This window comes from Molothrus aeneus, chromosome 1 (genome assembly GCF_037042795.1).
Source record: "Molothrus aeneus isolate 106 chromosome 1, BPBGC_Maene_1.0, whole genome shotgun sequence".
Classification (NCBI taxonomy): Eukaryota; Metazoa; Chordata; class Aves; order Passeriformes; family Icteridae; genus Molothrus; species Molothrus aeneus.
The window spans coordinates 112,580,787-112,652,875 of NC_089646.1; the positions used below are offsets into that span (position 1 = coordinate 112,580,787).

Here is a 72,089-nt window from a genome sequence, read left to right on the forward strand (position 1 = left end):
ATCATTATCACTACCTTATCCACAAAACCAGAAAAATATTTTAAGAAACAGGATATAATTTTGTGATCAAAGGGAAAATAGCCTGCTTTATTTTTAAACCAAATTTCTTGAAACGAGATAAGGTCCTGGAGTTGCATGTCATAATTAAAAAGATTTAGTCAGAATTAAAACAAACCTAAAATCCTGTTTTTTCAATGTGGAGAAGTCACTTAGTGCAGGTACTTAAAATGATGATCCTGTAACACCTTTCTACAGCACATTAACACAATCTGTATTTTGGGGAGTAGAAAAGAAAAGCTGTGGAATGAAGCACTAGAGGTTTTCATAAGGAGATCACTCATTACCCATTTTCCACATCTCACATGTTTACTGGCATTTTGTGTTATTTGAGCTAACAAGCCTGACATTTGTGCCCATGCAAATTGCCACTCTGGCCTTTGAACAACTAGTATTCAGTGTGTCCTTCTTCTGCTATTACAATTGTTTAGAAATGGGCTGGCTTTATTATTTTTTTCAAGAAAGTGTTGAAAGTGCATCTGAGGAAAATTGTTGCCAATGCTCATCTCAGTACTGGCAACATTGGCAAAGCTGAGGTCAAGCTGTGGAAACATTATGATAGATATAGTTTATGCCTTAAATATGACACTTGCTTTTTTGGCCACCATTTCATATTTCACCCAATTTTCTGAAAGTAAATCAACAACTGCCAGAGACTATAAAGTCTCAGGACTTAAAAGATGTCATTTTGCTAGATAGTGAGGCTGGTTGTTGCTGCAAAAGCTGAAGGTAGGGATGGGATCTGTTTTGTGGCACAGCTTGAGTATCTGGAATGGACACAAAAAAGCCTTGCTGGGGCCCTGGGCAGTACAGTAGCAAGCACAGCTCTGAGGCACTTTCCTTCAGGTTACACCTCTTTCTCTGGGAATGTTCTGCAGGGGCCAGGCTACAGTGCCACAGGCTTCAGACACAGAATGTGGATTTGTTTCACAACTCAGGCCTCCCAGGCTATGCCTCTGCTCCAGGCAGGAAAGGAGCAGCAGCACTGTGCAGCAGGAACAGCAGCTACTGCATTACACATCTGTAAGTCATGCACAGGCACGGGGTGTGTCAGCCACGGCAGCCTTTTGCACAGCTGTGCTTTCCTCATGTGCCCAGATGCCCAGTTCTCAACATAAAGTCTCAAGTAAGGATTAGGATGAAGTCCAAAGTAACTTTGGCAGCTGAAGACATCAAATAGCCAATTACACAGCTAGTCAAACCCCTACTGACCCTTTTACAGTGTGGCACCTTGAACTGTTATGAATGAAAAGCTTTATCCACACCATCAATTCTGGAAAGGTCTCAGATTGCATTAAAGCACAACTCAGAAGAAAACCTCTTATACTATACACCTACACAGGAATTTCAGAAAATTATTTAGAAAAACCATAAAGACTCTTCTGAGACTGACTCTACATTTTACAAAGGTAAGAAATATTTGCCTATAACAAAATCAATGTAGATTTTTTGTCTTCCCTAACAGTCGCCAGCACCTAGCCTTTGTTCCCGAAAGACAATGCTGCCCTCTTCTGGTATCCTTGATTACACACAACGTTCTAGATAAAGTTCTTCAGCAAGGTAAAAAAGCATTTTTTAAGGATGTACTACTTTTGACTGTGTGGAAAATAGACACGTCAGCTTTTGAGAAAAGCAAACTAAAACAAGCAAAGTTCCACACATAACAAACTTTGTTTTTCAGGCTGTTGATCTAAAAAGGGCTCTACTGTTATGAGATTACTGAAAGTCAATCATAGAGAATTTGTTAGATGTGGAGCAAAGAGTACAAAAGTAGTGCTTTACAGTGTTGTGTGTATTGAATACAGCACAAAATTGTATTGTGCCATTTAGTAAAGGGAAAAACTGAAGGCTGAAACAATAAGGTTAGAAAGATTTAAACCAAGTATTTATAGTGGTTCAAACACAGAGCAGAATCTCCTTACAAGCTAACATATACAAAGCCGATGGATTGTACCGAAAAAAATAATGGTAAATGGCAGAAATGAAAGATTTTTAAAGAGGAATCAAAATTTGCAGCTAATTTTATTGTATAAACTGCTCTGTTTTTATTACTGTTACTGTTTATTTACCAGTAACTTCCCCATACAAATTATTCCTGCTCCTGTTCCAACCCTGAAAAAAATGTTTTTTGATCACTGAGTTGAGATATGAAAGCTTGTTTTCATGCCTGTGTAGCTCTGTCTCATACATATAATACTGACATCACTCATGGCAGGACAAATACATCAGTCTTTCTGGTTGACCTGTTGTCTATCGGCAAGCATGCACTCATTCATGCTTGTGTGGCCAAAGCCTAGTTTTATATAAGTATATAAGTATAGTAAAACACTTTGTAAAAAAAAAAAAAAAAAAAAAAAAAAAAGCTATTTATCATTCTCACATGGGTCTAAGAGCAAAAAAATGGAGAAAATGGAGACACAGGACACAGCAAGGGGATCAAGATGTGGGCCACCCTTGGTACTGGAGATTCTAGACCTATGCACAGCTCTAGAATAGTCAGTTTTAAAAATATGCAGACCCAAAACTCAAAACAAAATGCAGTATCTAACATAGGCAGATTATCACAGACAACTTGAATGTAAGTTGGAGATGCAGAACAACGAATGAAGATGCAAAAAACACATTTATCCAACATACAAATGACTCCCAAGGTGATCCCAGGAGGGTAAGAAGGAACCATCAATGTGAACAAAATATTCTGCCCACAAAAGATGGCAGAGGTGCAAAATGCTGTGTTACCTCTCTAGCTGTGGATCTAAAACTCAAGGGAAACAAAGGGAGATTGAGCATAATTCCAAGAGGAAGAATAAAAATGAAGAGCATGTGCTACAGGTTTAATTGCATTACTGTAATATCAAGAACTGCAATTTAACTTTCCTTATCTCTTTGCCTGCAAGGAACATTTTTGTTTGTTTTATTTTCTGAGACCCCCAACGAAGGGGAGGATTGATGAATCTGACTCCATGTTATTAGAAAGCTAATTTAGTATTTTAGGATCTATATTATATAAAAGAATACTACACTAAACTATACTAAAGAATAGAGAAAGGATACAGACAGAAGGCTAAAAGATACTAATGAAAACTCATGACTCTTCAGAGTCCAACACAGCTTGGCCCCAGTTGGCCATTAAGTCAAAACAATTCACAGCAGAAACCAGTGAAACAATCACCTATTGGTAAACAATGTCCAAGTACATGCCAAAGCAGCAAAACACAGGAGAAGCAAATCAGATAATGATTGTTTTCATTTTTCTCTGAGACTCCTCAACTTCCCAGGAGAAGCATCTTGACCTAAGAGATTTTTCAGAAAATATGACGGTGATATTTGTTTGTAGAGATCATCCATGGAACACATCCATGGAACCAGCAGAACAGCAGGAAACCCTAATGAGTTATTTTTCAGCCAGGATAAAAAGGCTACCAAAATGGAAAGGAAATGCTTATAAAACAAAAAGCAGCATTTAGTGTGTACTGATACCTATAGTTCTGCTATCTTCTCTTTATTCTAAAATCATAGTTAGTCATGAATGCATGAAGTAGTGACAGAAAAAAATTCAGTGCCTTTGCTCCTTTCTAGCATGCAAGTATTCTGCAAAATATCCTAGCAAGGTATTACATAGATTCCTTGCTTGCAGCAGAAGACAGAGCTTTAAAAAGTTTCCTCTGCTTCCCTGACAATGCTCTTTAAAGCATCACAGAATGCAAAGGATAACAGAAAACTCTAGAGAGAAAATGCTGATAAGCACTGATAAATCAGAGTTAGATTCTTGCTTCCATACTGGCCAAAAATGTGGTACAAGCCTTGAAGTTAGCTTTACTTGAACAGAGTAATTCAACAAGTTGACAAGTACACTGTGAAGCCACAGAAGAAAAACAGGCACTGATCAAGCCAGTCATCTAAATTTTACTGAAGTTGTTTTACTAAAACATCACAAAAACCATACACCTTTAAAGCCTCACTGTTCCAGTTACACTCCAATGACCTTCTCAGAACAAGTTTATGGAAAACACCTCATACATGATTCAAGTGTTGTCAAAATAAGTAGCAGCTCATTAAAGTGAAGTTTAGTATATACACCTTTAGGAAGAACATAGAACACCACTCCTTTATCTTTTATAATTGATTAGTAAATCACAAAGCCTTCAGTTTTACTCAATTACATGAATGATGGAAGGCAACACTCTTGAGGACATATGGATAAATATTTAATGAGCTAAAAGAGCTTTAATCAGAACACAGCACATTTGATTACATTCCCTATTTGTTTTCAAACTGGCAGGCAAAGATGCATTTTAAAAAGTACTTCAGAGAAAAAGAGTACAGGATTAAAAAAAAAAAAAAAAAAACAAAAAACAAAAAACCTCCAGACTTAAGTTGCCTGCACTTGAACAAGCAACAGTACTCAGCCAAGCACCGCTGTTTAGGCTCACTGCAATGAAAACCACTCATTTAAAGTTTTTGGGAGGGAGGCAGCTGCTCAGTTTTTCCTGAATGATATGGGATTAAAAATTCACATCTTTTGAAAAGACTGCACTGGTCTTGGGTCCTTGTCCAGACCAAGGAAGATAAACCCCCCTGAAGTTCCAATTCATCACATCCTTTCTTACAGTCATCACAATTATAGGCTGCTCATCAGCCTACCTGACTTACCTTGAATCTTTCCTCTAACTGGCAATAAAATAAAGCTGCATCAAGAAGTGTGCAGTATGAAGTGTGACTCACTGGTTGCTCACCACCCTTGCAGCTCTTATCTTCAAGTTTTCCTTATTTGTTTTGACCCAGATAGCTGCTCAGTTGAGGATTAAAAAAAAATTCAGTATTTAGGAAAAAAACACAAAACATGGAAATGTTCTTCAGTATATAGCTCAAGTTTAGCTTCTGGGCTCTCCTGAGGAAACTCTCCACGAGTACTTCAAAAGTAGTTCTGGGACCAAAACAGCTTTCCCCATTTCATTAATAACATCTTATCTTTCAACCTTTGCAAAAATTCAAAATTTAGCGAGAATATATACTTCTGAAATTCAAGAATAGCCTTTATTAAGAGATTACTGACCTAATTATGAAACAATTTGTACCTGAATTTCCAAATAACTGAATGTACTTCCACAGAAACACAGAAATTCAAGCAAGCAGAAACCACAAAAAACCATTTTATTGCAACAATGTCCCCATCATCAAGTGAGATGGCAGAAATTAAATTTTAATTAATTTTGCGTTTCTACCTTTTTATTTATGTAAATATAAATTCAAGAGTGTAAAATAAATCCACATATAAAACACAGAGGAAACATTCTCTTTCAGTGACTCCAAAAAAAACTTACATACTGAAGATTCATGACAAGTCATCCACTGTCCATTTTTCCAAGTATACAGGCATGAAAGAATGCAGAAATTTATTCTCAAAAAGCATCCTGTATGAAGTCCTTGAAGTACTTAAGTAATATTTAGTAATTTCATTCTTGAGCTGATGGATGTAGATTCCAAGAAAGGAGACAAACATCTCAAACTTCAGATTATTTAACCTCCATCTAAAATAACCCATTTAAAACAAGATTATGTTCAATTCTTATAGCTGAAGCACACAATTACTTTATTAGTATCATTATTTTGGAAAACTATTTCTTATATGGTTTTCCTGCTTTTAAAATAAAGTCAGAATATTTATTTCAAATACTTTTGCTTACTTATGCAGTAAATATATTGCGGAAAGTAACTCCACATGCTGGTACAACAGGCCTTCATGAAATTCCATTTAAACATTACTATGATGTACCTTAAAAACAGGGACTACAGCATGAAATGCACCAAAAAGAGTCAGTGTCATGGGACTGTGTCTGACCTTCCTTCTCAGATGCAACAAAATGCTAATGTATTTTGAAGTAAATATTGGACTGCTAGACCATACGGATACTAGTTGGTTATAAATATTTGGAATAGGAACATTTACTGCTTTAGAAATATGTGATTATTTTGTTCATTGTTTTACACAAAAATAAGTGTCACCAGTATTACAAAATGTATCCTGGGGGATATTTCAATGGGAATGTTTTTCATTGGGTCTAACAAGCATACATTTCCTATGACTGTGGTTTTTAATATGTATCACATGCCAAGTTCTTAATAAACTTTTTACCCTCATGGTTATGTTACAACAGAATGAAGAAATTAAGATGGTAAAACCAAAGTTAAAAATGAGAACTGCAAATAACTTCACAACTAGAAGAGGAAAAAATCACTGAAGGATTTAAATCAGCACTATTGTGGGTCCCCACAGTTGCACTGCTACTCTTAGGTTTCCAAAAGATGCATATGATTTTATAAATATTTTTGTGCTAAGAGCCATGCTCAGAAACAAAATATAGGCTGGCACAAGTCTACCTTCTTGGAGATGCATGTTAAGTATAAAATTCACTTACTAAAGTGCATTTGCTGAACAAATTCTAAGTTCTACTATTATAGCTATCCCAATAAGCAATACAAACTAAACTTTGTTGAAATTCTACCTCTACTTAAAAGCAGTAAATATAGATGACTGAAATCTAAATTACAATCTTGAATTACCAAACTTTTTGACTCAATGCTGTGAGCTCTAGAAATAAATGTAGTGTCCTATACTTCCCACAAATGAGGAATTGCCTCTAGTTAGAAATACTGACAGTGTAGAATGGAGTTAAGTATAAGCAGAGCTGAAGTAAGCATTGCTTCGCTTCTTATTCAACACGGCGTTTCTTTAAGGCTCTGAGAGAAGCTGTTAGTTGTCACAAGATCTTTTGGCAAAAGATAAATGCAGAAGTAGCAGGGTCATCTGCCATTTCAGAACTTGTATTTTCATATTTCACTAAAGCCAGCTCATTCAGTGTCTGTATACATTTATTGCACTTGTGTTGTTGGAATACTCTATACCAACATAGTAATAATGATTGCAACAAAGCCATAGTAAAATAAACTTTTAAAGGGTCTGATTTGGACATTAGAAGGTAAGTGTCTGCATGTTTAAAATGTTTCCCTAATAGTAATAAATACAGACAAATTGCTCATCAAGTCAGATGCACATGTTTAACCAATTATTTAGCAATATAAAATTTCACTCATCCTTTTATCAATACAAATCTGTTAGGGATCAAAAAAAGACTTACCATGCAAAATATTGATTAGTGCTGCATAATGGAATATATATTTCTATCAGAGTTAAAACAGCATTTTCAAAATTTAAAGAAAAATAGACTTTTAAAAAGGGATTCTACTGTCGAATGCAAGTCTTCCTTGTAGCAAAGACAAGATAGAGACAAGTTACCATTTATCGCTGTACTTCAGTCTTGATGAAAGACTAATAATAACTGTCCACCTACTTCTTAATAAATGCTACATTTTCAAGAATAAAGGAACTATCAGTAGGCATTATTTCTACTTAAAACAAGTTATTTTTCTCTGTAATAGGTCAAGTATGCTTTTAAAGATTCGGGTAATGGTAGACTCATAATTTTCTCCCTCAACAGATTTCGAGGAGGCTCTTCTGGCTTCAAGGCCTCACTGTGATCTTTTTCCTCCTCCTCTTTGTTATCATCTTCCATTCTTTCATCTTCTTCACTATCTGGAGGCTGAGGAATGAGCTGATTACCAACAAACACATAGGTGTTAATCCTGCGTCTACGACATCTCCTCCGTTTGCGTTTCGGAGGAGCCTTCTGAGCAATACCCTTGGCTTTCATCTCCTCGTTTATGAAGTTTCTAAGAGTGCGTCTGATATATATCCGAGCTAGGTCCTGGAGGTTCCTAACAGCACATGGAGCTAAAATGAAAGAAAAGTAAGTTGCACTAAGTGAAATTTCCCTTTAGCAAAGATACCCCAAACTAGCTGCAAGGCAGTGAGACTAATGTTGAAAAACAATTCAATTGAAATTTTCTTAAATGATACAGTGTGCAAATGATACAAGGTTAGATAGCATCACCTTGACCCTGTGGCACAGTCCAGGAAACAAAGAGATCTTTTAACAGATGTGCAAGAGAAGTAGTAAGCATGAACAGATCACCAAAATAAATTTAAAAAATTATAAAACAAGTATCATCACTTTTTAGCAACTGGCATGTCTTGGCACCTACTGCTACCACAGTCAAGATCCTGTTGTGGGAAAACAATTTCTACCCCTCTGCCATATTTGTTTAAAGCAGTGCCTTTCTTCTGCCTCCTCCTTCTGATCCCTTCCTAGTGAATCTAACTGATGAGGGAGGGACATGTGTAATTCACAGGTGACAAACCAGATAAGCCACCTGTATCTTTGCAGCAGAAGAAGAATTAAAATTACTAAAGTCCTAAAGGCAGAAAAACCCAAACCGACAAGTAAAAAAAAAGCCAAAACTATGTTTTCCAATGACAGCCAGGTGATGACAAAATACTGCTTGGCTGCTGGACACCTGCCGTAGATGAGCTATGGATGGCTAATTCCAAGGAAAACTAAACCAAAAAAGCACACCAGCCAAAGCTGAAACTTGTTCAACTTGTCACTTCCTTCCTGTACAGAATACCATAAAATTAACAGGGACTTCAGCAAAGAAGAAGTCACTGAAGAAGTAATTTCAAAAATTACACTTCCAGAAAATGCATTCAGCTATAAAAGCTACTGATATAGCTTTATTGTTACATGCAATGACTTCAGTTGCAGACTAATTAATTTATCTGTCACAGAAAGGATATTAACACTGACAATACTGATTTCAGGTCATGCCAAAGAGATGGGGGAGGAGAAAAAAAGCCCCATTTCTTCGGTATAACATCAGCTCAAAATTCAAGAACAGTACCCTATCTAACCATCCAGAACACATTTGTAAGTTCAGGTGAAACAAACTATGATTGCAGATTGTATGCCAATTATAACAAATGCTAGCATTTTTAATGAGAAGAACAGGATGCAAAATTTTAGATATTTACTGTCCATGTATTTCCATTTGTCTGCTACCACTGAACTGCATCCTAACCTGTAACTACATTGATAAAATGAACCTTTTAACACTGCCTCTGTAGTTTTATACAAAAAAAGACTACTTTGAGAATGGCTGACAGATATTTTACATATAAGAGTTATTTTAGTCTATTAATGTAACAATACACATGTGTCAGAGAGCATCCAAGGGTTGTCCAAAGTATGGCACAGACTGTACATTTACTTAGTAATGACATCTACAAACTCTGGCTAAAATTACAGAAGAAGCATGTTGACTATTTTGAACTTTTAAGATAAATTATAGGCCTATGGACTTGAAACAAATAGACAACGTTACTAAAAAAGAGAAATTGGCTAAATTTTTTTTGTTGAGGTTCAGCACACTCCTTTTCATACCTCCTGCCCCTTCCATGTACACCCAACACACCCACAAGAACACTTTTGCTTTATTTTAAACTTTTTTAATAAAACCAGATCCACCTGAGCAGTGGAAAGAAGCCTATCTCACTAATCTCATTTTATAGTGCAACTTCAAGCCTCTAACTCTTTTTTCTTTTAAATGTGAACAATACCACATTTGGTTATTTTTTCCTCTTCTCACTAAAACTTCATTTTGAAATTATAACACAGGAAACACCTTTCTTGTACTACCATTCAGCTCTGACTGTCCATGGTCTGCACTCCTCATTACGAAAATTTAGGAATATTGATAGAAAATCCTCTTTTGTTCCAGGGAATTAGACTGTATAAAATCATTGCAAAGTTTGACTAGCCACCTCTGTATTTCATCATTAGATATAACACAACCTATGCATTATGGATGGAACAGAGGAAAAAATAATCTTGAAGTAGTAAATTAGTTTCAGGAAATGACTTCTGAGGGCTCAAACCAAGAATTAAAACAAGAAAAATTATTTGTTTATGCATAGGAATAGATTATATAAGGACATTATCTTCATATTTTGCATAAAAATATTAAAAGTACCTAATGTATGTAAGCAAGCTCACACTCAAAATTAATAGCCAGATCAGCAGTTACAGGCAATTCAAGCTGACAGGACATCCTGGACTCCTGAAGGGCTTATATCAGTTTCACAGTTAAAACATGTTAACTTTTGGGCTCTTTGTTTGGTTTATTTAATTTCCCACATGCTACCATAGCTCTGTGTCCTACTCCTAGCCCTGACAACTCTGACAGAAAACTTCAACTCTACACTTTTCTTTGTCAGCTTTTTCTCCTTTCCTGTTATCATCCTATCTTAGCATTTGGGAAGAGGTGTACTTCCAAAGACTCTCTAAATACCTTTACTACCTCTGCTCAAAACATTGCAGCTAGAAAGCCAATCCCAGTGACTAATAACAAACAGCTAGGTATGTCTATATCCACTGCACACAGACATAAAGCAAACTTGGGCTTATTAATATCCTATCATACCACAGCCCCAGTTTAGACCTCTTCCTTCCATTTCAGGGGGAAGAGGAAAAAAAAAGAATTTCTCTCATAGACCACAAGTAAGTTAGCACTGTGAAGGATGTTAATATTAGCATCCTTCTAGTTTATCTATACTACTGTAATAGAGAAACTGAACTTAAAAGGAAAAGGTGGCCGGAAAAGAAGCTGGAAGCATTCTATGACTTAAATTATTAACTTCAATTCAGAATATTAATTGTGAAACAACACAGACCACACACCAGGAGCACAAAAACGTTATCAGTGAGCTATTGCTTGCTAAATGGAATGTTTCTACAGCACAGCCTCTCAGTTTCCAACATGAGACACTGTAACATCCCTGCAAGCCAAAGTGAGGGATCACAAACTTACGCAGTCCTACAGTGTCATGTTTGCCGTTGTCATTTCTGTTTGGTTGCACTAGTGGAGCAAATGAAACAGCAAGGATATTCTTACTTTCCCATGTGTTCTGTCCTGTTCTCAAGATCTGTGTTAGCTGCAAAACAAAACCAAAATAGATCACTGGTTACAATTTTGTCATAGTCAATACTATTCAGATTGGTTTCAAACACACTGCTTTTTTCCTTTTTTTTTTAAATTAAAGAATTAAGGCTGTTTTACGAACAAAAAGCACTTTGATAATCCTTGAAATATCACTTGGTCACCAGAGTACTAAATAAGGGTCTTTTGTAATGGGAAGAGATGCAGCTGGAAAACTAAGGCCCTAAGGTGAAAACTAAGGTAAGTTTTGTTTTTTCTCATTTTTCCAGAAGATCAAAGAATACTTTAGATTGGAAGCAACCTCTGGAGTCCTACCCTCCTCCTTGAACAGGGTCAATTTCAAAGTCAAATTAGAATCTTTTCTGATTAAGTGAAAAAAGATCTAGGACGGAGATTCCCCACCTGTCTAGGTAACCCGCTGTAGTGTTCAACCATTCTTACTATGAAAAACTGTCTTCCTTATTTGCAGGCAGAGAGCTCCCTTGCTGCCAGTCTGTAATGTTCTTTCAGTATCCTGTGCACCTGTGAGGAGAACTGGACTCCTGTCTACCAGATAAACTCCCCACCCTTTCAGGAACGCAACAGGAATTAAACATTTCCTTAGCGTCTTTCTGCAAGCTAGATTATCTCAGATCTTGTAGCTGCTTCTCATACTTTATATGCTCTAAGCCCCTATCCATTTGTATATAAGGTAAAAATAGTCACGCTTTAAATTTCTCTCTGAATTTGTGACTACTTTTAACTTGAATTCTATCAATTTCAACTGACAGTATCCTAGCTGAATAAATGATGGAATTATTTATAGAACAGAATCATGCAAGCTACGCTTAAATTCCTTTGGTATTTTAAGAAAGCAGATCAATAAAGTGAGAATTCTGTTTTGAAAGTAAAGTAACTAACATGCTTATCAACAAGAATTTTAGTAATTATCTGTATTTAGGAGGACATCAACTTAAGTCACATGATGTGCCTTTTTCAATCTCCTTATTAGTAAAACAGGGAGAGTAATACTTACCATTGAGAAGCCTTTTGAGGTCTAAGAATGAAAAGTGATAAAACTGTGAAGTATTATTAAAATAATATGCCCCTGTCTGAAAAGCATTACATCTAATATGGAAAAGCAACACTGAAAACTGCTGTGAATACAGACATATTTTTCCTTTGTTTTTTTCCTCCCTTTGCAATGTCCCACTAGTCATAGTTATTTTCTATTCTTTGAAATCCATTCTCCTGGTTTAGAGGTGGTTTCTTTGTTTTGATGTACTGACTGAAAATGTCTGTGTGGTAGAGAGATTTCAAAGCAGTTCTGGTATAACACACAGGAAATAGCATGAAACAGACTGTTAAAAGCAGGATATTGATGCTTTCCTACTAATTTAAGAGAAAAATATTCAATACTTCATTAAAAAGATTAGTATCTGCTAAACTGCAACAATACATCAAATCAAGGTATCAATAGTTGAATGTTAACTTAGTCAAATATATATTCAAAAGCATTCTTTAAATTACATATTTCTCATACTAGAAGATAAAAAGGGGAAATTGTCACTAAAGTCACCTGATCTTCTATAGGCATTACTAAAATGCCTCCAACTTTCAATAAAATTTTCATGTAGTTTTCATGGTCTTTCTGGACTCCAGCTCCACAGTAAATCCGGTCATACTGATGACTGTCTGAGGCTATTTCCAAACAATTACCAACCACAAAGGCAGGTTCACAGAACTCAAATCTAAGGAGAAGAAGAAAAAAAGAAAGAGGGGACACATTTCAAATTAGGATTTTTAAGAAAAGCCAGTCCAGATAAAGACAGAAAAATATATTTCATATCTTCTCTTATATCATGAAGAATGATTAGCATACATAATTTAAAAGTCTGTATTAAGACATTACTTGGAAAATAATCTGGTTTTTTTCTGCCACATCAAGGACCACTGAAGAAAAACTCTTGCAGTTACAATTATGTATTATGCAAAACAGAGAGACCTTCAAAACACCACCTTCCTAACTACAAGCAAGTAGATTAATCTAAAGAAATCTTAAGCTATATGGTACAACTGCTACTAAAACAGTATGCTTATCAACAATAAGCTGTTGAATAAACATTGAAAAATTTAATTTCCTAGCAGCTCCCCTCAATTTTCTTTCAGTTAGGGTCTATTTAAAAGCTCTTTTTTCTCTACCTCCCAATTTTCCACCTTGAGCCCAATCCACTTTTCCCCAAAAAGTAATTCAGTGCAAAAGTCTGACATTTTTTTGACCACATGCAAAGCAAAAAATAGAAGATTCTTTATCTCGGAAACATCTCATTTTCTTCAGTAAATGGAAGTAATACAACTGCATTTTAGTGGACCAAAGTATACAACACAAGTTGAAAGGACTGTAGGTGTTCTCTGTCACTGCATAGAACACCAAAGGAAAAATGTACAGGGCAGTACTTTATTGCTAAAGCTGCATGAATTCGCCACAACACTGTTATTTGCTGACATTTTTAAAGCTCTGAAGCATGTTACTGCTTTAGCTGTTAACACCATAATAAAATCTACCATTTTGTAAAAAAATTCATTGAGCGAGTAACTGTACCTCTTCCCCAAGCACTTTATATATAAAAGGAGAGGTTACAAAGTAGCTCATTGAAAGGATTTATTATTTTCTTTGAAAAAAAATATTACATAAAACCTAACACCCTTGCTGTTGCATGAAAAAGTTCATAAACTTCATCTGGCAGTATTAAAGTCCAATGCATCTCAAACAGCATCCAGAAGGAATGAATTTTTCTAGCAACTACAAATACATGTAGCCATTTTATGAACTTTATGGCTGACCATCAATGGAAAATAATTTTGCTTGGCTAGCATTAGTAAACCCCATTACAATACCTGACAACATTCAAATCAATATTTTTTCGGTTACAGTAAAGTTGGCAACTTTCACTGCTTAGGGATGAAGCCTGTAAGGCTTGGCTGACTTTCTCATCTAGAGTGCTGCCATTAAGAAATCAGGAAATCGAAATTTTTGCTGGAAGTGTATTTTTCTCTCCAAGTTGGGATGCTTGATCTTGAAAATACTCCAATGCTTCTTTCTTTGACTAGTCCAGACCAAACCCAGAATCTTTTTATAACAATTGCATGGTTCTCTCTCATGCACTTCTTGAAGTCAACAGTCCACGTTTTCTCTTCCAAATCCAGAGGGAGAGGGGAAAAAAAAGAAAGCTACAAACAACACTGGCCAATTGAAGATAAAAAAGGGAGATGGAAGTGGAGTAGGGATAAATTGCCTTGTTGCACAAACTGAGAAGGTAAAGCTAGATGAGCCAGAACCGAAGCTGAAATAATTCCAGATTAACACAGAAAGATCTAGAAATACATTAGACAAGGCAGAAAATGAAATCCAAGACACTGATCAATCTGCTGAAGAAGCAAATCTCATTCCAAATGCACTCGGGCTATCATATTCCTTCCTACATTTTCTACATTCCACACACAGGTCAAACAGGCACTTTTTGCTATAGTTTTCATTTCAGATTACCTGCACTTTAAATCAAGCATTAACATATCAATTTAATTTGAAAGACTGAGCAAAGTACTTTTGTGGGCTTAAAAAGTAAAGGAGGAAGGGGGAGGGGGCAGGGAGAGAATGAAGATGGTATTTTTCCAAAAGGCATTTTTAAATCTCCACACAGTCCTTGGTTAGTTTTAAAAAAATGAAGATGGCCTCCCTGCCAGCCCACCCCCACAACCTTCAACTTCTTACCTTCTCAGAATGCTCCTATAAAACCTACCAAATTTATTACCAGATAATCCTGTTTCGTCTACTAGAAACCACCCTAAAAGCTCATGATTCACTGGTCAAACCCTGTTAAAACAAATAGGACCACCAAACTATCCAAGGAATACAAGACACAACAAAACCCTATGAAACATTCCCCAGACACAAAATATACATGAGCTGAGGACAAAAATCCACAGTAGTCTTTACTAATATAGTAAAAGCTGAAAATAAAATATGTCATTTAGCTCTGCAGCTTGCAATCAGAAGGGCACAAATTCCAAATAAAGACACAGAAGCAAACTTAATACACTTGTAAGAGTAAGATGGGTTAAGCACTAGAGACTAACTCTGTCTATAGGCACTTTGGATTGTCTGGACTGTGCTCCCTCCACACTATTAGCAGAGTTTTGAGAAGACACAAATCTCATGACCACAACAGGTGCTCATTTGTTATTCAATTTATTTCAAAAAATACCTTCTTCCTCCACATAGTTTTTCAGTTAGTTTCAAGCCAGTCTGTCAACAGGTGGTCTTCCTGACAGACTCATTTCTTGCAGCAAAACTAAACACTTTATGGACTAGGTTACATGTAATTTCTGAAGACACCTCTTTAGTCCATGTCAGATGAAAAATGAGATCTAATCAGCTCCTCTGGCTGTGCAATGCTCACCCCCAGCTGGCCTGAATTGGTATGCTAGCTGCCGGTCTGCTGCTACTTCACAAACTGCCACATGTAATTCTCTGGTGTCCAGAAAGGTAAAAGTAGGTGGTAGAAGAAATGGGAGGAAAAGGTGATAAACTGTCTCTGGTAACAGCAACCTGCCTGTTTAAAAGCCAATTCCTCTTCATTTGTGCTTCTCACAAAATTATTCAGAAATAACTGTTTCATGTGTTAGGGTATGAACAGTGACTCATACCAGATACACCAGAAATACAAGAAAAGCATACTGCTTTCCTGCTTGGTAGAGCATCATGGAGTTTTCATGGACATAGACTCATACAGTTGAGTTATAGAACAGTGAATCTTGCCCCTCCACACTCCCATGAAACACAGAACTCTCTGGAGATGCAGCAATACTCTTTCCCAGATCCCTAAATCTTAAGATGATTTTGATTATACACACACCTCTGAATCAGAAAGAGCTGATAAAGATATGTACCATTTTCTTGTATTTCCAATCCAGTAATAAGAGATGACCTTCGAACACAGACTGAAGTATAATTCTGAAAATTCTGCTAACTTGCCTATGCAATTTTTAAAAAAAGTAAAATTTAAATTGGTTTTACTCAGGTACATAAGACCCCATCAATTGATCAGGAAAATTATTTAAAACTTAAATATAAAGGTTCTACAAATACAAGGAAGTATTTGGTTATTTAGAATACCTACCAGACACATCAAAAGCATGCTAGTCTTACAGCAGGAAAGTAGTATCAATCATATTAGGTCAAGTTTCATTTTTTAACAATCAAACCCCAATTCTTTTAGCACTAAGTGTTGCTACAGCCAGAAAGTTTCTTTTATTCCTATTGCATCTGGGGTATCAAAACAGACCAGATATTACACTTCATTCTGCGTTACATGGAGCTATCTTTTATCAATATTGATGAAAATAAAATTGGTTATTGCTTCAACACACAGTATTGACAAACATATACTATAACTATCAAGAAGAGCTAGTATTTCACTTAAACATTTTGTTTATTTCCAAGCTGAAATGTAACTAAAAATTGCCATATGTTCTTTAATGTTTGTTCACCTCTACCACGTGACCAGGGTGGCTTTACAGAGATTATACTGGTAACATGAAAAAAACGATTTCACACACCAGACAACAAAAAGAAGGGAAAAAAGTGTTGGAACTATCTGGAAAAGTTTAGTCACTTCAGGTTCTTCAGTTGAATCTGCTATCTTGATTGCAAGAGAACCAACAGCAAAGAAAACAGAAATTAAGAGTTCCCATTACAGATAACATGGCAACAGAAAATCTCTGTTTAAACAAACACGTGCCACAGAATAAATTTAAGCACACACATATCACATGTAGCAATGGCCCAAGATAACCAAGCAGTTCCAAGCATGTAAGACTTTTGCATGGAATGGGCATTTCAAGTTCAAGGCAAAGGTACTTTTCTTCCAGCTAAATTAAAAAAAAAAGGCAAATCTGTAGAATTTAAAGTGAGTTTTTGCCTTTGCTGTAGAAACTTAAGAAAATTATCAAGTAATAGATTGTAACTGCCCATGTTTTTAAGTTAGATTCCCTATAGTTAGCAACACAGCAAAGTATCACTACAGTAATAAAATAAACAACCATTTAAAACATTTACAGCAAAGATCTAAGGTTAAGTTTGTTGCTCTTGTATCCATATCCACCAATCTAGTATATGTGTAATAGCAAAATACTAAATAATGAAGCTGGAGAGTGTAACACTAACCTACCATGGTAGCAGGGATTTTTTACAAGGGGATTCACTTAGGGTTGGTCCTAATATGACACCCACCCATGAACCCTACCTTTAATTACTTCCAGCTCTGAATATGTACAGGACACTTCTTGGGCCAAGCTCTTCCACCTATACAACCTCTATGAATGCAGGATGTTATGCTGATGTCTTGTGAAGATGAAACTAGGTGCAAGGAGATATAGATTGTCTCCTTTTTTGTTGTTTTAAGTGGTAAACATATATGATTTTTTTAGAAAAAAGAACAAGGTAAATAACATTGGAGAAAAATATCAAGTAATTTGAAGGAAAAAAAAACCAAACCTGTCAGCATCCACAGATTTGTATCTGAAGGAAACAGTAAAATATATTATGAGATTTTAAAAAGCAATATGGGGGAACCACTTAAAACGATTTTGTCTACAAGAAGAATTATTTAGTTCTTAACACTAGCACAACTCCAGCTACATTTTACACATCTCAACTACTACATTCACATCGAAATATCATCTGACAGTACACTTCTGCCCATCCCCATAATTACTAACCACATTCACATCTCTCAGCTTACTGTTTACAGCCCTTACAGAAAGTAAATCCATGTCAGCATGAATTTAGTATGCTTTTTTCCCATCCATACACATTTCCTTTAGTTGGTCAACTCAAAGCTCTAAAAGCCTGAATTCATATTCAGTACCATCAATCTGCTTTAAGTAATTCCCTTCCAATGTGAAATTTATTTAAATTTATTTAAATTTAGGGCACAAAGGACTACCATTCAACTTTATTAATGTATAAGAAAAGGTTGGCAAATTGTTAACATTTGTCATGTGAACTACCGTGACACTACTTGAGAAGAAAGAATTTCACATAAATCTTTGTGGGGGAAAAAAAAACCCAAAACAACATATCTTAATAAATATTTCAAAACAGAATAGAAAATCCAGCATAAGAACTCATGGAATTAGCTTTACATCAAACTACCCTTAAACCACCAAGCACATTAATAACCAGACATTAAAATGAATCTGCAAAATGCGTAGAGTCTGAAAATATATGATAAAACATTAAACAATTTTCCTTACTGTGATGAGGAAGTAGCACTTACTTTTTGTCCCATATACTAATGCACTTTCACTCTAGTTCCAATATACTGCTGACTACACTTTACAAAAATGGGAAGCGTAGAAAGAAGGAAACAAAATTTCCACCAGTTCTGGCACATTTGTTTGTGAAAAGAAACAAACCCAAAAACTGGTGTATAAAGCTATGGCAGTTGTAGAATGAGTTGCCATGCTGTGTTAAAGACAAAGACTGAAAAGCTACACATCATTTAACCTAGAAAGGTGTGGCTTCTTTGTGCAGTTGCATTAAGAATACAATCTCAGAGGCTCCTTTATATCAAACAACAATTTCCTAAATCAGTAATCTTACTCCAAGCATTCCTAGAACCTAATGTTTAAACACTGATGTATTCGCTGAAAGAAACCTTAAAGAAGTTTTCAGATAATTTAGTAAATTTTTCAGGTTTCAAAACTTTCCTTTTTGACAATAACAGATGAATATTCATGTGGCTTTATGTGATATAACATGCCACAAGAACATGAAACAGATTAATGAAATACTTTTAGATTTCCATTAAGTCTCTCTCATTTCACTTGACTGTGAAAGTGCTTTAGATATAAAGGTAAACAATTTTTAGAGAGTGTTTATTCTTTTCCTATGAAGTGGGGCAGTATCAGGCCAAGATAGCAAGCTCTTTCCACCCTTTCTCAAGCTTTTTCTCCATTGTTTATTCTATCTTATTTAAGCATTTTTCCAAGCTCTCTGAACTAGTCTTTGGTTCCTTTATAAATTCATATTCATGTATTTCTAGCATGTTTTGCTGAGAAGTTACACACATTTCACCCACTAGTATTATTGATATCTTTTGCAGGTATACTAGAAATACGAGAAAACAAACAAATTAAAATATTAAATCTTTGAAAACTTCTCACTGTAGACTTCATTTTAAGTCCCTGACATCCAATTACAACAGTAATTTTAATTAGCATTACTGTAATAGCCAATAGTGATGCTGGCAAAATTTCTATTAAATACTTTTGTCCTGGACATTATTTCAGCTTATTTCAGCTTCTAGGCAATGCTATAGGGATAGTGGGAAATCTGTATCTCTACCTCCCTTATACTCGTCATTTTTCCATCTCTGAATAAAACTGTCTTGCTTCTTAGCTATCTTGTTCATTATTTCTGATATTATCATCAGTTTCATTGAGTGGACCAAAGCACATTATTCAATTACTTCTGAAGAAAAAGTCAACCATCCTAATGTCAAAGTGCTTAAAAATACTTATGACTCATGACACTCTTCTTGGAACACAGATTTACAAAATTTAACCTTAATAATATAACTTCATCATATTATATCTAAATTTTGGTAGTAAAATGAAAAGTAATACTGAAGGAATACTTTTCAGCAATTCCACAGAGAATATTAGGAAAAGTGAACGGGCATAGCGAAGCAAGAAAAAAATTGTCAGTTCAGTTTATTGTAAAGGCCCTATGATACCCATGGAAAAAGTCTAGAGAAAGATTTGTCTCTAACAAAAACGAGAAAAGTATTTTCTTTCTATTTTTACTGAAGCAGAAAATTATTTTATACGTTGAAAAAGTCTTATTTTCTACTGTGGATTTTTGTGAAACAACAGCTTTTTTAGGAGCAATATACCAAGTATTGTCATCACTTGTTTTAATGTAAGAAAAGTTTTAAGTACTATCAAAACTTGTAGACATAAGAGATTTCCAAGGACAGTGTCCACTACAGGATTTATTTTTTAAAGGTATTTCATTTCTTGTTGTCAGGGCAAGAATATTTATTTTTATTACTATCAAATACTTGGAAAATGTAGGTTTAGGTCCTTCCCAGGTAAGAGCAGATTCAATTGTCTTTGGAGCCTTCTGGTTTACAAGGTAAAGAACAAGAAGTACTATTTCCCTCACACCTCTAAATAAATAAAATGACTGTGTTTCAAGCCCCTATTTTCCTTCCCTTTTTGTTTAACATAACCTCTGGCATCAAAGAATCCCACTGCCTGTGTTGCTCTGATTAGATTAAATCTCAACAAGAATTCACTCACTACTAAAAAAGCATTATTTACCCTATTTGAAATTAAGTTATCAGTAATATTTAAACTGAGAAAGTAATCAGTAAGTTTTGGAGACAGTCTGCTTTTTCCTGCTTAGATTTTTACAGCAATCACTAGCCAGCTGACCAGCAAGAAGGAGCTCTATTTTTCTTTGTGTGTACACCAGGGAATCACCTTTCAAATCTAATTTGATTTAAAAAGTGAGCCTTTAGAATCCTATCAGTAGCCTTACATTTCAATGAAGAAAAACATTCTACTGGAAGATGTTCTTTAATGCCAACACAATCTCCTACAGGACTTCAGGATGGAGTTTCACCCATAACAGTTATCCCAGAATTAGTACTAGGGTTCTTGACACTTACCATTGAAGTGGATTCTTTTGATCCTGAGAAGGGTTGGTGATTTTCTTTCACAGCAGGGACTTCACCAGCTTACCCACGTTTGGGTTTTGATAGGGTGCTAGAAGATGGGCAACCTAGCCTTGCCCTGGGGCTCTCTCTCCAAGCTGGATATTCTAGGTCTAGAAGTTGAATGGGAGCAGAAAAGACAACACATTCCCCTTCAATAAACAGGTGAAGCGGGGCCTGGTACTTGAACATACGTGTTTTAGATAGAGCCTTCTTAAGGAATGATTCTTTTCCCCTTAATTGGCATGCATTCTCTGAAGGCTTCAAGAATGAAAGAGAGCTTTACATGTATTTCACACACAAAGAATTTTCTTTAGTCTATACCTAAAATCTTTGTACCTCAACCATCATGACACTTTCAGATGTTTTCAAGAAAGAACTTCTCCTTTGCTTTTACTGGCAAACATACATCATCAAGTCCATCAAGGCAGCATTTTATCTTTCAGAATGCACAACTCCACCTCCATTTAGATCAAAACTGTTTTTATAGATTGGTGGGATATGGATACAGATACAAGTAATTACTGAAATTATTTGAAACAGGTATTTGAGAACTCTTCTTCTGATGAGTAATTCCAGAGGCCAAAAGTGAGATAAGACAAGCTATCAGAGACAGCCCTCCCTTTAGGCTGAGTCTCAAATCCTTCTGGACATGCTAACTTTATATACTGTCAGGTTTCTGGTGAAGTACCTTACCTGAATCGTAGAGAAGTAAACTTGTCATTTTACTTCAATAACATTATTATCAGGAATCAAAAAAGCAAGTTAAACTGTATTACACAGCACTGGAACATTCCCCCATACAAATGGCATAAAAGAAATATTCCATCTTGTTTTATTAGGCAAGAACCCACCTAAATCATCATGATCCACCTCTACACAGAAGTCAGATGCAAAACCAATTGCCTATTACTCAAAGGAACAAAGTTACAAAGTGTTTATTTATGATCCAAGCTGAATCTCTCCATGTACCTACCCATAAGTTTAAAGTTGTGGTTTGTGTTTCAAAAGCAGAATGCTTAGAACATTCAAATCAGACTGCAGAACTCAATACACTAAACAAAGAATGCAGGGAAGTGGCAAAGCAAAGCTTCACTGAAGTTCCCATTTGTATAACTCCATAATTGCCAGGAACACACATCCTAGTCTCTGTGCTCTTTTAAGTCCCCTGGGTACCTTGTTGGAGGCTGCTGGTCAAGTGAAAGCTATTTTTCACACACACATTCACTGAGACAACTAACTTCATTCATACCAGTCTGCCATGTAATCTATTTTCAAAGAGTGAGGACTCCTGCTTGGAATACACCAGTGTTGAGCAGCAGACAGATACCACACATCTCTTCCCTGGGTGTTCTTTCAGCCAAATACTAAGCTGACCAAAGCAGTAGTTAAGTTCAGATGGTGCAGTCCCATAACTTTGGGTAAAAATCTTTCACTTATAAACGAAGATGCAGGAAAAAGTTACTGAAACAAGAAGCAAAACCAGACTTACTGAGTCAGAAAACATTACTTCAAGAATCAGCTTAAAATTCAAGATGTGATATTAATATTTACAGTAAAAACAAATACAAAAGAACCCTACCACAGGAAAAAAAAAAAAACAAACCCAAAAACAACCCATACAGCATCTTCATTAACTACATTAAAATATAGAATATTTACAAAGAAAGCAATCAGCCAGAATCAGTTATGCAGACAACTAGGGAATTCCCCCCCAAACACAAACTCCAACCAGGCAACCATTATTGTACCAGCTGAACTGCAGCTATTACAGGTAGATTTCTATAAAAAAGCACTTTCACAGAAGTGTAATTTTTCTTATGTTGGTGAAGAGAGTCCTATTTCTTCGGAACACATACAACACTGACATTTACTTACATAATGTTTAACAGTTTTGTTTTGTTTCTCAAGTTCTTGCATGTTTTGAAGTGTAACCAATCCCCGCAGTGTTCTGCTATTCATTTACTAAACTATCCTAATCAAATTTTGTTTCAATTATGACAAAACTTCCTTGCTACTCCAATTTCCTTTAATTTTTGTACATAAACCTACCACCTGATTGGTAAGACATTCCAATCAAAACCAGTTTTTGCATGTCTTGTACAGACACCTACAAGGTATGTGCCAGGATTCACTAGCTAGCAGGTACATCTAACTTAACAGAGCCATTAATGCAGTATTAGTAGTGATCAAAAATTATCGTATTTCACGCACATTTTTTAAGACACAAACTGCATCATAAAGCTTCTCACTGAATCAATTTTTATTTGTTCTAGCTTGTGTTATAGATTAACCTCAGCCAACATAAATGCCTGTATTAAAACTAAGACAATAGTATGAAAGATATACATGTTCTCCTATGTGATTTTATTTATTTTACTGGGCTAACACAGTATTAAAATAATGTAGCCAGTATCAGAATTACAAAATTTACTTCAGATACAGTTAACACTAGGATGATACTCTTACTTAGGAGCATGAAGAGAAAGGCTTGTGGTCAGACAAGAGCTCCTGAAGTTTGGGATATGGGAAAAAGTGGATTGAGCTCCAGCCAACATAATCAAGAACATGGCAGTCATAAAGCACATTAGGTAAAAGGACAGCAAAAATTTTCTTTGCTGCCTACAGGGGAAGAAAGAGGTGTAGAATGTGCAATTTTTAGGTTACTCCTAAAATTCTAAAGATTTTCTGCATTTCCAGAAGTTACCTTATAATCTCTGTTGGAGAATTTATCGCCCGCAAGCAAAGAAGTCTTTACGAAGAACAGCCCTAGCTAGAACCTTGCTTTCCCTTTAACAGAGGCAGAGACTCCCAATACTCTTAAGGCCAACTTAAAATAATAAAAAATTGTTGGTTAGGTAGAAGCAACAAGGTTCAAAGCCCTGGAATCCAAAGTTCTATCCTGAAGTAAAAATGAGTAGTGCTACGAGCATAGATGAATAATCTGAAGTCCATCTCTTCGGGAAGTAAACATGAAGGCAATCAGAAAAAATTACTCATGTCCAGATCAATAGGGGTAGATTAGAAAGAAAGTTAACACTGTACAGAGAGATTATGTAAAACTACATAAAAACTGCTTTAATGGATAAAAATTGCTCTATACATGCAAAGACACCCACATACCATGTCACTCTCCTAAATGCATATATGCATGTATGTGCATACACACACGTACCCATGTATGTATACACATCACCAAAATGCAGGGAAATCCACTTTGCTAAGCACTGCACAGCAGAAATACTCCCATACTTCCAAAGAGTGCCTTCTTAAGCCTCAACTTACCTCATGAAGTAGAGCCACAAACTGGAAGTTTTAGGTTTTGATTGTGTGATGCCATTCTTCTCCCCCCTCTAAGTTCATAAGCAATGACACGCTGAGTTTAAAACCAAAAATGTTATTGCAAAGCAAGCTAGACAAATTAGATACTTACTTATCAAAGCTATCACTGTATTTTATGAAGCTCTCCAACTTTTCCTTGGCGTATTCTACCACATCTGAATGAAGCTCTATTCCATGATTTATCCCAAAAGGCCCTGTAAATAAAAATAGCATGGTGTGTTTTGTGATGTTTCCTTTCTAAGCACAGCAAAACGACATGGAACAGCACTATAGTGTAAAAACATCAAAACCACATAAAACAGAAGTCTCCAAACACTGCTAGACAAACTTATTTTTTGCATCTGCATTACTGGTGCTTAAAGAGGAAGGTCAAAGGCCAAAGGTTTGATAAAAGAACAGGGACTGAACTACAACAATTACAGAACAAATTTTCTTTGTAAGCATGCAGAAAATAACCTGGCTACACTGAAGTCAGTCTGAGCAAATTCTTTTACAGAACATTACTTACTTGGAACACAACAAATAAAAAATTTCAGTCTCTATTTTGGTATTTAGATTTTAAAGCCTTCTTATGGCAAACTTTTCATAGTTTCTCTCTGACAATTCTCTCTGACAATTTAGAGATTGGGAATTATATCCCTTAGCCACATACATTCTTCCATTTTGCAGACTGCAAAATCAGAAATTTGTTCTTAATTTAATATAATAATTAACTTCCACCAAGAACAGTAGAATTGCCCACACATTATGTTCCCTCATCACAATCCCATCACAACTGCATTGCCTTCCTGTGATCAAATCCAAGTATAATTCCAAGTCAAACTGTGTGCCAAAAGTTAATGCTATTATTTCAGGAACAAGAAGAAATCATGAGACAGTATTATGAGGATTATCCACATCAGGAAGGAATCTGAATCAGACAGTCACATTTGCTCTAAGGATTCTAAATTTAACATGCACTCATAGCCCAGGGTCTTTAGTCATTGGAGCATAGAATTGGAAAAGGGAGAGGGAAGGGAAAGAGGGAAAGTAAACATCAATAAGATTAGACAAAACTTATATTTATATCCTCTACAGCATTCTAAATCTTTCCTAAATATTTAGCTCCATGATGTTACTCCAGTGAAACAGAATTCAATTTGTCTTTTCTAGGACACCGATTAACAAAACAGACCTAGGGTAAGTAAGAGAGGTTTTGTGTTACTGCAACAAAAATACAGCATATAGCTATATACCATTAACCTGATCAATAATTGCAACTCAACATAGTTTAGAATATTTTCTGCTGGGTGAAATAAAAGCAATCCACTAATCCACCAGGTAACCACTAGGAGTGCTTTTAAGATCCCACTGATTGCAGGCAAGAGTTAGCTATCATACAAGGGATTTTCTTAGAACTCGTGAAAACATTTACCTTCTGCTGACATTCATTTTTACTGTAAATTCATGTTATTATTGGTCACTTTAAAAAAAGCATTGGCATAGGCAATCCCCTTTCTAGCTGTTTAATCTTCTGTTGTACCATAATAGGCTATGATGTTTCTAACAGCTCTACAGTATACAGCAGCATGCAAGGTAAGTTTTCTTTGCCTAAAAATTAATAACAATTCCTTTAACCTTGTAATTTAAAGTAAATTAAAAATGCATAAACATCATCTGGTCAAAAATTCTCATGTACATTTCTTCAAGTACCTAACTTTGAAAGCAACTAAAAAAATCCTACAAGCATCAGTTGCTCTAACAACCTGAAATTAAAACTATGAATGCAGAACACTACCACATCATCATACACCACAGCATTCATAATCTAAATGGAAAGATGAGAAATGTGCTCTCTTCTCTCACTGAAAGTCACAGCTGGACATGTAAGCAGAGTCAGCTATTCTAAAAATGTGAAACCAACATCTCCACTACTCTCTGAAATCAACTGGCCTCCTTCAGCATAATGACATAGCAATTCCAGCACCTAGTCTGAACTTCATTTATATTTTAACAGTTCCAGCAACAGTTAATTCAATCTCTGTGGACTGGTGTGCAGTCTTCTTAGTATGTTACTATACTTGGAAGTGATCACCAGTTTCAGATTATTTGATAATTTAACCTAGTCATTTTGACACTGCCAATGTGGCAGAAACATTACTCACTACATTGTCAAATGGAATGACATTCAACTACTGTCAAAACCCACATGGTTCTGTTCCTCACTGCAGTGTTCGCTGAAATTGGTTTGAAAAAAAAAGTGAGCTTTTAAAAATGAATATGGTTTAGTTGTCAGAAAACGACATCTGTTTATTTTTCTTTGTTAAAGCAACTGTTCCTTGGTTTAAAACAAACACTTAAGTATAATTATTATACATAACTAGTTTTATCAGAAGGAATACAGTAAGAAAATAAAGACATAAACTGCATTTATACCTTCGATGCCTCAGCCTAGAAGTCAAAACACATTACAACACTAAGACTTTGGTGACAGGATACAGCATTCCAAAACATGGAAAGTCTGCTTCTCTAAGCAGCTAGGCAGTTGCTGCTCCAGGCTGCTCAAGCCCTGCTAGGGACCAACAGCACCTGAGCTGCCTTTTCGGGAACATCTGCAGGGTAAGTGTGCTCCTCAGGGGCTGTCAGCCAACCTCACCCGCTGTAGAAGACAAGTCTTTTCCTGTTTAATTCCCTCAACTCTGCATGTACTATTCTGAAGGATACCAGTTCTGCTTAATACAAAGAGGCCAAACCCAGGAGTGTTCATCAGCCATTCAAAACTGGTTTAAATACAGAGATACAAAGGCAGTATACAGAATCAAGTGCAATAAACATAATTTTTTTTTTTTAACGTATTAGTTAAGAAAGAATAATGAAGTAACAAAGCTTTCCACAAGACAGTAATAAACATGCACCATTAGTCATTACCCTGAAGAAACATTTTTGAGAAAAAATGCTGCAATATTTACTAATTGTTTAAATACTGCACTTAAAATATTACAATCCAATTAAAAATATCTACTCTCAATTAGAAACATTCTCAAACAGAGAAAAGCAACACTCTACGAGAGTAGATAGCTTTACCTTATTTTTACCTGTGAATGACCATAATTCCTGTTTCCACAAAACAGTTTTTATTTATTAGTATTAATAACTCTTATATTATTATTAATTAGAACAAAAGATACTGCAGATACCAACAAATTTATGTTTGTTATGCACTACTAGCCATAATTTCTTCCTTCCAATAAATAAATGATGACAGAAAGTAACTAATTAATTGAAAATGAACAAACTGACTCTTGACACCTTAGTTTTATATATAAATTAATGTAAGCAAAATCTGTATGTTAGCTGTCAGCAAGATTTCTACAACCAAGGAAAAGCTACACACAGTATGGACAAGAAAACGGTATCTACAAAAAATACACATCAAAATAATGACTGCTGTTTTATGTAATAAAATAATTTGTAAAAAAAAATTAGTTGTTGGTGCATGTGCTCTGTAATCTAAATGTTGGGCATGAAGACATTTAATGCATTTTTCTCTCTGGGTTTTGAAATTTAATTTAGGCAACAATATTTAGTTCCATCTTTTTTTCATATAGGAAATGTATTTGAAAACAAGAAAAAACACAGTGTGTTAAAATTCTATTGAAAACCTACACACCTGATTAAACAGTCTCATCAGTCTTCATCCCAAAATTTTCTCACTAAGAAGCTGATTAAATGTATTTTAAAATACCTCTTTCCATACTGACACAGATTTATTTTTCAGTTAAGTTTCTTAAAGAGAAATAAATTAGCCTTTACAATTTAGATTTTCCCTTCCATAAACTGAAGATCAGAACAGTAACCTACAGTAAAGGCACAAATAGACTGCAAATGCAGATGAAAATTTTAGTCTTCAAAAATTGTTCCACTCTTCCTTTCCCTTTTAAACAAAAATAAGGACTGCTCCTTTCAAATGAGAATTTTAAACTACAGAATGCAGGAAAAATTGCCTCTTCCAAAACATCCAAGAAATGTCACCAAATTAGAGCACCAGTGAAATGCTTGTAGTTAATATTTTAACAACACATCTCAAAGAGCCAGCCTTATGTATGTTACTGTCATTGCTAAAGAAGTAAAAGTAAGGTTTTACAGGGCTTGCATAATCTTCTAAAATATTCAAACCCACTATATTTAAATAAAAACGTTCAGGTTACTTAATAATAATAATTACCTAATATTAATCCCACCATTGTACTCAAGTATCCGGTTCCACTACCCAGATTTAGAAAAGACAATCCAGGCTGAAGTTTCAGTGCTTCCATGACTTCAGAATAAATGCAAGGTGCTGACAAGTGTATATTTCCATGCTTCCAGGCCAAGTCTTTGTAAGCATTGTCCCTGTACCCTTCCAGGTAATAATCACCACGATCAATTGCTCTGAAGGCTTGCTCCACACTCTCTGTACGAATGTACTGAGCTTCTTTCAAGTTATCAATTAAGTCATCATTGTCTTCTCCAGCACTCACAGCTCCTCCCATGCTGAACTTCTGTAGTAATTCAATTAGTTTGCAAAATACATTAGGAGCAGTTTTCCCAAAAGTATATGTTTGTAATGGAGTCTCAGCTGTTTTTCAGAAGGACATCACAAGTGAATCCTGCAAAACAAAGAAATTAACAACTATTAGCAAGTAATGCAATATTGTTAGTAGTGGATAACTTTACAAAGCAGAGCTAAGATGCAGGACAGCTAGTACTCAATCAAAATTCTGCCCCTCAGATTTTTAATTCAGAGCTTAGAAACATGGGCTTTATACGTCAGCACGGGCTGTCTACATTATGCAAACCCTTACGCTGCGTTGTTTGCTAGACACTGCAAACCCTACAGTGCTAAGAACCCTTCACCCATATTACACATTTGAGGGGGCACCTAGAGGACAGAACAGCCTTTGGGTGAGTTCTAGTCCCATCCTGAGAGCTAAGTGTCCAACAGCAGCTGGAGCGTGTACCAACTTAGCTAATTTTGAAAGGAACTTGTTTTCCATGTGCTAAGATCACCCCATGGGGGAAACAAAGCCCAGGAAGGGATGATGTCCCAGAGATGCTTTTCAGATGTTCACTTTGGAGCTGAAACAGAATACTAGTGCAGATACAATGGCACATTGCTCTCTTCTGGAATAAAAATGGAAAAAAAAAGCCCTCCAAGTATCTGAGCCCCTCCTAACACCTGCCATATTCACTAGAAGAATAAAAACTCCTTAAGTACCTGGAAATTTTTAACAGCTTGCCAGCTCATAAGTGTAATTCTACACAGCACACTGCAATAAGTCATATTCACTTCAAAATAATTCCTTCAGATCTGTATTTTATCTGCAGTTATTTCATTATGAATTACTAAACTCAAAATCCAGATATTAACATTTTTAATGTTGCATGAATTACCAGAATTTTTAATGTTGCATGAATTACCAGAAACAGAAGACTAGGAGACAGGAGAATAGGAAGTTTAATGCCTCACTTCTGGGTGAATAGAGTACACAGTGAATAATGTTGCTAAAACACTGAAGTTTTAGCTGTTGCTCAGTAGTGTTTACCAAAAGCCAAGGAAGTACTTTTTCATTTCCTACACTCTGCAGTGCACAGGCACACAAAAAGCCAGGAGAGAGCATGGCCAGGACAGCTGACCTGAACTGGCCAAAGGGATATGGTATACCATAGGGTGTCATGACCAGTATATAAACTGGGGGGAGTGGAATATTGAGGGCTATTAAAGCTCTGGTCAATCAGAGGTGAAATGAGGACTCTTCACCATTCATCTGTGTGCTTCCCTCCAAAGCAAAACAAATTCCCACTGACATTCTGGAATGGAAAGAGGTAAAAAGACACCATGTGCAATTATCCAGCAAAAAAACCCCCTTTGATTTAAGTAGAAAAAACAGATGTTGGAATACCCTAGTGCTCCACAGCAGAATAAGCAGGCCTGTGTATGTTCAACTGCACAGGAATGTTTCTTTCTGCTTGTGAAAAACTACAGGAAAACTTAGAAAGAAAATGTGAAACCTGAGAGATTATTTTAACTGCAACTGATAAAAATATTCCAGCCCTATTTGTCTGCACTTGCACCACACCTGAAGGTTCAATTAACCTAATTATGATACTTCAGTTTAATAATCTACAGAGACTAAAGCAATCGTTTTTGCCATCTTTCACACGAAAAAGTTCATTATTATCTTGAGATGTGTTTGGAAATAAATTTAACTAAAACCACAAAGATAAGAATAGAGTTTCGTAAAGACTAAATTCAGCTGCTACGTTTGAGAAATAGGAATGCTGCTTTCAGCTCTTCCTGCGGGGTGCATCCACCACCTCGCACCAGCAGATGGAGAACTCGGCTATCCATCAGCACTGCACCAGCAAACGTGCAGAGCCCGCCGATGGGAAAACCTAATGCTTTAGCATTTCCATCAACAAGTGTCTTCACTGCTGTCACATACCATTTGGATCCTGTAAATAACATTTTTCTAATTTTCAATACACATGACACACCAACAGACTTTTTTTAGGTATTTGGTAATTTGGTATTCTTGGCGTTATATGATGGCTCAAGTTATTGCAGTATCACAAGACTTTCTACTGATGACACCCACCAAGTGCCTCAGCTTCAATAATGGTTCTCACACAAAATCTCAAAGCCAAGAACAGAAAAAGTGTGATTGACAGTGTGACATTGAGGGAAGTAGGGGACAAGAGAAATGGAGTCTCCTCCCAAGAATGAGACACAGCAAAACAGCGTGGCTATTTGGCAGTGCAGTTGAAGGCTACATATCATTCTGGACACACTGCCCCATCTGAAGAAGGTGACATTAAGCAGATGACAGTGATGTTGTTTAGGCTAGATACCTAGCCTAGGTATCCTTGTTTGGTTTGCATTCATTATTCATCTGCAGTGCTGTCCTCTGCACTCTACAGATACAAGTAGGCAAAAAAGCTGCTCAGTGGAAAGTACTTTTGTTCAAAAACCAAAAATGTCCTAGGAAGTGAAAGAAATAGATATTTTCATGAGAAGTGGACTCTTGTGCTGCATAGAAATACTTTTTGATAGTTTACTTCCCCCCAATGCTTTTAAACATACAAAAGAAAACATCTCAGAAGCCATTTTAGCACAGCTGGGAAAAAAAGGGCAAGTTAGTCAAATCTTCCTTGTGACAGCTGACCCAGGACCAAGATAAAAACAGCAGAGCATACTATGATAAAACTTTCTACACAGCTGAGTGCTCACCAAAAACATCCTCTGAAGCTCCCTGATATTAAAACTGAAACACATGAAGTTCACAAAGAGCACAAGCAATGTTCTGATGCCTGTTACACCAAGAGGTATAGCAACTTCACAAGAAATATGAAGGTTTGTCAAGTTAACAAAATGCAGGTATTGCTTTTAGCCTTAGGAATCTCTGAAATACACAAGCCAACAAAAATTACAGGGTAGGAGTTAAAATTTCAATATAGTCTTGATAAAAAAATTAACTTAGTAAAACCAACTGCAATTAAAACAATCTTCATTTTCCATTCCATACTACTCATGAATTTATTTTCAGAAGCTGAAACCCTACCTTGAAGTTTCTTATATTCACAATAAAAATGAAATGGAAACACACTTTCCAATTTCTCTAACAATCTACACAATTGTGTAACACCACCACCTCTGACCTGTTTCTGACCTAACTTGTAACCAATTTCAGTGAAATACATTAAATAATTCCTGGGTGGTTTTTTGATGGCTTTCCTTTTTTTTTAATACTGTCACATTAATTGAACATGCATTTTTTGGCTATGTGGCTAAGAAGAGATGACAATCTGAGTGCATTTTAATTCTTCATTATTTTATAAGATATGCAAAACTCTTAGGTGAAAAGTTAGGTACAAGGTTAGCCAAGCGTTTTTGCCAGCTTTTAAAGGGACACAAGTTTTGCATGTTTCAGAATTTCTTCAAATGTATTTGCACTTCAAATTAATTTCCTGGGCCTCCAAGGACTTGCACACTCTCTTAAAGACAGCTTAAATACCATGCTAGCAAGGTATCCAGTTAATTTGCCAGACAAAACCTCATTGACATTGCCAAAGCCATACAATTCCAAATATCTTAAAATTAACTATCTTGTAATAGTGATACAGATGGGCTCCATATAGACAACTACAATAAATGCTACTTGAGCTGACTTACTTGATCCCTACTTTGTTTCAAAGAAAACAAAATAATAAATGGAATCAGCCATATTTGAAGTCTCCTCCTCACAACTAATAAAATTTTCACTAACACATCAGCTTGGAGAAAGATGATAATCAGGAATGTGATGCATTACTTTAAGCTCATACATAGAATACAACCTTGCTTTGTGAATCCTCCCTCTTTCCTTTAAGAAGGAGAAGACAGCAGTAAGTCACTGAGCTGCACGTTAATATTAGAATTCAGCTGTTCAGTTTCCCAAAAAGGAATATTCTGTGACTGGCAATAGAAGGGAATTAACCATGAATGTACACACAGGCCTGAAATACTCCAAGTTAATAGTTTTAGTTTACTCATAGAAAAAATCAGCAACATTGCTCTAATCAGCAGAGATTTAAAGTTCCCCAGGCTACTAATCAAGTATCAGACCTACTCCTTTCTGTCCAGACTCAATACATTATACCCTTGCAGCAGTTATGAACTCAAGATCATGTTTTGCCTGTCCTCATTCCATCCAATGACTCCTACAACCACAGGACTCCACCTGAAGTTTAGCTTCCCTTTTTCTCCCAAGTATAACAGTGACTCACACAAGGAAATTCAACCTCAAACTGCAGAGCTGAGCTTAGGATTTCAGCAGGAGTTTTCAAACAAACAGTATGATTGATTATGATCTGAAAGGAAAAGAATAATTCTAATCTTACTTTCACCCAGCGAAGACTGGAGAAAACCAAAATATCAAGTATGTGCTGGCAGTAACTGTAGTAGGTGACTACAAAAATTAAGAATAAAATGTGGAACACAGAGGTATTTTACAGTAAAGTCTTCATAAACATTTTTTAAAAACTTTTACACCTATACTTGCTACTAAACTGATACTAAAGGCAGCAAAAGGTTTAAGTGCTTTGGAAATCCAACTGTTAGAACTACCTTCTCTTCCACAGCTATTTGTTTTGTCACTCCAAGCACTTATGAAAGAAAAGCTATTGTTTTTAGGATATATGACACTACTTGGTGTATTAAGGAAAACTCTCTAGAGAACACTGCACATTTTTGAAGTCTATACTCTAGACTAATCTTACTTAAAAACATACACTCCTAAACTGCTGTTCAGTGGGTCACTTCAAGAAGCTCTTCAAGCTAAACAGAAAAAAGTACAAAACTGACTAAAGTCAGCTCTACAGTGCAGTGCACTCCACAGAGCATACTTCGAGGTTCTTTGCAATATAGCAATGGAACAAAAAATAGACCACAGGATTAGCGTTAAGTCAAATGAATGTAAACAGCTACAACTACTGACTTAACCTGAATTGCATTGACCTACTTGGGCAGAAAATGTTTGTCAAGTCTGATGTAAGCTTAAGCCCTGATCTTCCTGTTTGAGCTTTCAACAGCTGTTTATACAAGATTCCAGGTATGTGCCTGCTTTCACTCTTCCTCCGCCTACAGTCACCTGAACACACTGAACAGCAGACGTGGTACTGCATTTCTCTCAAAAGAGGTACTGAAACTTATGGAACTCCTCAAATGTATGAGCAGTGACAAGCATATAAGCACATGATCAAATGAATTTAACCTTGGCAGCTACACAAGGGCATAATTTTGGAGTAACTTGCTGAGTAGCTACTGAACTTTTTTTTTAAATACTAAGACAGTTCACAGAAGCTTGAGTAAAAAATAGTAACAGAATTTTGCTTCTGTGTTTGTTTTTTGCTGTTCTTTGAACTAGGAGACATTCCTTTCCTGGTCTATACTGTCTCTTGTACTTAATTTGTTCTTCTCATCTGAAATTCTATCTACCCTCTTCACACCTTTCCAATAATATGAATGCTGAAAGGAACATTTCTCTATACATGCCAGACCTGTTCTCAGGTATGCTGATAAAGGCTTGAAAATTCAGTACCTTTTATCACAAAGCAAAGCAAACAATCCTACATACTTACTGGACTAAAATTTTAATGTTCAGCTTAACCCCACATCCTGACTAAGCTCTCCTTATTGCTTAAAATCTGGGCAACCAAAAACTCTTTGCAAAGCTAAGCCTCTCAGGCTTCAGGAGCAGTTTCTTCTTCAAACACGGACTTCAAATTCTTATTCAAATATAGACAACAGGTTGTGCATATACCTTTATGACTGAACACTAGCTCTGCCCTGAGTACTGTACAGTGTATTGCAGACTTCAAAATAATATTGCTTCTCTACCCACAACAGTCCAAAACAATTCCTGTTGCTTAGCTGTAAGACAATGCACCAAAATGCTCTTGTCTCTGGGGAGCCTAAGATGACTTAATAACCTTTTAAAGTTCCACTGAAGATCTAAGCAAAAGATAGCAGTTTAACCCAATGTCTAATATGCACAAAGATCCCCTACTCTTCCTCTGATCCCAGTGTCCGTGACAGAACCTGGCAGTCCTCTTCTAGCACAATTTGTAAAGGTCTCAGCTCCTGAGAGGTGTGCCTACAGCTGTCTATTCCCAGGCCACAACTATTTTTAGTTTGTCCAGTATAAATGAGCCAAAGAGCTTTATCACAGGCTGGCTGGGAGAAAGGGGAAAGATGAAAAGCTTCTCTTGAGGGCCTAACAGACCCACAGAAACAGGAGGTACCAGGTAATAGCAGTTTGTTCACTGCCTAAAATATCAGGACATCACTAGAGAAATGAATTGATGATGCTTAATACATACAGATGTCTGATATTCACTGAGCCTGTCTCATGCACCTGTTTTGCATTTCAGAAACTGCTGTCTGTGCACATATTTCACAAATTAGTGAGCTACAGAGTGACCAGGCTGCAAAACTCATTGCCACAATACACAGCTTTGCAGAAGGATATTTAACAGACTATTCATTTCAAGCAGGTTCATAAAAGCTATATTAGGCAAATGTTAAGAATCAGAAGAGCTGTAGAGTGATGTGTAAAAAGAACTGGTTCTGGTACATCTAATTCTGTTTGGCCTGAAAAGGCAAAGGCATAGAAGTGACACAACATATCTGCAGATTTTAATATTGTGATCGCTTTCCATCTAAGACACCTTGATATATATATATATATATATATATATATATGAAGAAGAACAGTGAGAGAATCAACATTTTTAAGACAAAACTTGTTTCTTTTCATAAAAGAGGGTCAATAATTTAGTTCAGTTGACCAGAACATAAAAATTATGCTCCTTGGAGTAATCATCAGAGAGTCCCTAGTAACAACTGGGGGATGGGGAAGGAGAATCCTCTTTTATAATGAAATACAAAGCAGATTTTGTACAAGAAAGGAAACATATTTTCCTAACCTTTTACCATAAAAGTTATAGTTCTTAAGCAGATCAAGTCACACTTCATATAACTTTGACTAGGCAAAATGTGGCCCATGACAAAATTTTCACTATTTCAGCCAGTACTAAAGTTCAAAAACCTTACTGCACATAAACATTTCAAGTTATTTAAATAACTCACTTCTAGCAGCAACAGAACAACATACGCCTGTTGCCTTTAGCAAAAGAAAACAGAAATGAGGTCAAGTGTAAAAATAGAAGATAGTTGCATTCCTGACACTTGAAACCTCATCTTGGAGCTATGCATTTACTTCAGTCTCCACAAAGAAAAAAAATAGGCCCAATTAAAAACAGAAATATCAATCAATTTTATCAACCTCCAAGGACACTAACATTTTTTGGTTTCTAGTCTTCAGAAATGTATCTAAAAGCTTCAAAATAGCACACAATAATCACAGCATAAACAACTTAAATACTGTATTACCATGAAGTTTACTTTCACAGCCTGAGAATCTCAACTTTTATTCATTATGCATCCTCTTCTTATGAGATGCTAAACAAATACAATTTAAGGAAAAAATATATCCCAATTCTTCTGTGCTTAATTCTTAAAACAGCACAGTGCAATATAACAGTATCTTTTGAGAAGTTGTTTTTATTCCTTAATTCTCAAGAGGGAAGAATCAGTAAAGCCTACTCCTGTTTCCTGCTTCTCTTCCTCAGAACCACAAAAATTTTTTTCCCTGCAATCTTCCAGAAGCATCACACTGGAATAACCATTTTTTTCAAATGTAACTTGTTTACTAGCACTTGCACACTGAATTAGTGTTTTATCTTGTCAAAGAAAGCAATGGATATCTACCCCACTTTCTTCTTTTTAATTCCCAAATACTGCATATCCAAAAGCTTTAGACTTTAAGGATCCATACCATAATTTGTCTAAGTCTCCACACATACCATAAATCCATACACAGCACAACCTATAATGATGCGACTTTGTCCAAAAATCTCTACCACTTAGGACTTTCAATGCTTACTTTATATAAAACGGAGTTCAACTTCCCTTTCATGGTTCTAACCAAAAGAAAGTGATGATTTATCCAAACTTCCAAAACACACTCATCAAGTACAAACTAAATCTATGTTAAAATTCTACTGAAGTCTTTAGTCATCCAGGAAAAAAAAATCAACACTTTTCTTTACAATGTAAAAGGTTACAGCATTAATACTGTTATCAAAATCTGTTTCACAAAGGTTCATGCAAATATTTTATTATTCTCCCTACTTTGAGGTAATGTTTCAAAGTATTGCTTTTGTAACAGTATCATTTTTAATTTACACCTCTGTGGCCAGTCAGTACCTTCTACCTTAAATTTTCCACAGGGCTTGCAAATGATTAAACAGATTATCTGCCTGAACATATCAAAGTTAACTTTGTTGGGTTATGTGACAGAAACCTGTTCTGCACACAAAGGAGCAGGGGTGGATTTACAAGTGGGGGAAACATGAATACCCTGACCCAGCCTACCATCAGCTCTCTCCACATTCCCACTACCACCATGCCTCTCCAAGGCATTTCCCAGATCCAAAGGTGTGATTTTCACAGAGCTACAAAAGTAGCTCTGTAAAAGCTCCCATGGAGTGCAGGGGAAATGGATTTGGGGATGGCACAAGTCCTGTGAGTGCATGCTTGGGGGAGGAACCAGAGGTGGGGAAAGGAAAAAATCACAGTGACTAGGGAAGAAACAAGCATGGGAAAGCCACAGCTATAGTGACAAGAGGGACGGATCATGTGTCAGCAGGCTGCAGGTCAGTATGTGTGTCCAGCTATGCCCTGCCTCTCCTGTCAGACTGTCAATCTCCTTTTGCAATTCTATCTTGGGCCTCTGCTTGGTGCCCATGTGTACCTACAAGACATGGAGTCAGACCACAGATCAAAGGGCTGGTGAGTCTGTGGTGCCAGCAAAGCAGGGTGTGAGCTTCTGCAGGTCCAGGTGCAATCATACAGAGTACCAAGCTGGACTGGCCAGCAAACAGGCAGAGTGGCCTTGGGACTGGGATGGTACACACCGGCTGAGTGAGGCAGCTGGAGGAACAAAGAGGGGTCCAAGGTGAGCTGCTGGAGAATCTGTGGTGTTTGGGATTGGCAGCTGAGCATGTGCATGTGCGTAAGAGGCAATGGGGCACAAAACAGACCAAAGAGTTCCAGGGTAGAATGAGTGCCTAAACCCAGTAACTGGAAAGATTTATAATACTTACACACATATATGTTTGCACACATTCAGCTTGACCATCCAGAAAGAGTAACAGGATGAGGCCACTGGTGCTGTTTGTGCTTGCCTTAGTGCCATCTCCCATGCTGGTGTGGTGGCAAATTATAGACATGGATACTGAATACATCTGTTTGTTTGCTACTGAGAATATGTGCTTAGCCTCACAACTCACTGGACCTGAGGCCATGGACACCTAAACTAAAAACTAGAAATACTTAAACAAAACTCCTTAGAGCCCTTCTTTAAAAGCACAAACCAAAATATAAACACATTATAATTTTGAAAATGTTTCTGAATTACTGGTTTTCTTTTTCTTCAGGTATGAATCAAGTACTACTGTAAATGTGGCTCCAAAATTATAATTTACCTACAGTACCAACAATGGCAGATGTCATCTGGGAAGGATTTGAAGCATTTGCAAAAGCTCCAGTAACCATTCCAAGATATTCATGCAAACTCTTCAGCAAGAAATAGAAGTTGAGAACGTTTTATCATTGCCTATATAGCAGCTGTGCACTTGCACAGCTCACAATAATCATCATTCCCACAATCCTACTGTATCAGGATTTTTGCAGTCATGGAAAGCACATGGTTTTCACCTTACATAAGTGTAGTTTACAGATACAACACAAGAGGCTGCTACATTCACACAACCTAATGTAGTTATATCACGGACAACTCCAGTTTATCCAGAGCACGCCAGAATGGAGAAGGCAAATTTTACACTGACTTTTTCTGACAACTGAATTACTTCAGAAAACATCACAGAATCTCAGGAAACTTGGCAGTAATGAGTCTTAGTCATGATGAATGCATAATTAACTGAAGCAAATAACAAGAGACTAAGGCCTATGGGATTTTATAATACTGCAGATGTCAGCTCAGCAGAAGTCAAAGAAACTCAGCAGCTTGACTTTTCTGCGTTCTTCCAAGTTCACTGACCTTCTGACTACAATAAATGCCAAATTTAGAGTTCCTTGAAGGAAGAACACAGCAAAGCTTAACAAACTGGACTACATGGAATGGAAGGAAAACCACAGCTCATTCTCAAAAGGGTAGAGGAAATGGTTTTGCAAATAAAGAGCAGGATCACATGCCCAGCAGAAGAAGAGCCAGCAAAACCCCACCCACAGAATCCAACAAGAACTACAACAGTAAACAAGAATTTCATGAGTCTCAGGCAAAGATTTTCAAATTAAAATCAAATCCCGTAGAAATACAGCATTCCTGATTACTTGAAGTTATTTATACTACAGAAATATTAACCATTTATCAAAATTAAGCATCTCCTTTAGCAACTGCTTTGGAGTTCAGTCTGTCAGCAATGCTGACTTGCATTCATTTCAGTCATACCTATCAAGCAAAAACAACAGTTCTGAAAATATGATTAAGAGGGTAGTGGCTCCCACAATCATTTCTTTTTTAAACTTTGATATACAAACCATGATACAACAGCACAGTCATCCTGACTGGGTTGAATAGCATTACTTGGCTTTTTCTTTTATATATCAAGAAAACCACATGGTAATTCCCAAATATCTGCTATGAACACTTGCTATAGAAATAAAAAAAGTCTCAAAATAGTAATCACATCTCATTTTCTGCCAACCACATGGTCCTAATTCCTCATTTAATGTTAAAACAACAACTTATAGGAATCAAACCTTTCATCTGGGATGAGGATGCCACAGGCATATCAACTGCCGACTGTGATTCACTAGCTGACTCTTACTATAAACAATTCCAATTACTATCGCTTCACATACAAAAACCACACATTGATACGGAAATCTCCTTCTGGAGAGCCAGATTTGTCTTTTTTTTAAATATGAACAAATAATTAGGACATGTTACCTCTGAGAAGATCTCTGAAATCTAGTTACCTTTCACCCCTGAAGACAACTAATAACCAATTATATTTGTTTTACTTGAAGAATGGTACCAATACATGCTTTTAATAGTTACATTCCTTTTGTGTCTACAATATTACTGCATACTGCCTTTCACTACATCTTAAACTAGTATTTTAGAACAACTCTGATTTGACTCTAACTCTTACCATTAAATCTAAATGACATTTGTAGACATCAGCTGGAAAAAAAAAAATCTTCCCAGTGACAGATGCCTCCTGGAGGAACATTATCCAGTATTACAAAGTTGTCACTGTTCATCATGAAAATAGTTTTCAAGATTGCCTAATTTGCCATTAGAAATATGCACCTATCACTTAAAACTTTAACAAGCCAGTTGTTAAAAAAAAGGAAGAAATAATTATGATTACTGACAGCTTTAATAAGACTTATCTGTTTAGAAATCATGCAAAGAAAAGGTTTTGTAATAAAAACAGCAAGCTTCTGGTACTTGTGATGTGACGTGAGTACTCAAACACAGACCTCTAGTGCTATTTTAGGTGCTCATGCTAACTCTTGGCTACTTGGCCGGTGCTACAGCAACAATTAGTGCTAAACAACAAAACAGAAAACTCTTCTGGCCACATCCTGTCCTTGCTTCTCTGCAACTAAGTCAGAGGAGCTGCTCTTTCTGTGTCACTTAAGACTGCTTTGAAAGGAACCCAACAGCTGGAACTGGAAAAGCAACCAGATAAAAGACATTATTGGCCAAAAGAGACCAGAAGAGCAAACCTGGAGACACTGACTTGCAACCAGTCTGTCATCACCAGGTTCTAAAAACATCCAGAACAGAGATCCTGTTTACAGTCTCTACACTGCCACAGAATTGGTTGGTTGTCCACATATTCTCTGTGCATGTGTGTCTCTAAACACACACCATCTCCAGTAAAGCACACGTCATCAACCAAGACAAGGGTTCTCTTCTCTAACTGCTGAGCTATCTCTAATTCAGATTTTTCCTGCCATCTTTTTTTTTGTTTGTTTTTAATACTTCAAATAATCTAGGTCTCCAGTAAATCCTCTCATATCTAATAGCTCCATGCTGACAACTCTGATGCCCTGCAGCACCTCCATATAAATGTCTTTCATTCAGGATTAAAAACATCTCATGTCACTATCAAACCACTCGATGAAAGCCTGTTACGTTTTAAACCTGATTTTAATGTTTTGTTGTCAAATTCTGAATTGTTTCCTCAAACAAGTTTTTCAATATTAATTACAACTGTACTCTTTTACACCCTAGAAACACAGCAAATCCAACTCTGCTTTGCAACTGTATGCTGACCAAATACTACTGTGAGAAAATCAAGTGAAATGCTATACTTGAGAGGCATTCCAAACCTCACCTGTTATGTAACCTTAACAACACTCACAGTATCTTAAACCGCCAATTGCACACAACTCATAGAGCTCAATACTCTGCACTTGTAAAAGCAAGATATTTACATCCTGCCTTCACTAAACAAAACCAAACCAGAGGTCCAAAACTAACCTTCATAAAATGCATTTTCTAAGCAGCCAGCTCCAAGTATTTTTCTGCCCCAAGACAGCCCTCTAAGAAGAGAAGTTCCACAGTAATTCCCCACTCAAGAACTTCACTGTATGAGAATACACCAGAACCTGTAGCCTGTGAGTTCCCATGGTGACTCCTGATGTTACACCTAATCTCTTTTAGGGCTGTGGGGTTTGTCTTTCTTTGCTTATTTTAAGTCTTCTGTAATGGCCTCTAAACCACTGTCTTTTCCTCACAATAAAGGACAACTCATATTTTTGTGCTTCAATTTAAAGAACTGATAAAATTAATTGAGAAATATGTCACATACCAATTGCAGTCACAATGTATAAGTGATAAAGACGCTACAAAAGTTCTCCAGACCTGTGTCCAACCCTATAGGTTCCAATCCTTTTCTTATTTCCAAAAATGAATTTCTTTGGACTAACTGCCATTTTTAAAGACATTTTTGCTTACAGTTTACTTTTACTTCTTACTTTCAACATTTGCAATAAGCTTCTAATGAGTAGATTCAGCAAGAATCCACACACATACATTCCATCAGTATTCCAAGCTCCTTGAGGTTAACATCACTGTCGACTTTGCAAGACTTTCTCTGAAACATGAAGTAGGCATGACATACCAGGACAAAAAGGAGAGAAAACCAACAACCTTCTTCTGAATGCCAGCCAGCTATCTTTCAGTCCTACAAATATTATATTCAGCATCCTGAGTTGCTATAAATTCTATCCTTTCTTCAAGGACCAGAAGTCCAGCCCAAATTTCTTAAGTAACACAGCAGCAGAAACTGTTTTAAGAGCTTGCATGAAGGAGGCCTGAAGGCTTTCATTAACATCCAGTGCACACAAATAAGACCCAAAGGAATTGGAGCACAGTACTTATTTCCTGATGCTCTCATGTAATTATACCCATAATATTTCATATAACTACCACACTTCAGTCCCTATAACTCCATAAATGATGAAGCAGAACAGTGTGAACACAGTTCTGCAAAGCAGATACATTAAAAGAATTCTCCATTCAAAATATCCACACTTGTTGGAGAGGATGAAGTATGCAGATCAACTTCCGACCCTGCCAGAGGATTCCTGAAGTGCCTTAGGCCAGTCACATACCTGATTATTCATTTGCAAAACATATTGCATCTACATTCTACCTACTTTTGCTCTGAGGAGTTTACATTCTAAGTAGATAAAACAAATGAGATTATATAAACAACGTCTGCATTCAAGGGTGCCAAGTGCTGGAGACTTCAAGGCACTTTTCTTACACAGAGAGCTAATTAATCATCAGCTCCAGAACATCACTTTCAGTTCAGCAGGGTAGAATAGCAGATCTCTGTGACATTCCTACTGAAAATGGGAACAAAGCAGAAAATGACAAGAACAGGTACATGTAAAGACACCTCTCATCCAGAAAAAAATTACTGTATTCTCAGGTGTTTCTCTCCATGCACCTCTAAGACTGGCATGAGCATTACCATAATGCTTAGTATTTCAGAATTGCTTTTAATGTATTTGTTCTGGGGAATTTTTGAAACACCTGACATAAACCTTTGTGAGACACTCCATAGGGAAATTTTATTGCCTGGCTCTGGGGGGAAAAAACAAGAACGACACACTACAATGTGTTGCAGCAGGAATCTTGAGCTAATGTCTTCCAAGTTTGCCTTAAGACTTACACCTGCACTGGTATCATGCCTAAGAAGCCTACCTTCAGCTTCAGAATACACACTTCCATCTCAAAGTGCTTCAAGTTTACAGAAACACAGCCAAGTGACTGCTCTGGTACAGTCCACCACAGGCATGGAAACTACAACACATGCCTGACACTGAGGTCCTATTTTTAAGTCTCCTATTAGGCAAAAGCCTCTTCAAAAGGAGCTGCAGGTTGGGGCAGTCACTGACAGGCAAAAAGAAGACTAAACAATAAAAACCACAAAACTGTCAAGATTATGATTATAAAAATGGCAAGATTTCATGATTATATCAATAGTATACTGCAAAATTGAAACTGGCCAGTCACATATCTAAAGCAAGTAATGCCACAGATTGGATGAAGCAAATCGAGGAAGAAGGCCAATTAGAGAGGCAGGGAGATTTTTACAAAAATTCTGGAATGAAGATCAGAGATGATGCAGGGAAGGAACTAACCCTGCACAGACACAGTGATAAAATTTGGCCATCGAGGACTATCCAGTATTACATACTTTTTTCTGTTTCTGCAATTTCATTATATTCTCCTCACTGCAGACCTCCCAACAACATCCAATTGTATTTTCTAGCACTTCTGAGGGACACTGACTGTTGTAAAGAACATTTGGCTAAGTGTCCATCTCCAAAGCCCTTATTGTGGCTCTCTGACCTCACTCACATACTTCTAACATTCCTATCATTATATTTATTCACCCAGAGTCAGTTAAAATACCAATCGATCTGTCACACATTTTTCCACCTACAAATCCAAAATACTTTTCAAACTCTCCCAACAAATCAGGCAGGAGTTCTGCAGAAGACAGCTCCATTTATCCCAGCCTGATCCCTTCCAGAGATCTTCTGCCCAGAGTTAGGTAATGGTCCTGTTGGGGGAAAAAAGCGTATAGCACGTTATAATTCATTTGCAAGCAGAATGGATTAAGGTTACAAAGACATTCTCACCACACATTATTGTAATTTACTAACTCTAAGCACTGGATTTTTTGTGCCTTCCATCTAGAAAAGCATTCTCTGTAACACAGAGGTCACATGGTTAAGAGGAATTGGGTATCTTCATTAATTTGCTGAAGTGCTGACTAGCCTTACTCTGGGTATTTTTTGTGTGGGCTTCAACATTTGCTGCTCTTTATAAGAAGAAACCTTACATTCTTGCTAAAGCCTGCAGTTCTACTGTGCTTGACTTATTACTTGACAGGAGTAAAAAAAAAAAAAACAAACCTAGGAGAACACCAACTATGTTGGCGCTGGCAAGTACTGCAAGGACACAAGCATTTTCCACACACTGGAGTAGTTTAGCACTTTCATAAAGGACTTGTTTTTAAACAGACAGCCCCTCATCTTTCCTCCTTAGCTGTTTGTTTCCATTTTTGCTTTTGTTGGTTTTTGGTGGTTTGTCTAGGGTTGGGTTTTTTTTGGTGTTTTTTGGGTTTTTTTTTATGACAGAGCTGCATACAGCAGGCCCAGGCTGCTGACCGAGTATCAAATAAATGCCAAGATTCCTTCTCCCTCCGCTCCCCCTTTTCTTCCTGCAACTTCAGAGCGAGCCGCGGACAGCTGCCGAGGCAGGGGGGAGGAGGGCGCACGGAGGTCAGACCAGACCCGCACAAGCACTGCGGAGGCGGCCCGAGGTTTCGGGCCCAAGAGGAATCCCATTAACACCGCCGCAGACCGCAGCTCAGCTACAGACGTGACCCCAGGACGCCTCCTCCAGCTGATAACAACAAAGAAAACAGACGGGAGGAGGAGGTGGCAGCCCCGGAGCCAGTTCCTGCTCCTCCCCTTAGTCTTCTCCCAGCCAAAACAGAGACCACAATATAAACAGAAACAAAATGTGCGTTTATGGCAAAGCGGGGGGCAGCGGCAGCCTTCTCCTTTTTCTCCGGCGGCTGCCGCCAGGAATGCTCACCGACCTGGATTGCGAGCGAAAAGCGAACTTATCGCGCATTTCACACACTTTATTTATGTAAACAAAGTATCTTACGCCTGCTGCAGCCGCACCACCTCCTCCACTCCCAGAAAGAGAAATACCCTGCATTAGCCCACGGGTTTTTAATTGAAACAAAACGAAATGTTGTCTCACGCACCCCTCAACGATGCCTGGGCCTGGAAAACGCGGTCCCCACAAGCACACGAGGTTGTAAAGACTCGACAGTGAAAAAAAGAAACCAAAGAAACCAAGCCCAAAGAAATCCCCCAAACCGCAGGCTTCCCTTCTCACTGCATTTCCTCAAAGGCGAAAGGCAAACGCACAGCCGTCACAGGGGGGAGGCAAGGCGCTGAGCCGCAGCGGGGGACAAGCGCTGCCCTCACCTTGCCTGTACCACCACCCCCCCGCCGGGATCTCGAGGCTGGAACCTTCTCTCTTGTCCTCGTCCTCTCACAGCTCCCAGGCCCACGGCAGCTATACCAACCACCTCTCCTCCCCCCAACTCCTTCTGGGCCAGAGATTATTCATTACGCAGACGCTGCGAGGGGTGGCAAGGCTCAAGCAAAGGAGCAGGAGGAGAAGAAGGGGCTGCTGAGGGCGTACGCACAGAGCCGGTCCTGTCCCTCCCTAGGGCGAGCCCTCGCCCTGTCCCGGCTGCACGAAAACAACGCCTCCCCCTCATCCCCCTTCCCCCGCGCCTGCGTGCGGGGCCCGCGGACAATGGGGACCGGAGCGCCCGGGGAGCCAGGGAAGGGCAGGGGCCGCAGGGCAGGGGCCGGAGGGCCGCAATCTCCCCTCCCCCGCCACAACCCACCGTCCCGGCCGTCCGGCGGGGCCTCCGCGCCGCACAGCGCGGCCGGAGCGCAGTTCTGCCCACCCCCTCACAGTGCGGGACACTCACCCGTTCCGCAGCGGGCCCCGGACCCTGCGCTGGACGGCACCGGCGAGACCCGCCTGGGGGCTGGGGGCGAGAATTGCAGGCAGAAGAGCACTCCGGCAGGCCGCGGGCAAACGGCCAATCGAGAGGAGAGCGGCGCTGGCAGCCGCGGGTCGGGGGTGCGCGGGTCGGTTCGGCGGCCGGTGCCGGTGCGAGGGACGGGACGGGACGGGACGGGACGGGATGGGGGAGGCGGGGCCCGACAGCTGAGAGGATGTAAACAGAGCGTCACGTGACCCCGCCCCCCGCGCGCGGGGCCGCCGGGCGGGGCGAGGCGAGGGCGAGAGCTGCGCCGCTCCGAGCCCGGCCCTGATTGGCCGCTCGCCCCCGCACCACAGCCAATGGGCGGCCGGCGCTCGCGGCGCTCGTCACCAGTCGCCCTGGGGTCGCTGGGGGCCCGCGCGCTGCCTTCCCCCCCCTCATCCCCCGTGTGCGCTCCCCTCTGGCCGGGCAGCGCTGCCGACAGCCCCGCGTCCCCTCCTTGCCGGCCGGGCAGCGCTGCCGGCAATCCCCTGTGCCCTCCCCGGCCCTCTGGTCTCTCGTGGGCTGCGAGCACGGACAGCAGCACCGTGTTGTTGTGCGGCGGCGGCACCGCGGGTGGGCGGCAGGGGTCAAGCAGCCGTGCCGAAGGCCCGGGTTTAAAAACATGCGCAAGGTGTCCCTGGTGCCCGTCGGGAAGAACTCGGCTTGGCGTTCTCATCTTCCTCAGGGGACGCGGCGGCTCTGCGGGATCGTCCTGTAGGGCCTCTCGCAAGGGGGGCCAGAAGGTTCCCCCCACGCCCCGAGAGAAGGGCGCTCGGGTTTGTTGTCGAAGCTCCGAAAGATAGTTTGAAAAACTACTTCTTACAGGAAGTAAGAGATCACGAGGAAAGCTCAGAGAAATCATTAGAAATGTCAGAAAACGTCTATAGGGGGGCTGTAGAGATGGTAAAAAGGTCTAGAGGGGATGCTGCAAGAAAAACAGCTGAGGTCATTGGGCTTGCTTTGCCTGGAGAAGAGAGCGTGGGGAGACCTCACAGTAGGCAGCAGCTTCCCTGGGAAGTGGAAGGGAGCACTTGATTTCTCTCTGGTGACCAGCAAAGGGCCTGCAGGAACGGCATGGAGATGTTGTGGAGGCTTTCGTTGGATATTAGGAAAAGATTCTTCACCCTGAGGATTGTTGAGAACTGTAGGCACCGGCTCCATAGAGAAGTGGTTAGGGCACTAAGTCTGACATAAGTGTTTGGACAACACTCTCAATCCCATGGTGTGATTCTTGGTGTGGGGGGCCAGGAGTTTGACTTTGGTAATCCTTGTGTAACCCTTTCAACTAGGGGTATCCTATGATTCTATGAATTTGGGAAAGGAAGGAGTATTGTGGAAAGAACGAGACCTAAGTGGAAACTCAGGGAAGCCTGGGACCCAGTGCAGACTTGAAGCCCAAGGTGATGAAGATTGTTGGGTCATTCTGAGCCCTGGTCTCAAGTGATGTTTCTGAGGCATTGTCTCATGTTTGATTTGGTAAGGAGGAATGATGTGGGATTTGGAGAGTTAGTGGAGAAAGTAGGCTTGCCTGGCGTTTGGGAAAATTAAGAGTTACACAGGTGTCAGGACTTGTAGCAATTTGGCTAATCTGTTTTTTTTGTGGAAAGAAATGAGAAAAGCCTGAGGTCAGTATCAGAAAAGGGATGACTGCAGGAACAGTAAGTTCATGTTCACCAAACAATCAGGAAAAAGGTGTAGTATTTAAGGATTTCAGGCTAGTGGATATGAAAACCCGAAGTTGAGTGGGTGTTATAATAAAACTAATCTAGATAACTTGTAGACATTTACAATGATAATTTAATCTAGATTGTTGTAAGCATTGAGTACTTTGTGAAATGCAGCCCAAAGGCACAAAGATTTGAGCTTTAGCCAAAGTTTGAGTAGTGGTGGAACAGGATTTCTAAGAGTCCTGAGAATTGAAGGACATAAAAGTGTAGCTGGTAGGAGGCCAGGAGTATTACTCTGTTGGGGGGCAGGATTAATTAATACCTGGAGCACACAATGGTTGTAGATGGCAACAACTGAGGTGAAGATAATTGGCAAAATAAGGGGGAGAGTTTGTGTTAGGCCGGGGCTCAGAAGAAAATAAGTCTCCTGTCAATCGGACTGAGTAATTCAAATAGTGCTACAAATTGCCACTCTACTAGTGATGTAACTGATGGCTCCTTGAATGAGAAATAAAAGGGAGAATAAACACATAAATTCAATTTTCACATTGAAATATGCCTTGCATCATTGCATCAGTAAATAAATAATTTTTGCTGGCTTTGAATATTATAAGTTTGTTTCTATTAGGAATTTTTAGTTAGATGTAATAAGTGTGTATGATTTCCTGCCTGTTGTATGTATGAAGGTTTCCTTCTCTTTCCATCACATCCTAGATATTCTTGTGCCTGAGCAGCATGTAGGCATTACCTTTCAGATGAGGTGAACTTGATGAGTATTCAGTCAGGACAGAAGTTATGGCCATGTTTTGCTCATTCACTTTTAAGACAATTTTTCAGATAGCTTTTTTTCCTCTGTAAATTACCATGCTTGAACTATTTTTTCCATTTGCAGTGAACATGGACATACAATTAGGAAGGCCATTCTGCCATCTTCTTTCAGAGCTGAAAAGAAGCTGCAGCATTCTGATCTAGCAGAAAATTCTACTCAAGCATGTATAGTTATCCAAATCTGTTCTAGCTCCTGTCCATCCATTGTGAAAAAAGAAGCAAGGTGTGTGTTTTCTGATGCAGCATGTAACTTCTGCATCTTGGCGTGAAAGATATTTATTATTACATTATTTTAAATTTGAGATGTACATCATTTGGGCAAAATTTGTTTTCATTCGAATCTAAGTTAATAGTCTCAAAAAAAGCTAAAGTATTATGTGACAGGCACATTAAAGCTCTGTATAAGCTTGCTAAGTTCAAAACCATCATTTCCCACTTCTTAACTGAATGAAATTGAAATAACGAAACATGCTTCTTAACTGAAGCACAGTGAACATCCTTTCACCCTCATAAAACAATGGGCTAGGCTAAAGTGTCCCCAAATTCATTATTTTGTGCAAGCTTAGTATTGTTCTATTGCATCTGCAGATTGAAGTATAATTTACTTTTTCAGTATTTTTTCCTGTTGCCTTGTTATTTTTTCATGATCATGCAGATAAAGTCTGAACTATGTGGAAGACCCCAGTGAATCTTCATTCTGTGCTTCTGGTGAAGGTTATAACATTCAGATATCTAATAGAGAAGTACTTAAGACTGCCATTTTTTTAGATAAATTTGAAATTTGTTACCAGGGGTCATTAAGGTTAAGTATTTAGACTTAACTGTTAGTATAATGAACAGAAAATTGGATATACACAGCAATTTATAATGAAAACTGTTTCAAATAAAGATCATGTCACAAATACTGAGTAGGTGTATTATTTGTCATATTTAATTTTTATTTATATAGAAAAAAGTTGTCCTTTAAACATACTGGCCTTCCTAACAGTGGCAATAGCTTAAAAGTAGAATGGTGCAAATTACATTCCCTGAACACAATCCTGTTGGCATAAAGCTGACAAATAACGCATCATTTGCACTGCTTATATTTTTTGCCCATCTCTAAATAATGGAAACCATTTATATATCATTGCATTTAAGGTACTTTGATTTCAATCAGTTTGAACTCTATGTTCTGTTATTGAATAAGCATTTTAAAATACTCTAAATGCTACGGAAAATATACAAAACAAATATTAAAGTTTAACATTTATTTTTAGACATGTCATTTTCTAAATCTAATAGAGTTTAAATTTGTAAGATTTTTGCTGGAGCTTAAGCTGATACTGTTTAAAATATTTTTTTATGTTCTGCAATGAAATCTAATTTTAATTAAGTTGTGACAGCATAATGTTTTGTAGGATTTCTTAAGGCTTGGATTGTTCCTACCAAGAACTTTACTTTGTTATTTAGCTCTGGAAAGTCAATGCAAGGATAAGGATATTAGAGACTTACACTTTAGCTCTATTTGTAATTAGTTATTTCACACTGTTGTGCATGCTTTTGTATGTTGACACAGCTTTTTAGAAAATATTTATAGCTCACTGTCATTTTGAAGCAACTGTTGTCTGATTCTGCTTTTTTTTCCTCATTCATTTTGCATGTAACTTTTTTTCTCTAGTTTCCACAATCTTGTTTGATTTCCTTTCCCCTGACAAATTTCATTCTGTACTTTTGTTTCATCTTTCATTATCAAACATTTTAAAATTATAGTTGATTTCCTAAATCTATTTAATATACTCTCTAATATTGATAACTTCCTGACACTTACCTTTCATCCACTGAGCTCTTTGTCTTTTTATTTTTTCTTTTGACTGCCTTCTTTCTTTTCCTTTATTTTTTGTAGATTTTCTTTCCTGACAGACTTTGACTGGTTGGTTTTACAGATGTAGAACAAAAAAGATGTGCGACAGAAGCAGCAGCTCCAGTTTTCAGACGTTGTCCTCTGCTCTCTACAACAGATACCACTTCTGGCAACTGGATACAGTGAGCACATACTTCACGCTGTGTCACACATTCCACTGGCGTAGTTTGTTTCAGGAAGAGGCCCTGAAATGGAGACCTGGTGCAGTGACTTCCCTTGTCCTGCAGCCTTGGTCTTCCTGCATTACTTTATTGTCTCAGAGAGTAAAAGTACTGTGTTAATAAAAACAACACAAGTAATGCAAAGGAAAAAGAAATAACTTCAGGAAAGCAGTTTAATTTGTCCTGAATTTTTGGGCTACCTTTCATATTTTTAAAATGTTCTGGTTTTTTATTCTTCACTCACAGATGTTTGAATGTACCTTCTGTGGCTCTCATCTGATCCCAGCAGTCATCATACCATTTCCAAAGGTTTGTGGTAAGTGATGTTTCAGTTCCCAGGAAGAGAACTGGGTCATCCCCCAGAGAGTGCCCAAGCTGAGTCCCTTCAGGTTGCATGTACAGGATGAGCACACCTGTAGCTAAGCTGTAATGGACTGGTCAGGGTGTAACCTGCAGTCCCTAGGAGTTGCCAGACACCAGCCTGGCAAACCATCATCCACAGGCTGTTATGTGGGCCTCTGGAACCAGCAGCTGTGCAGCTGAGGTGTGGCCTGGCTCTGAAAGCAGTTTAGTCACATTTGTACAATGTTGCTTTGACAGGTGAGACTTGAAAGATTTCACCTGTAAAACTGGTAAGATCTACATACACAGTGTATAGTGTCTCTGCATCTTTGTTAATCTGCAGTTTGGATAAACAAACTGAGCATTACTGTCTTGGATAAAAGTGGTTGTATGCTAATCAAGTTTTAGATCAGAACAAGGTTTCCCAAAGCTCCAGAGCTAGGTGATTGAAAAGAGTGCCTTTAAAAGGAGTAAATCAACCTTTACTACAGGCCTTGCCTATGTGCCAGATTCCTTCACTGAATATTCCTACTGGTCTTTAAGACTTGCCATTTGTTTCTTTGAGATCTGCACATCCTTTCTTCTCTCTGGCCCCCTTCAGAGAGGCAGTTTGTTACTGTAACTTGCTAAGGCATTTTGGGTTTTTAGGGATAGAGATGTTCGTTGCTGTAAATTTTGATATGCCCTCTTTGCAAATATGAATTGCTTTAAGCAATTGTAAGCATTTTGAATGTTGTGTATCACTGTCACACTCCTCTGAAACACTCCAAATAAAATGCATTGAGGTTTGAGTTACATATATTTATTTGGGATGCCTGTTATCTTATCTGTGCATCCCATCTCTCACACCCCATTTAAGTGGCCACAACTTTTATCAACTTTGTGAAAAGAAATCTCATGCAATGGTAGCAAAACCATCTTCTTTTGATGCCTGGAGTAGGCAGGAATAGCAGTGATAATCTCCAAAAGTGCTATGCTTGCAAACAACTGGTTAGGAGAGTGCATGAGGCTTTTTTTCCTTGCCATGAAGTGCTCTGCTAGCGTGATATTATCACTCTCAGCCCCTCTGGAGCAATTTTTGGGAGAGCTTCTGGCAGTGAGCAAAGCATGGCAGAGAGCTAGAAGTGTCTTGGTTGTCAGAACATAAGCTGAGCTCAGTTCAGATTTTAAGACATTTAAAGCACATACTACAAAAAGAAAAATACCAAAACAATGAAACCAAATATTTTAACTTAAAGATACAAATGAGTGAATGAAATGAAGAAAGAAATTAAATGGAGTCTATGGCCATAGACATTGGTCTTAAGGATGTGTCTCTCATGATCAGCTTTTTGACCTTCTTCAAATTACTCTTCCAATTTCTTGTGTGCAACTTCCTGGTGTTTTTCTCTGTTAAGAACAAGCCTGAGGTTGCAGCAACAGAAGGGTTCCAGTGGCCTGTAGTCACTGCCAAGTGCTCAACCAAATGTTGCTCGTAAATACAACAAACTTAGCACATCTAGATAATGATTGATGTACTACAAAATCTAGTTACACAATCAAATATTAAAAAAATCTAGAATTTAGTACTAAGGCAAGTGCCAGTTGTTTAGATTTCATGTATATTAACTTTTTAGTTTTTCTATGACCCTTGATGGAAAAAGAAATGTCTTCCTTCAGTATTTCTGCTTTAAAACATTTGTGACTTGTCTCAGAGGTATATTAGGATACAAAATGAATATGTAAGCAGAAAGTGTCATATATTATCACTTCTGTCCTCCTTATTGATTGTAAACTGCAAGCACAAGACATTCTCCATGGAAATATGTTGATTTGTCTCTAGATGTAGCTGACAGTGAGTCAACAACATACTCTTTATGTCATCCTTTTCTTAAATCAATAGGGTGTTTTTCTAAATTTATAACGTTCTTTTTTTAGAAGGAACACAGTCCTTCAAACCAAGAAAAAATATATGCCACCACAGTTAATACTTTAAAGACAGTCAGTCTCTGAGCTTCCCTTGAATGAGTCATATTTAAAGGAAGTTGCTCTATTTATAGCAAATAAACAGCACATATATTATTCTGAAAATAATGTTTTCACTTTATTTTTGCCTGATTTTGTTAATCAAATATGGAACAATATGTAATTTAAATTAAATTAAATTAAATTTAACTTGTGGAGCCTCTCTTCTATATTTGGGTTGATAATACCCTGTAGGGTATTAGTGTGTACAATAGTAAAGTTACTGATAGTTAGCTGGCCTATGCTCCATAATTTTGGAGGCTTTTAAGATCAACTGATTACCAGATACCTAATAGTCTCCAAGTACTCTATTTCTTACATGCAGCTTTTATCTTTAAGTAGGAAAGATGATGAAAGCTATCTGCATGTTGAAAATGTATCAAAATGCTTCTAGTTCCATTTCTAACTTATTTAATATTTTTGACAAAGTGAAAAGGTTATGTTTATATATTTTTTTTCCCTTAAATGAATTTAAATCTCTTAATCAGTAGGATTGAGTTGTTAGAGATATATATTTGGTCTTCTTTTTATTGTCTAAAAGCATCCTTTATCAACAGACTACCAAAAAAGCAAGGAAAAATTAATTTATTTTATAGATACTAAAAATATATTAATATTAATTGATAATATATTCATATAAAATATATTAATATATTAATATCAATTAAGTCCATATTATATCATATCCTCCAGTTTAAGTAATTTTTGTGAGACATGGACAAATATTACATTATATCCAACAGGCTTGCCAAAATGTATGTGCTTAAGATGCAGGTTGCTCTCAAAAAGTTTTCTAACAGAAAATAAGCTAATCTTTTCTTTTAGCCTCCTCCAACCTCCTGATGCTTAAAAAAATACAATTTATATTTTTCTCAAAATTTTGCAGAGTTTTAGCACTTTTCTTTCCCTCTTGTTTTTGCCTTTTTGGATGATGCAGTTGGCTATTATTAAGTCTGATATATGTGTAGATGGGAGGGGCTAAAAGTGAAACTTCATACTGTGTCTGAGGAGCATATTATTTAGGAAGTTAGATGCAACTTCATTGTTATGAGAGCTGCAAAGTATCTCTACAGCAGATCTCAACCAATTATTTAGAGTGTTTTCTTAGAGTCCCTCATCTGCAGTTGTACACCACAGGCTTAGGTATACAGTAAAAGGAATTAAATGGCCTGCCCTTTTAACTCCTGGCTCCTGGAGCAATTGCAAGAAAGGTAAAAATTTTGAGATGTTAGTTAGGTGTAAGATACCATCACTGAAGTCAATTAATTGACTGTGGCTATGGGGAGCAATATGCATGTCTCTTTTTGGCTTTGTGAGTCTCTCTTTGGCCATTTCTCCAGCTGATTCCCCTAGCACTAATAGCAAGATCTTTGCTGCCTTCAGCTGCTCTCATACAAAGCCATATAGATTGAAGCACAGCTAGACTCTTTGTTGTGGGCAGGACAATCTTCATACAAAGTTTATTAAAGAAGCCCTCCTGTTGAGTCACAGGGCGCAGAAAGGGCCCCTTTGCTCTCTAAACTCCTTCTCAGAGTAGCTTGGGTGTGGCTGGATCCAATCTTAGTCCCAGATTTGTCAACAATCTATGTCTAAAGGACTATACATGTGTATTTGAACTTTGTCCTGCAAGATTAAGGATGGCAAACAAGATTTATTTATATAAATATATATGATTTATTATGATAACTATTAGATAAGATCTTTATCAGAATTATTTATTACACAGTATAGGAGCTATAGCAACTATTTTAATATAGTGTATTTTAAAACAATGTTGAAGCAATTATATTAAAGCACTTCTATAAATTATTAAGTAGAGATTGATGTTACTAACCCCCACCAGTGACTGTGGGCAAATTTATTGCTCACACTGAAAAGATAACATTGAGGGACATCTCCACTCATGGGAGGAACCTCCACACATACACTCCTAGAAGGAATGTGTTAGAAGACTCTGCTGCTAAAATTTAGGACTGGGCTTTTATGGTATAGAGTGATTCATTGTCAGTCATATGACTCCAGGCCAGATGTGTCAGTTCAGCAGCTTTAGATAAGTTGTTGGTAGTATCACGTGTTTATTCCTTTATCTGGGTACTTTACCAGTCCTGCCACATCTTCATCTCACTATCAGAATGCTTAATTTTGAGATTGATGAGTCAGACTGGTTTCAGCTTTATTCAACACCAAAAGCATTATGATGCCCCCTTCTTCATTTGCCACTGGTTGGTTTGCAAATAGGGCATTGTTCAAGTTGTTTTACCCATTCCAGGCAGAGCATCCTGCAAGTGCCTGTGCATATTGCAGGAAGAGTTACTAGCACATTTTAGAAAGGAGTGGGTAAAGTGGTAGAAGAATCCAAGATACCGAAGGCAGATCTTGTAACTGACTATGCTCATAGTGAGTGGTAGATTTGAGCTGCTCCATGCCCAGCTGTTTGCATTATATGCTGAAGACTTTCAGGGGTCTCACTTCTAAGAGAGATTCATTTTGACAGGAATAGTGGCCACTGAGTACCAGCCAGCAGCAGGAGAAGGACTCCAAAGCTAAAGGGGAAGGAAGAGCTGAGAGCAGCCACAGCAGAGGATGAGTAGAGCTCTCAGTGCCAGGGCACAGTCTGATCACAGTGGGATAAGCAAAGGAGAGTGGTAATAGCAACAGAGTTTATGGAGATATCATAGAGCAAAAGCAAGGTAACAAGCCAGAACACCGATGTGGGGGTGGGGGTAACACCTATAGGATAGAGCAACCTGAGGCCAAATGAATCTTCTCAGGCCCCAGGCAGGGCTTGTGAGTGGGCTCTCATCAGGACCATTACAGCCTCTTGGTGCACTAGACTATGACGTTGAACTTCTTAACCAATCAAGTCCAAATGGGGCTCTTAAAAGACATAACTTGGCAGGCCAAACTTTGCAGTGAATACCTAATTACAGGGTGTAATAACCAGATGAAGGTTGTACTGATTTGTCATGTTTAAGATATGCCAAGTTAAAAATCTTCTGATAGTTTCAGCAGCCTTAGGTAGACATTTGGTCTCTTGTAAAAATTATGTCTTACTGTTGTGATAAGAAATAGGTTTATGATCTCTCATTTTTTTTAATTTAGCCTAATGCATTTCTCTTTATGTTCAAGACAAGGATGAGTAAGCTTGTGTTAAGCCTTGAGCAAATGCTGAATGCCAATATTTTCCTCTTAGTGCATACTGGTAATAGTGGAAGATATTGTTAAAGCCAACTCGTTCTTGCATGCAACTACAGGACTGAACATTCTGTACTCCAAAAGATTTAGGCATGAGTGCCTAAATCTCCACCCTTTAAATCATGTGAAAGATTGTATCATGGTGAGACACTGGAATAAGTTGCCCAAAGAAGCTGCAGATGCCATGAACTGTTCAGAGCCACGGTGGATGGTCTTAGTGAGAAGTGTGCCTGCCCATGGCAAGGAGGTTGGACTAAGTCATTTCTAAATTCTCTTCCAGCCCAAACCATTATATGGTTCTGTGTTTGCCTCATCTTGGTTCTTGGCAATTCTCAATTTTTTACTAACATAAAGAAATAAAAAAACTTTAAAAATCACCTATTTGGCAATAAAAAACTATAAATCTTCATAGGGATTATATGCTTTTAACTGTATTACCCAATCTCTAATTTTTCATACAATTACATGAAAAGGAAAAGAACAAAGCGTTGAAAAAACACAGGCATGAGAGAGTGTGAAAATTACTCTGCTAAAGTCTGTGACTTCTCGAGTAAAATAACAGCCAGAAATCAATGGGGCAACAGATGAGTATGAGGGTATACCTTACATAGCCTTTCTTCTTGAGTGCGTGTTGAAACTTTCAGTGGCAAGAAAGTGTTCAGGGGGCTCTAAGCAAGAGAAGTATAAATGTTTTCTGCTAACAGTATGCTATACATTATAATAGTAGCAGAATCTGGTCCTGGAACAATTAAAATCTCAGTATATTAAAGAAAAAGAACACAATTCTTTGTTTCACATGCTAAGTTTGCCTCTGTATGACTCGATAGCCTGCTGCTGAAGGAGGTGAAAAGACAGCGATAGTACAAACCTCATTTTCCTCCCCCAAGGTATGAACTGTATTTAACTGATGTGCTTTTTTGCATTTTTTATCATGTGATTGGAAATTGCACTCATGAAAATGTCTTACAGTGTATAGGTAGCAACATGTTATTGTTACAGAATGCTCACTAATTATCTCTATTGGACTTCCTGTTTTAAAATCTGTATCTAGGGCATTTTTAGGTGCTTCAGTGCTTCACATAAACATTTCCTATTGAAAAAGTAGAACTCAAAGCATACTCTAGATCACAGGTAAGTCTAGCAGTGACAGGTAAACATGGCTATTTAGATTGTGCCAGCATCAGCTTAGGTCAATGAAAGTATACACTTAAGTTTCACTTTGGCTTCTAAGTAGTTGTCATTGCAGAGCTCTGCCGATTTCATGCATCTGTTGTCTGAAAAGATTGTTGATGCTGTAGAATAGAAAATGAAGCTCAATAACTTTCTTTTCTGTGAAAAAGTGTAGAAAGGAACAGGCTGCCCAGAGAGGTTGTGGAGTGTCCTTGTGTGGACATATTCAAAAGCTGTCTGGACACAAGCCTAAGTAACATGCTCTAAGTAAATGACCTCCAGTGGTCTGCTCCAACCTTACCTGTTTGGTGAAAATAAATAAATAAATAAATAAATTTCCTTGCTGTGTTTTGTTTTACCTGAATAAAGCTACTTGTATTTTTGGCATATAGTAGACAACTGAACCCATAATGTACACAGAGTTAGTATTTAAGACCTATGAATAGAATTATATCCAAAGGTTTTAAGTCTCTAGACCAATAAAAGTCTTTAGGCACTACCCAGCATGTAAGTAACCACATAGGTCAAATTTGTATGACAAATGAAATTATTTGGTATCCAACTGGATTCATGGGGATTCTTCAAATACCTTAATAGGTAAAATTCCATACATATATTAAAAAAAATAGGTATACAATATATACAATGGCAAAACAAAAACACTCTACAGAATTCAGGTTATTTTATCTTGCTCCGTTTTGTTCATACATATCTTTTGACATTAAAAACTTAGATGAAAGCTACTGCATAGCTCTTCATATCTTTTATGATAGTATTGTCTTACAAAATTTGCCAGAACCTTTAGATGAAGTTTTAGAATATTAAAAAAAAAAAAAATGGACTCCTGAACCTCAGCTGTAAAGAGGAAAAGAGTAGAAGCATCTTATTTTCTGGAATAATTCACAAGAAACAGATTTTAGAAAGCCACAATGGAAAATGCATCCTAGATACTTCAGAGTTCTGAATAATTTTACAAACGTCACACTTCCTTGGATTCTAGTTTAAGATTTTTTCTTCTCTTTTATGCCACAGAAGCAGCTTTTGACTGTTTAATCCTACTTTATCCCACATCCTTAAACATTTCTATGAAATTTTCTGCTTGGAACTTTTGGGCAGTTTAGACCTTGACTGTCAGAGTAGCTTCAGTTTCCCGTGTAATGTGGGTATGCTTCTGTTAAAAGTTCATTTAGCCAAATTACCCTGAGGCTTTTTTCATTGCCTTTCATTTGGTACCATCTGCATTATCACTGACATTATTAATTAAGACAATGTAGTACCTTTCTTTAGTCTGGCTTTCCACCTGCAGCCAAGAAGGGTCATTTCAGACAATAACAGTAACTCATCTTTATTCTGGTATTTAAATGTAAGGGATATCTTAAGATCCCTCATTTAATTAATTCACTGACCTCCTTCAAATATAAGAATTTATTTTTTCACGTGTTAATTAGTTTTCCACAACAAAGACAAACTAAGTATATGGTTGTAGTGTCTGTGTGGCTATTTAAAACTAATTTAGCTGTTGCAGAAGAGTGACACCGTTCATTGCAATCAGAACTGGGGAATCAAAACACAATTGGATACTGAGAGTCCAGGATGTAATAAATATTTGTTTTGTGACTCAGAGCTACAGGTGACTGTAATGTCTGAAGACTTTTATAGTTAGAGGATGAAATACGCTCTTCATTACATAGGAAAAAAAAAAGACATGGAAACATATAAAAATAAAGACGCAGCATTTGAATAATGCTGCCTTCTTAGTGAGTCATGATGTAAACCTTTCAGCATGCTAAGATGTGACCTGCTATAACCAGTTCCAAAAATTTCAAGCCAACTTACTCAATACCTACATTTTATCCAAAACCTTAAAAATTTTAAATATCAAAATTAAAATAAATTTAAATAATTTAATTAAAAAAATTAAATTTAATTAAAAATTTAAATATCATCTTAAAATAATATTAACTCTGATAAATTTCTTTCTTGATGATTACTATTTAAAGAACTATAAACATTCTTAGGATTGTTGTAGCACACTTTTTTTTTCCCAATAGTCACAGGGATCAGTAACACCCAAAGATGGTGTTATTGCAAAGTACAATAACATCCAAAATATCTTCACTACTTTCTCTGCCTAAAACAGAGTGTAAATTCTTTGGGAACCAGGGATGTCTTTACCTGGGTTTATTACTGCATCTCATCTATGTAGCTCAACTATCAGAATGTTCTCTTTTAATAGATCATTAAACTTCTGACATCACTGTCATAGTCTCCTTTCTCCTGACAACTTTTCTGATTTTGCAAGAGTTGTTTTCAGAAGCACAGTCGTTGGTTAGTGCAAAGGAAGGAGGAAGTGGCATTAATAATTGTTGCTAATTTTCAGTGAGCCCTTAGATCTGATTTTTGTTTCACAGGAAATTCTCTGAAATACCTTATTTTAGTCAGCACAGTGTTAAGAAAATGTTATTAAAATTCTATATAGAGATTTGTGTTTAGTCAGCTTCCTACTGTTGTTCTGTTCCTATCTGGGATGTTAACACCAGAGTTTCATTTCTTTAGATAACTTTAGATAATTTTTCTTTGCAGTGTAATTCCTAGAGCAGCACTGTGATGTTCACAGAACCCACAAGCTCCCAGACCTGAAACACTAAAAAATTACTATGGAGAACTTAAACTAAACTGGTGATATGAGTTTGATAGAGGTTCTTCCTCCTTTAGACAGAAGTTAGGCTCTGTTTCCTCTAAAAAGACTTGGCTTTGCCAATTAATTAATATAAATACCTTTACCCACAGAGAAAATAAGGAACTGTGGTATTCATTACTTCTGCTCTCTCTTGTTATGTTAAGTACCGAAGACTTTAATGGAAGTTGAAGGATAATTTTTAATACAATTAAATAACAGTGAAGTAATGATACTTTTCATTCCCATAGCTTTGAAATGTAAAGATAATTATTTTCCCAGTTCTCTGTAGAATAGGCATACATCATTAGCCTTCGAGTACAGTGAAGTACAGCAAGGTTAAACAAATTTTTCAGAACTAGAAAAAAAACAAGGAAAACCAAGAATAGCACTCTAATTTCTTGTCATCTTGTTCTGTTTTCACAAGATCAGCCTTTATTAAGTTGTCATCTGAAGCACCTTTAACAGGTTATACCCATGAAGAATTTAAATTAGAAGCTTTGAAAGTTTATTTAGGAAATTAACTACCAAGATAGGGGATATAAAAAGCATTGCACTGATGACGAGTTTTGTTAAGTACACAAGGTTTAAAGTCCCTGTCACGCTGCTTGCTTGGATGCAAATTTCTTGTGAGTTTCCTTTTCCTGGCTGGAGTGCTTACCAAAACAAAATCCAAAATCATTATAAGGAGAAATACCTAGGCTGTGGTACTTCTGGGTTCCCTTAAGCAGAACAAGTTTCCTGCTGTTGGAGGGAACCCGAAATACTGGTAGTGTCCTCTGGTAGCTTTTGCGCTACAAGCCTTACATTTTTCTCAAGGCAAAGGAGAGTGATCTCTGATTTATGGCATGCCGGGACAGAGCTCTCGGCTTTTCTTTGGGCCCACTTTTACTTGCTTGTGTCTGATTATGGGGAGTTGGACAAACAGGGACAACCAACATTTATGTTTTTTTATTCTGAGATAGATTTTATCAGATTTTGTAGACTTCAAGGTGAAATTGCTAGAAGCAAAACAGTCTCCTGGCAAAATTGTATGATAGATATCCAGTCTAGGCAGGTTTACAAGAAAAATAATTCTTACAGTGTTATGTTTGTTTTTCTTGGGTTTTTTTTTTTTGGGGGGGGGGGTTTGTTTGGGGCTTTGTTTTGGTTTGGTTTTGGTTTTGTTTTTTTCTATGGGGAAAAAATCCAACCAAACCAAAAGCAGCTTTAATATTTAGGTGTATGGCCAGTATACCAAATTGGGTTCCTAAAGTGAGATAAAAACTACAATCCTGACATTTCTATTTAGATTTTTCTCTAGGGAGATCACATTTGGATAAGTTCAAAAGCTGTTTTCATGAGTTTTTTGCAATTTTCTTCTACAGCAAAATTTAGCTGTTTTCACCAGGCATCACTGCAAGTTGCCAGGAAAGTGTCAGAATTCTTCTCAGTAAATCAGTTTCTACAAATTTGTCTCAGGTAGAAAAAACATTTGCAAAGAAAATGAGTCTTATGACTAAAGGAAAAAAAAGTAACAAATCTAGTGATGGGGAAAGAAAAATAGTGTTTTTGCTAAAGGCTATGTAATTTTATCTTTGCAATTTTTTAAAGACTAATATTTATATCCTTGTAGTAAGCTCTCCTGTTTACTAATCTAATAATTGGTAAGAAAAAATCCTTTACCCTCAAAATATTTCTGTGATAGATAAGCATAAAAAGGTTGCTACACTCTATGAAAGGTAATTTCTTGCATAATAAAATATTTTGTTCCCATATTCTTCCTGTTTGTCATCTTGTAGGTTAGTGAGCTCTCTAGTCCATGCTTAAATAAGTCTGTCCAGTTGCACCTTGAACCCTGAAAACAATTGGATGAAATCAGTTCTTCCTTCAAGCCCCAAATGCCACTAGTGAAGCACATGCTGCCAGAGTGGACCTCACCTTTCCCTGGTGGAAGGAAGGGTCAGAGCTGCCTCCCTACAGAGATTCATTCCTACACTGGCTCCCCAAAGCAGCATCACTAAGGAATATTCTGATTAAATACTAGAGTAATTCAGGTAAGACTTGAAATTAAAATCTTTTTTCAACTTATTTTTTCAGAGAGACTGTCATGGTAGTTCAATTTTAGGGCTGTAAACAAGTAGTGCTGTTTGGCACTGGCTCCAGATAGAGTTTTGTGACCAGACTGTTCATCTTACTTGCTGGAGGTCTTAACACTCTACTGTTAGAATCCTTGGCACTGTAAGGAGAGGAATGCCTGGTACTTAATGCCTACTACTTAAACATGTAGACCATGGTTGAAACATCTCCAAGATCTGGTCTGTGGTTCAAAGCAAATGCTGCATTCTTAATCAATAAAGGAATTGTGATGCTGCATTTGCATCTCTGTTGAATAAAGCACTCTTGAGAGAATTCTTATTTTGGGAAAGAGATGTTTTAAGAGATTTAGGAGAAATCTTGGTACAGACAAAGAAAAGAAATACAAGGTTAGACATTGCTTGGAAAGGATGCATTCTATAAGACAAATTAATAAAAGAAAAAATTGTGCTTTCATTTGGGATTTGTTACATCTACATCTAACATAACAGACCTGAGTCCAGAGTGTGTTGCAAAACCTCTGCTGCTGGACTGTCTTCTGTCAGACTTAATGCTGGGGTTTTCTGCAAACTTATGTGGTAACCTTTCCATTTCCCATAAATGCACAAGCCCACACTAAGAACTTGCAATTCTAGAGCTAGTCAGGCTTCTTGTCCAGGGACTTAATGAAGGTCACTCAGGATCTCTGTCTATAAGGCACACTAAAATGTGTCACAGATGAGAAGAAATATGTAGACATTTCTGTTCATTTAGAAAAGGATTGTGTCTGCAAGCATAATGCCATTTGTTTTCTTTCTGCAATGTTTTCTTAGAGAAATGTCAAAAGGTAAAAACCCTGAGGGACCCATTGTGCTATGATTTCTTTTATATTTAAAGATAGTGTTCAGGAGAAGCAGTGCACTTGTTAAAAGGGTAGGTGTTTTAATCTGAAGTGAAAAATTGAAGGCATTCTGTAAAAGACTTGAAAACAAATTCATCACTTCACACATTAGGCTATCTAGAGATGAAATTTTGGCACAGTGTTTGAGGATAAATGGCATGTCTTTTTGATCAAAGTTTTTGGAGATTAGCTGAATATTAAATATGTAAATATACTCGCCTCTAACAGGTATGTAATTGGCAAGAATGATCAAAGTATCCCTTCAAATCTCTAGACAGATACTAAGTATGTATTTTCCTGTGTTCAGAATTCGACTTTTTTTTTTTTCTTTTTACAAGAGCCTCTTCATCTGCTCTTCTTCAGGAAAAAAATCATTCTGACATAGAAGACTTCTTTTGAAAAGCTTAAAGAGGAGCATTTGCTATGACATACTGATCCTTTGGAAGCAGCTGATAGTGGCAAAGCCCACTCCATCACTTAGGAGTCTGACAGCCCTGGAAACAGGCTGGCCAAACTGCATGAATCTGATTTTTGCATTGCTTACATCCCTGTGCTAGCAGCTGTTGTCATAGTATTAGCCTTCTGTAGTCCTCATGTAACCCCTTGAAACTTATATGGGCTTCATGCTCTGAGATTACCTGCCAAATATTTAAAAAAAGAATCATCATCACCTCTCTCTTTCTTTTCATTTTCCACCTGGGGAGAAAATAGCTTGATTAGTTTGGGTGATGATAGGAAGCTGGAGGAAATCCAATCATGATTTTTCAATCTGAAGGGTTTATTTCCTTTCATTTCATTCATTTCCATTCAGATGAAGGTAATGAGGTTATGCAGGTCTGATTCCAAAGGGCACAATTTTGAAATGATGGGTTTTGTTTAGGTACATTATAGCTTTAAATTGGTGATTTTGATGAAGTTGCATAAACTAGAGTATAATGCAGTTTCTTTCTCCCCCCCCACCCCCCCAGAGATATGGTGGCTCAGCACTGAAGACATGCAGTGGTTTGTTTTTTGGTTTGGTGGTTTTTTGGTTTTTTTTTCTCTCCCTACTAAAGCATACAAGAACAGATCTGCTGAGTAGGAAGTGCTATTTTTACATAATCACTTTTCAAACCAGAGCCTCACTGTAGACATTTTGAAGACACCAAACTAAGCGCTCTAGCAGCCACTTCTCCTCCAGCTGCAAAACTGCATATAAGAAGCTGTAGTGTAGGTCATTTAATAATTTAGTAGTCTCCTCTTGATCTGTTCTGCTGTCAACTAGCTGAAGTATTTCCCAATAAGTGTTCTTCACATTTATGGGGTTAGCCATCCAGAATTTCCTTGCTTACATACACACAGCTTATGATTTCCATAAAAATTTTTTGAACTCATGGTATCTAAAAAATAATGTAAATGTGGTTATTTTGTTTTGAAAATTATTTTTAATTTACTGGGATTCATTGCTGTAACATCTGAGCATCTAATTTATTTTCATAATCAGCCCTTTGAGACAGAGAAATGTTATTGTTATCCTCATAATTCAGATGAGAATTGTTTTGCTTAAAGCTGTCCAGGCCCTGCATAAAGGAGAAGGGAAATAAAACTATCTTTCATATTTCAATCTGAATTGTTCAAATGCTAATGAAATAGCAAACATGATTAAAGTGCTTGTTTACAAGTTGTTGCAGAGGCATCTCTTCCTTGACCATGAGACTTCCATCCTCTCACTCTTTTTTTGTCTCCCTCCAGCTGCTGCCATTGACTTGCATTTGCACCAGTGATAGGGGCAACATATTTTCCCCCTTTTGACTGAGGCTAAATTTCTCTTTTTTTCAGGCTTTGTTATAATCTGGGATGACTTTTAGCAACTCCCTAAAAAAACCTCCATAGACTGATTTTTAAAACAATCTATGTTTTCAAAAAGAAAAAAACCCAAACTGTTACATGAAAGACAAACAAAGCCACCCCAAACACATTCAGAAATCATAGCTCCAATAAGCATGTAGTAGCCATAATGATTCAAAACATTTGTTGAAAGCCAACCTTTTGGCTAGAGACCATAGCTTCTCAGTTAGTTAATTACTGGTTAAGATATGGATAAATCCATAATTTTTCTTTATAATTTCTAGAGAAGTTTTTACTTAAGAATATCTGGCTCAGTCAAGGCAAATTAACCTCTTTGCATCCCAGCTGGGTTGCCCTGTGTCAGCAAAAGTAGTAAGAAATACAATGTATTTTGAAAGTTTTCTGCCCATTCCTTCCAACATGAAGCAGAAGAGGATTTTGTTTTAATTCCTGAGAGCAGTCTGCTTGACCTTGATAGCTCAAATTTCAGAGCACCTGTGTAAGTTTTTATAGCACCATAGCAAGGGACTGCAGGGCCCATATCCAGAAATGGGCTTTGAGTCAAGTTCTAGTTCAGTGACTTACAAGCTTTGTGGGTAGAAATCAGTGTGCTTAAATTCAAAGTTTTATTTGTGTTAGAGACTTTCACAACTCAAATACTGTCCTTATTAACCTTGGGGTTTGAATTAATATTGCCCCATAGTTTCCAATTAATATATATTCTGCCTATCAGAACATCTGCTTTTCAGAAAAATTAGCCTTTGCTTCCTAACACAGTCCTTCCTGTTCATAGAGCAGCCTAGTTGATGCTGAAAATTGAGATCATTTTAGGCTTAGCTGGACAAGGACTTCTCTCATCTGTGACCAGCAAGGTGTTTTGCTGAGTTCTGAGACAACCAGAAAGAAAATATACAGAAAGTGTCAGTGAGTCATTTGTGTATGTGCCTCTGGGCATTTATCCTTCTCTTGGGAGGGCATTTTTCCTCTGATTCACTGAAGCAGAATGAAATAATATTTTAATTTTAGGACTGGACCTACATGTAAACATTGTACTTTCAAATTGTAAAATTCTGATGTAGACATTATTATAAGCTAGTAATTGGCTATGCCAATGTTCAGGTAAGGAAGCAAACTCACCCTGGATGAACAGGCAAGTGAGTGCATCCTACCCTGTAATGGTATTCTGAAATTCACTTTGAAAATGACCCAATGAGCTTCTACAATCCAAGGAACAGATTTAAGGCACTGCACACCCTTGCCTTGTAAACACATGTAAAATAATTATTGCCTTGTAAAATAATTATTATGTTTACAGTCTTACATCTGAACTTAAGTATTTATCTACAAACCTGAAAAGCTGGATGCTTTGTATAATGTGATCATTCCCTGCTATATTCTTTACATCCTTGTGTAAAAGTAAGTGTTGTGCCAAAGAAAATACTTTCCATTCTTACTCTTTGATGACTTACCCACATCTTAGATGTTTTTCTTTTCTTACATAACAAAGTTTAATCAATGACCTCAATGATAATTCAGTATTTTTTTAAAAAGAAATTTATTATTTTACTTAGCTTATTCAATAATCTTTCATTTTACTGCATTTCAGAAATATAGATGATTCCAAACTTTGTCTGATAGGTGAAATTAAAAAAAAAAAGATTGTTTACTCACATTTCTTTCTTTTTTAAAGAACATTCTAGAAAATTACTAGTGTGCTGCGCTGAAGAAGTGGCTATTAGAGTATCTACTAACACATAAAATATATAATTGTGCATTGATACAGTAGTATGTGAGCTCTCCTGTTGTATTGCTTTCCCTGAAGACCCTGTTTCTACCCAAAGAACAGAAATGCAATCATATTACGAAGTAGCAAGACATTACTTGGTAAAAAAGTTTGTGAGATAACTTAGTTTTGAATCATGAAATGGACAATAAAGTTGTTTTCATGTGTGAAGCTAAGGGATCATTACAAATGCTGCTAAAATCATCAGACTGTGGAAAAAAATGCAAACATTAAGCCAATTGCAATGAAAAGCTGCACAGAAGTATGAGAAATGCTGTTTTCTTTGTCTTTTCCTCAGTCATTTTCTTTCAGTTTTAGTGACAGCATTAATTTTGCTTGATTTATAGAAAATTATAATTTATAGGTATTAATTTAGAGGCTGTCTACATGTTAAGTTCTTTGAGATGGAAAAAATGTTTAGAATCCTTATACAAGATTGCAGCCTGGTAAAATGAAAGTATATTTTTCTAATAAAATTTTTAAAGGAAAAATGTACTTCCAGCTGTGCTATATTTCTGTGACTAATAATATGCAAAAGGCTGGCTTCTCAGATGATGGAATTCAGTATTACTTGATGCTAGTAAGGCAAAATCCACATAAACACTCACTAGAAAAAGTCTGCAGTGTGTTAGCTAAGCATTAGGAGAAATGAAACCTAAAACTATGCAATTAATATCTGAAAAATCAACACTTTCCTTAGTTTTTAATCATATTAATTTTTTGTGAAGGGAAAATATGTCTTCAGTTCTAATAGTTTAGTTTCCATCTTTGTTTACATGTGAGAACTAATTAATTTACTATTTTTCCCAATAAAGGAGCAACTGGAATGAAAGAGCAGTTGAGAAATACCTGATAGATGCTGCAATTGGGATAGTTCAGTTTGCAGTAGGCTTTTGATTAGTAATATGAAATGTCCAATATGGTAAGAAGACTAGAAGAATTAGTCCCCCTTACTTTGGAATTGTTTACGGATCTGCATTTTATTGAGGCATGGAATGCCCTCTGGTGGCGCACAAGCTTTATGGCAAGGTAAAGCACTGGAAAAATGGGAATTAACAGCTGAGTGTGCAGCCGCTCTTCCGCTCTGATTTTTAGCTCAGTGGCAGAGCTTTTCCAGCTATCTACAGCTGTGATAACTTTTGGCAAGTGGCTGAGGTTGGTAGGGAGGCTTTATTCAGAGCTGCCTCAAAGAGCTGCAAAGCTCCTGCAGCCCTGCCTTGAGCAAGGGTACTGCCCTTGGAATAGGTAAGAATTCTGCCAGTGCTGAAGCAGAGTTAAAGTCAGATTGAACTCGGAATCACTCTACCATAGGACTAGAAATAAAACAGGTATCTTACTCAGAATTTAGTCCTCTGTTTCTTTATTGCACACGGAGGACTATACAGCAAAGAAAGAATTTATCTTGGTAATAAGTCCAAGGGCCTGTCTTTAGCATTTTTTCAAAGTTCATCTCAATCTGGAGAATAGAAATTGAACAGTTCTGTTGCTGACAGAGATAAGAATTTTTAAAAGTTATTTTCTAAACCTTATTAATGCTTTATACACTGATATATTTTCTTAAAATCACCTGTTTTGAATCTATATCAGTCTTTTTTTAGCACAGTTATTGGAATCAGATGGTGTAAATATTTCTTTACCCCAACAGATAAAAACATGGGAAGAAGAGTAATCTAGCTTGTGTTTTTGTGAAGATTTCAATTTTTGTAGGAGATGAAAAGATTATTGAAAAGATGATGAATAGAGAATAGAGAATGGATATAGGCAATCTCTTCCCCTATTGTCCATCCCCCCCCCCGCCCCCAACCTATTTACCTGATACCTGATACTGTCTTTCTTTGAAAAACTGTAAATAGAAATAGTAATGGAAAAAAGTAAAGAAAAATATATGAAGTGTTAACTGGAAATGGACTTCAAGCTGCAAGTAAAGGTACTATCAAAAGGATAAAAGAAACATATATGCTAGAAAAATTGATTTTTTTTTGACCCAAGTTTTTATATACCTTTATAAATCTATTGGCTTTCTAATGGAAAAGTCACTTTCCTATGGTAAAGACCATCAACCTATTAAGTTTTTAACCTTTACACCCAAGGCAAAACACCAAGTATTACCAAGACATAGAAAGAGGAGAAAAAGAGCCCCCATCATTTATAACTTACAGGATTCCAGCAGGAAGGAAAGAAGCATGGATGTATGAGGCTTTTTAAAAATCAGGCATTCTGTTTTGCTCCACTCCAGCTGTATTTAAATACTACTGCTGCTGAACGGTGTTGATATTATTCAACATAAACTGATCTAGACATTAAAGAAATTTTTGCCTTCTGTTAGATTGCTAGTGACAGTGTTGTGGGTTGCAAAGGGCTGATTGTGAAATCAGGCGAACAACAATAATTCAGAAAGTTCATTTTAATATGACAGAGCTGACTGGAGGCTCATTATAAATACCAGCTCCATATAAAGAAAGGCAGAAGGGAATTGACTTCAGTGCTTTTATTCCTGGAGATGACAGACACACACGCAAAGTGAAAATAAACAATGAATAAATAAAAGCAACTTTGCTTTGTAAAAGGTCAAACTTGTTTCACTCACAATTTTGATTTAAAATTGTTTAAAATCCCCACAACATTCAGGTTACTTCAATTTTTACATCCCTTTGACTGAATACTGTTCCATGTATTCAGAGAACAATATTATTATTTTTCAGATCATGACTGTTCTGTCACCCTGCTCATGTCTTTTAAGATCTCGCAAAGAAATTCCTGTGAAAGCCCTACTTTGTCATTTAACCTGAGATATGTCAACTGGCTGAGAAAACTGTGGTCCATTTTTAAGTGCCTGACTGTACTTCAATTTTTAAAAGCTTTAATGTAGCTCTCTGCCAGAAGAGTAAGTGTAGACAGCTTGCCCCTTACAGAACATCTTCAGTTATTTTAAGGGAGGCACAAGTTCAGTCTGACTGCTCTGAGCTGAGTAAAAACTGCATAGCCCATAAGATGAGGACAAGACAGACAGTGTACAATTTCAGAGCCAACACAAATAAGTTCTTACTGTATGTTCTCTACACGTGACAACTGAATAGTTATTCTTCATACTCAATGCTGGCACAGTAACACTGGATGATGCTTTCTTCCTCATGAAAGCCTTCAGTGATTTTGTAAATGTATAAACATAAAATAAAAAATGTGCTGAATGATCCATCTAGCACATTCCCAAGCCATTAGCTCTGTTTTTTTTTGTGGGGATGAAGACAGGGGGATCTAGAACTTCCTACCTGGAAAGTGTAAACCATGTCAAGAGAGGTATTTGAAGGTGTTCACTATTACCTACAGCAGGCATGAGGCCCCAGAAATCAAAGGCATGTCTTCCAGAGTTATATGGATGCCATTTGGCATGACAATTTGAACAGAATCTGAAAACTCAGGAAGCTACTGGGATAGCAGAACACTGACAGATTGATGGTATGGTAAATCCCTTAGTCAAAGGCGATCCTAATAAGCCCTGAAGAGACTAACTCAGAAAAGGTTAGGGGAAACAGAAACTCATGGCACACATTAAAGTTCAAATGAGTAATTGTCATGTGGATTCTGTTTCGTGGCTTACCAGCTTCTCAGGTTTGGAGCAGAGCATTTATTTTTTTGAAAAAACTGGTTACATTTATATAGGGCATTCTGTCCCTGGATAATTTTATTGACAACAGGTATGCATTTATATCTGCAATTGCTCAGACAGTCCTGTATTGATTACCTTTCACCTTATATTGTGTACTCCTTAAAGATCAAATCACCTAGAGTACATTAAGGAGTAAACTAGCTTTTAATTGAGTGCCTTTTTATTATACTAGGTAGTTTGGATTAGTGGCATATCAGTGTGTGGAGTGTGTTTACAGCTTCCTCTATTACTGTGCTTCCATAATAACCAGAGGAAGGGAAGCTGAGGCCTTAAAAAATAAAAAAGGTACATCAGTTAAATCAGTTTAGATAGATATTCACTCTACAGAGAACTTAACTGACTAAAATATGATTAAGTTAATGGAGTGAGGTCAGACACGAGTATAACTATAGATACTTGTTTAAAACTAAACAGTGTGCAAATCAAATCTGTGAAACAAAGAGAAACAAGGTGCAGATTTCCCTAGACAAGAACAAAATACAAAGTGAAACAAGAGAACTATAGGTGCATGCAAAAAAAAAAAAATGGGGAAAATACCCACAAATAAAAATCAGATTTATCTTAAAACAGATTAATGTCAACCAGGCCAAAAGTGATATGAAAGGAAAACTACAACTATATATAGTGCTATATATGGTGAGTTGTATTTTAGTCACAAAATCTGAAGTGTAGGAAGACAATATTAATGTAAAAAATTGATTATTTATATTGCTACCCAAGTTCTACCCTTTGCCCCAGCCATGTTTTTTTTCTCTCCTTCATCTAGTTTTCCTGACCTATGTAATCTCACTGAACTTTGCTTGCAGGGCTCTCAGTTCATCCTGAGAGGAGAGAAGACACAAAAACACAAGAATTGCCAATACTTTAATCAAGGTATTGATCTGCAAGTGATCTGCAAGGGGATGTGTTTTGTCCAGGGTTAAACTTTCAGTTTATGCAGCATCCTCAGACCAATGCTATACTCATGTGACACCTTTTCTAGCCAGGAGCTCAATAAAAGTACAATAAGGGTTTTCAGTCTGTCTTTCAGAGCTGATGTTTCTCTTTCAGCCACTAACTGTACTAGGTCCCAGCAGCTGACAGGATGGAGGAGGGAGATGAGTCATTTGGATTCTGCTGCTGTGGACTGACTTATCTCTGACTTATCTGTGAAACAACTGATGTGTCCTCCCAGAGATGTAGCCAGCAGCCCCCGCTCCAGGACACTTTCTAACATGAGGCCTCTGCCTCCTCCACCTCCTGTGAGCATCAGCTTTATCAATCCAGTGCTCCCCCACCTGATTATTGGTAAAATTATTGAGGATGCATTAATCCCCAGAGAATTTGTTTATGCAGTTCATCATGTTGTGAATTATTTTTAGTCTCTCTTAGTTGCTTCTGGGCAGACCAATCACGAAAGCAGAACTGCAAAACTTACTGTTCCACTTGTGCTTCTTTATTGTTTCTCATCGGTTTGGTTCTGTGTAAACAGCACATGCTGATGAGCATATAGCTCAGGCAGAGGGAGACTAGAAGGCGGGAGAACACCGAGCAGAGCAAAGTGCTTCCTCCTCTGGAATCATCATAGAACCATAGAATGGTTTGGGTTGGCAGGGACCTTAAAGATCATCTACTTCCAACCCCCCTGCCACCTTCCAATAGACCAGGATGCTCACAGCCCTGTCCAGCCCAGTCCTGAACACTTTCAGAGATGGAGCATCAACAGCTTCTCTGAGCAACTTGTTCCAGTGCCTCATCACCCTCACAGTAGAGAATTTCTTCCTGGTACCTCACCTAAACTTTCTTTCAGTTTAAAGCTGTTGTCCCTTCTCCTGTAACTCCATTGTCCTCTCCAGTTTTCTTGCATAGCCCCTGTAGGTACTGAAAGGCCCACAACCATCTCTCATCTTATTGAGCCTCAGAAGAAAAAAAATTCCTAACTAATCTCCCAATAGTCAGAAAGTCTTTTCTTTCAAATTATTTACTTTTGTTTGTTTCTTTGTTTTGTGAGAAAGGAAAAGTTAACAAGCAGTACAGATAATAGACTAGGGCTCCTACCTGGCAGCATTTTCTACCCTATGCATGGTATGGCTGACGGGCTCAGAAATT

The 72,089-nt window shown here is 37.4% G+C and overlaps 1 protein-coding gene across 2 annotated transcripts; it reads right to left on the bottom strand.

Moving 5' to 3' along the window:
- Window positions 1–5,067: 5,067 nt before the first annotated feature.
- PCMTD1 (protein-L-isoaspartate (D-aspartate) O-methyltransferase domain containing 1) lies at window positions 5,068–45,984 on the bottom strand. Of its 2 annotated transcripts, XM_066563062.1 has the most exons (6): window positions 45,762–45,984; window positions 28,261–28,684; window positions 24,148–24,250; window positions 12,509–12,680; window positions 10,822–10,945; window positions 5,068–7,849 (listed from the first exon to the last, which is right to left on the bottom strand). In XM_066563062.1, exons 2-6 carry the CDS (start codon window positions 28,565–28,567, stop codon window positions 7,479–7,481), a joined length of 1,077 nt encoding a protein of 358 aa, XP_066419159.1. In that variant the 5' UTR covers window positions 28,568–28,684; window positions 45,762–45,984; the 3' UTR covers window positions 5,068–7,478. The 2 variants fall into 2 exon arrangements, with proteins under 2 accessions (XP_066419159.1, XP_066419166.1); XM_066563069.1 differs by lacking the exons at window positions 24,148–24,250; window positions 28,261–28,684; window positions 45,762–45,984 and adding an exon at window positions 20,670–20,758.
- Between the last annotated feature and the right edge of the window lie 26,105 nt (window positions 45,985–72,089).

Excerpts from the sequence above, each read along its gene's own strand:
- PCMTD1 (XM_066563062.1), bottom strand. The coding sequence starts at position 28,567 with ATGGGAGGAGCTGTGAGTGCTGGAGAAGACAATGATGACTTAATTGAT. Across the intron at positions 12,681-24,147 it reads TACAGTGATAGCTTTGATAA|ATTTGAGTTCTGTGAACCTG; the intron begins GTAAGTATCTAA and ends TCTTCTCCTTAG. Across the intron at positions 10,946-12,508 it reads TAATGCCTATAGAAGATCAG|CTAACACAGATCTTGAGAAC; the intron begins GTGACTTTAGTG and ends TTTGTTTTGCAG.